The sequence below is a fragment of the Pinus tabuliformis genome, chromosome 1_2, assembly GCF_031772625.1.
Source record: "Pinus tabuliformis cultivar Carrire ecotype Pingquan chromosome 1_2, CPIR1, whole genome shotgun sequence".
In the NCBI taxonomy this organism is placed as follows: Eukaryota; Viridiplantae; Streptophyta; class Pinopsida; order Pinales; family Pinaceae; genus Pinus; species Pinus tabuliformis.
Window position 1 is genome coordinate 907,497,637 of NC_142298.1, and position 72,089 is coordinate 907,569,725.

At 36.9% G+C, this 72,089-nt stretch overlaps 1 protein-coding gene across 1 annotated transcript; it reads left to right on the plus strand.

The window, feature by feature from the left end:
- The first annotated feature begins 12,995 nt into the window (after positions 1-12,995).
- LOC149208890 (7-deoxyloganetin glucosyltransferase-like) lies at positions 12,996-15,247 on the plus strand. The gene is made up of 2 exons (XM_089396196.1): positions 12,996-14,005; positions 14,121-15,247. The coding sequence occupies exons 1-2, from the start codon at positions 13,510-13,512 to the stop codon at positions 15,044-15,046; spliced, it is 1,422 nt and encodes a 473-aa protein (XP_089252322.1). The 5' UTR covers positions 12,996-13,509; the 3' UTR covers positions 15,047-15,247.
- The last annotated feature ends 56,842 nt before the right edge of the window (positions 15,248-72,089 follow it).

Sequence of the window (72,089 nt, forward strand, 5' to 3'; positions counted from 1 at the left end):
TAGGTGCAGATGCTAGAGTGTGGATTTGGTTTCTCATGGAATGTTGGAGGGCGACATGAGAGAAGACAAAGTGTGGAAGAGGTTGGGAACTTATGGTCTGCTAGAGGACAATGTGGTAGTGTCCAAGTTAAAGCCAAAGTGTAGTACCTTGATGGATAAATGTGACTATTAGCATGGCCGTTGATGAGCTCAAGGGTTGACGAACTAGAGGATCAGTTGAGTAGCCCTAGGCTTGTATGTTGAGAAGGAATTCTATAGAAGATGATGGGCAGTCCTCCTAACCCATGTTCATTATGGGAGTGGACATCTTGTAGTAATAGGTGGTAGCCCTTCATGCCCTATGTTGGTCTTCATCAAAGTGCAACACATGAAGACCATAGTGGGCTGACGTCCCTGAGTAGCTGAAGAGTAGCAGTGGGTAGTTGAGAGTTGTTTACAAATGGAGCTGTGAACAACTCGACAGGAGTCTCGATGTGTTGTGCCCTTAATGGACGAAGGGACAACTAGAGAATAGATTGGTAGCCGAGGTTCAGTGGCCAGATCGACTTGGAGCATTGATAGAGGCAGAAGTTGTAGATAGGAAGTTGAAGGACCTAGAAGGTATAGGGTACAACCGAGAGGAGATGAGAGAGCGCATTATAGCGAAATGGTCAAAGTATCTTGTTAAGGACAGATTGGATGTTGATGGAATGACACCGAGTCCCAGTTTTGTATCTTGTACTAGTAGATGTATGAGGGCCATTATCCCTTGTACGGGAGCCCTAAACTGTTGTATTATATCAGTTGGATTAATATAACAAAGTTGGATTGAAAAATTAAAAATTTGTCTATATTTGTGCATATGTGATTTACTGCTTTATATTTCTGCTGAATTAGCTTATGGTTGAGATTCTTGGTTTGGTAGCATCAGTGATTGTAAGACTCTAACCTAGACCGAAGGTCGTGGAAATTCAACATGGTATCAGAGGGTATTTAAGATACTTTGAGGGGAAGTGAATCAGAGTGTGCACATGGAAGCAAATCAGAGGGAGTTGTCGATGTCTAGATCATGGAGCAGAGGGTTCATCTGAAGACATGAAGATGTGGTCTTGACTAGCTTGGAAACAAGATTGGCTGGAAGTTATGGTGGATTGGTGGTGAGCCTGGTGAACAACAGTTGTTGTAGGGAAGATTGATGATCACGGAATTCTGTTGATTTGTCATGAATGGTTGGGACAACTCAAAGGTTTCTTTGGATTGGACGAGATCAGGTTGATCGATATGGCTTCATGTGGTGGACTATAGGTTGGCAAGCTAGAGTTTATATCAAATCATGATGTTTCATATCCGAGATTGGTGGGATTTTCACAAATAGTATTTGATCCAAGAGGATAAGTTCTTGCAGGATTGAGCTAGTGGAGATCATGTTGGCTCAGAGGGAGTCTAGCCTCAGAGGGAGGTTTAGGATCTTCAGGTTCATATGTGATGAGGAAAAGGCACTACCGAGATTGTCAGATTCATTCTTCAGGATATGTTGTAGCGATGGATGCTAGATGGGCTGGTGTCATCGTCAGATGATGGTTACCTCTTAGCCTTGGAAGTACCTCCCTCACTAAGAGGGAGTGTTTATTTTTTGTAGCTTGGGAGGTACTCCAAGCCCTAGTGTTCGAGGGTTGGAGGTCAAAGTGCCATAAGTAGGCTTGTGGACTTAGAACCTAAGCCTAGGGTTTTTCACCCATAGATGTTTGGGCCAAAACCATGATGAGTCTTTGACATGTGATGAATGAGGATGATAGCTCTTGGAAAGATGATTCTAACGCGACAAGAATCATTTGATTTTGAGTTGACATTGAGGAGTTATGAATTTTTGAAGTTATACGATGGAGTTTTCACACATGTGCTAAGGTCAGCTTAGTGTTAAGTTAACTTAACTAGTTATGGAAGCCCCTACATTGAGACATTATGAAGCCCCTCTTATTATTATATATAGAGGGTGAGTGTGAGGAGTTATTATCATCCAAGAAGTGCAACATAAGGACAACAAAAGGGAAATGTAGAAGGGGAAGAGGCCTTTGATTAGCTGTAGGAGACTAGGGAAGAACAACGAGGAGAAGAAGGGCCATTTTTTAGCCTCTTATGATTGCATTGAGGATTATCCCATGCTATAGCTAGGCGGAGGGTGTTAAAGGATGAACGCACGACTGATATGGATGCAACGAGGTGAGTTAAACCCTATTTTGTGTGGGCTATAGGTGTTGGAGCTTAACTGTGGTAGACCGGATACCATACCACCATAGGAAGGCATCCACGCAAGGCTATTTTGGGTATAATATGCCCAGAACAACAACAGAATAGGTGGGCACACTCCCATGGTTAGGTCACATTGATTGGAGGTTGTTTGGGTGATTTATTTAGGGTTGTTGCAACATGCAGATTGCCCTAACCAGGGATAAAAAAGATATATCAGAACTAAAGTTGAGTTTGCCTTGTGTTGGGTCATTCCTTTGACCAATTCTTGGATCATTTTGATGGGAAGTTGTAGGAGGCCTTAGGAGTTGTTTGAAGGAGCACACGTGGATTGTTGGGAGGCCTACCAAGCAGCCAAGGTGACAGTAGACACATCAGATTGGAAAGCAAGAGGACAACAACAAGGAGTGTTGTAGATGCTCCCTTGGATGATGAGTTGATGGTGTCCTAGGTGAAGGACATATTGATGTGCCCAAATTTGTGCAATATCTCCTCTATTGAAGAGAAAAGCGGAGATTGGTGGATTTTGTGGGAAGCCATGTGTAAGGGTCTCCTATGTGTGGGGATTCCCTAACTAGGTGCAGATGCTACAATGTGGATTTGGTCTCCCATGCATCGTTAGAGGGCAGCGTGAGTGAAAACCAAGTGTGGATGAGATTGAGAGCTTATGGTCTACTAGAGGACAACGTGATATTGTCCAAGTTGGAGATGAAGTGCAACACGTTGATGGAAAAAAGTGACTACTAGCTTGCAGTTGATGAGCTCAAGGATTGACGAATTAGAGAAGTAGTTGAGCAACCCTAGACTTGTATGTGGACAAGGACTTCTACAACAAATGATGGGAAGTCCTTCTAACTTGTGTTCATTGTGGGAGATGGACATCTTATAGTGATAGGTGGCAACCCTCCATGCCCTATGTTGGTCTTCATAAGAGTGCAGCACAGGAAGACCATAGTGGGTTGAAGTCCCTAAGTAGCTGAGGAGTAGCAGTGGACAGTTGAGAGTTGTTCACAAGTGGAGTTGTGAACAACTCGACAGGAGTCTCGATGTGTTGTGCCCTTGATGGATGAAGGGAAAACTAGAGAGTAGATTGATAGCCAAGGTTCAGTGGCCAGATGAGCTTGGAGAATTGATAGAGGTAGGAGTAGCATATCGAGAGTTGAAGGACCAGGAAGGTACAGGGTATGACTGAGAGGAGTTGAGAGAGCACATTATAGCTAGATGATCAGAGTATCTTGTTGAGGACAGATTGGATGTCGATGGACTGACACCAAGTTCGAGTTTTGTATCTTGTACTAGTGGATGTATGAGGGCCATTATCCCTGGTACGGGAGCCCTAGACTATTTTATTATATCCATTGGATTAATATAATGAAGTTGGGTTGAGAAATTAAAAAGTTCTCTATATTTGTGCATATGTGATTTACTACTTTATATTTTTGTTGTGTAAAGTAGTTTATGGTTGATATTCTTGGTTTGGTAGCGTCAATGATTTTAAGACTCTAACCTAGACCCAAGGTCATGGAAATTCAATGTAGGTAACCAGGCACATCCCTTCAGTCATAAAAAATGAGCAGAATGATGCACATCTTCAAGAAATTACATAGGACGAGGTTGAATCAACCATTAAGGCGATGCCCCTTAATAAGGCCCCAGGTCCAATGGATTCACCATCAAGTTCTTCCAATCTTGTTGGTCAATATTTAAGGAGGATGTTTGGATAGTAGTACAAGAGTACCAAAGAGAGAAAACCATTCTCAAAACATTGGATGCCACATTATTATCATTGGTCCCAAAATAGGAGAAAGAAAATGATCCCGGTGAGTATTATCCAATTTCCTTGTGCAACATAGTGTATACAGTTATAACCAAGATTATAGCCAACCAGCTTAAACTTCTCCTTCCTAAACTTATCTCTCCAGAGTAGACAAGATTTGTAGAAGGAAGATAAATTCTTGATGGAATAATGATGGTCCATGAGGCCATCTACTCATTGAATATTACTAAAAACACAAGTATGGTGCTTAAGCTAGACTTTTATAAGGCAAATGAAAAACTTAATTGGGACTTCATGTGTTCCACTTTAAGAGCATGTGGATTTTCAAATTACTGGATTACATGGGTATAAAACCTGGTTTCCTTGGCATCCTTTTCAATCTTGATCAATGGCCCATTGTCCATACCCTTTTAGTTCTCCACGGGAATTTGGCAAGGGGATCCTCTTTCCATTTTGTATTCACTATGGAAGTGGAATATTTGGGGCATCTTTTCAAGATGATAATTACTAAGAATAGATTGAAAGGACTCTGATTGTATCAAGAATACTTGCCCCTAACCTATCAACAATTTTTTATGACATGATGGACCTAGGTTTACCATTGGTGTAGGAAGCGAGGACTTTCAATAAGAGCATAGTTTTTATTTTTCTAATATTATGAATGTGTAGAGACACATTGCCAAAATCTTGGAAATCTAGAGAAGAAAAATCCCTTCAAAATAAGTTGGCTCCCTTCTAGTAGATAGCTCTCTCCTCTATAGCATGTGGGAAGAGTTGCTAACAAAATTTCTACAACAAATTAACAAGCTAGACCTATAGATATCTAAGTCCTCCTCAAAGCTTTGTTAAAAGCTCTACATGTGTATCTATATTTTGCAATGATGGATCTCATGTTAATTCTTCAATAACTATGGAGAATTGAACAAGCCTTCCTATGAGGAGGATCTATATTGGAGGTGAAATGGCCTCTAGTAGCTTGGAATAAAATGCGTGGCAAAAAATGAAGGCATGTGTAGATCTACATTACCCCACAAACATGGCCATGACTCTTGGGGGAGAATTTTGGTGGATATGGCTTCAAGGAGGGATGGATCTCTTAAAATATATATGGACACATAAAGATGCCCCTACAATCCCCCCTCAAAAATTGATTATATTAAGTGTATTTGTCCTAGAATTGTTGATCTGGACACTAACAAAGAATCATATTCACAATAGCTACTTATGGTTAGTCAAGAATGGGATATCAATGTTATTTTGGGAGGCTTCATGGAAAATTTTGGTAATTATAGGAAATCAAGTGGAACTTGAACAAATTAGAATACAAATGAATTCCTAGGGAAAATTCAAAAGAGAGGATTATAAGGAGGAGGATACACATGATCACCATTGGCGTAAATGGATTGCCTCAAAAAATTGGAATCCCAAACAAACTAAAGAAATTTGGTGAAACTTATGGAAGGATATATAACAGTTGTTGGATCCCTATCTAATTTGAATATGATAAGATCGAATGTGGTTATTGTTCTAAGGGAACCTTCTCTGTTAAATAATATTATCAACTAGAAGTAGGTCATCATGGCAGTAGGTAGAGGAGTTATGGATAAAAATTTGGAAACAAAATTTTTGGCCGAAACTCTCAATATTTATTTGGTTGTTAATACATAAAATTCTCACATGGGACAATATTCAGAAGCAGAATCTCCAGGGACCGTCCCATTTCCCTCTCTATTTACTGAATAGTGAAACTTTAGAGCATTTTTTTAGCCTTTGTTCATTCTCTCAGGGACTTTAGAAGAATATGGGGATTGCCTCTCTAGATTAGATTGGATTTTGAAGAGTCATCAAAGCACTATAAGAAATTGAAGGATGCAAGATTTTAATAACCCTATCCTCAATTGTATTTGGAATGTCTCCCCTTGTTTCCTCCTTTGGGGCATCTCGAAGGAAAAAATAGGAGGATATTTAAAGGAGGTGCATCGTCTGAAGAAACCACATGGAAAACCTTTGTCAAAAATGTTAAGTAAATGGTTCTTTCACTAAAATGATTGACCCAGGATTGATAGGATTCAAGAGGTGGATGTAGGATTCCATGAGAATGGTTTCCCTCTATCCTTGAGGGTGTCTCCTTTGTAGCCCCCTTTCTTGTTGTCATTTCTAGCCCATTCAGTTGGTGCCCACCCCTTGCCACATCCATGAAACTCAATTATGATGGTGCAGCTAAGGGTAAACTCAACCCTACTAGTTATGGAGGTATAACTAGAGACCATACATGCATGCATATGCTCATATTTTTAGGGAAAATTGACATTAATACTAATAATGCAGTGGATTTATCAAGCCTAAGAATAATATTGGAATATGCCAAGAATTAAGGTTTTCAGAACATCTTTATAGAAGGGGACTCTTAGATTATCGTTGATGTGGCCTGTTGATCAACATCACAAATTCATAAGGTATCAGAAATCTTGAGATTGCAATCCATGTTATACATCTCAACTTGAATACCCTAGATCTTATCCCCACCCATATAAGGTGAATATGAAATATTGTTGTAGACTTCCTAGAAAATTATGGATGTCTTGATATGTCTATACCTTTGGTAGCATCTTGTTGTTTTTCACTATCTCCTATCAAAAGAGCCTGCTAGAAAAGTATTCAGAAAGATTTTCCTTCCCTATATGGGGTGACAAATACAGAGAGTGGGGGTGGGGGCTACAAGTCATTATCATCTCACCTGAACAACAATTCTGGAAATGTGACACCATGCCCCCAACAAGTGTAAGGAAACAATCAAATGTTACAATGTTTTGTGGCTATACTTGCATGCAAGGATGGCAAGGACCTACAAGAAGAACCATTATGCCTGTGAAAAAAAAGATGGCCATAATGAGGAGCATGGAGAGTTTAATGAGCGTACAAGGATAAAAAAAAACCCGTAAAATTAGGGAAATTATAGATTTAAGCTTTTGAGACCTGTTGATAGAGCCCTAACACGAAAATTTTAATGGTGGGGAGGAATATAACTAGGAAGGAAATTGGAGAGATTTGAGGTTTAGCACCCAACGAGGGGTAACGTTGTGGGAGATTCATCTGGTGGCTATGTAGGAGGTGGAAAATGTTGGACCTCTTGTCATTGGTGGATGTGTGCTCACAAGAATGCAGAGTAAGTTACAAAATCTACACTCAAAGAAGGATTCTATTTTTTGTTGGTAGTTTCACGCATTTGATGAGGAAACTTTTAGTTATTCATCCAGGTAACATCTATCACTCCACCTAATTTCCTTCTTTTGGGCATGTTTACTATCTATCTAAATTGAATGAATTTTTAAGCAATATATGGTTTGTTGTGTGGATTTTGTTGTTCCCTGCATATATGCGCTTTTGTACCTTTATTATTTCTCTACGATCGAGTTGAAAGTGGAGCTATGTGTGGAGTCTAAAGGGGAAACGGTTAAGAATTTTCTCGGTGGGGAACATGTGTATTGGGAATGGTGTTGGTTTTTTATTCTTTGTAGGTTCTAGGGTATAATTTATCCTTGAATTTTGGTGTGGTATGTCTAATGTGTATAACCTCACCACAAATGGGTGAAGTTGGGCTTGGTTAGTGCACTTGTTGACTGAGAGGTGACACGTGTTGGTGTGGAATTACTTTGGGAGTGATTGTGATCTTCAAGAACTTTTAGTGGTGTGGGTTGAGAGGAGAGGATGTACTTGTCCTCTTATTTTCATGTGGGAATGGTGGTGCTTTTATTGTCTTTCCCTAGTCTAGGGTCTAAACTTTGGAGACTGGAGCTAGTGGGGAAGAAAACGAACATTTATTTGGTATTATGAAGTTGATATAGATATAAGATAGAAATAAGTGTCAATTAGCATTTACCCCACTAGCCAAAGAAACTCGTATTGCACATAGATGCTCATATATTTTAGTCTAGGTCTCGAGTATTGTTTCCATAATATTGAGGGAGAGAGGCCATGTGAGGAGAGGAGTTTCCTACTATGAGGAGTAAGACCATAGAGGAAACTCATGATTATAGAACATAGTAGTAGGATTTGCAATGAGGTATAGGGAGCAGATTCCTATACATGTGTACAAAGAATTGACTTGGTAGGAAGGGGAAGCCTCCTCTCAAAGAACATCCCTTTTAGATTCTGAAATGATGGTGGAGTGGAGAACATGGATCTTGGACAAGAGGGATACATGATGTCGAGAAAATTGGTATATGTAAACAGTGGAATTGTATGAGCAGATGAAGTTCCTCTTAAGATGCATTCTATTGGACAACCAAGGGTTGACCTACTACAAACCTTTGATAATATGCATGGACATCTAAAACACTACGGTTGCAAGTTAGAGATGATGGATTGCAATTTGGAGAGGATTGAACAACATCTCGACATTCCTATAGCAATGATTAGACCCTCAGTAGACCCAATAACCCCTTATCCTTGTGGCAAGATCAGATTCTGAACCAACTCCTTGATTATGTGATGGACCATGTTTATGGATTTCTTTTTGTAGAAGATTATGATTATGGCGAGGTAGGACAATATCCTAGCATATACGTGTTTGGATGAAGTTATGTTAGTTAAATTTTGTCTCTTATGTCTCTTCGAAGGGTACAATTTTGGGTATGTTATGGTCTCCCATGTGAGAGATCAGTATGACATATGGCCACTTCTAATGTGTTCTCCTCTTGTTGAGGCAATAGAATTCACTCTACAAAAAAAACAAAGAATTTAATTGGTTAATATAATTTATATTTAACATTATCTATTGGGTTTAACTTGGATTGTTGGGAGGAATCATTAAAATCCTCCCCACCTAGCTTCAATTCTAGCAACTAAGATGATCAACATTAATGTAATGGCTTGCAACCTTAGTAGTGATAATGAATAGTTCCTCAAGGGTGAAATAGAAAAATTAATGAAAGACAATAATAACAATAGTAATTCATCTCATCTCACACTAAGAGGTTGCCCCTCACTCTCAAAATCAATTACTCTTCTAATAGAAACATGTTCATTCCTCATATGAAATATACAAATATTTTCATATATATATATATATATATATATATATATACAAAAGTGATATTTTACAAACATAATATATAAAATTTGTGTACTTAAATTTAAAATTCCTACATGTGAAGTTATATATAGATATATATATATATATATATATATATATATATACACACACACACATATATATAAGGATCTCGATCTTCACTTATGATTGAATGGGTTCTTTATTACCTCTTGTTTAGAGTCACACTTTCCACCTCATGTGTGCTTCATTATTCTATGTCTAGGTTTCACTAGTTAACTTGCACATACTCACTAGTTTCTAACACACATTAGCATTCTCTATTGCTATCTACTACACACACACACTCTTCTTTCACTATTAATACTCTCACACAATGTCATCCACTTTTTCACTACACACACTATGTCAATATGGGTCCCTTCATTGGGTTGTGGTCATTCTGAATTCTTCAAAATGGGTATGTATTCCATACATTTGGAATATCTTGATACCACTTCTATTCCTTCTCATAATTGTTGGCAATTACGTAGTTCAACCACCAAATAAAAAATTTAAACATTAAATTAAGGTAAGATAGGAAACTTATCAAATCTCCTTACAACTTCCCCAAACATTAAAATTTGTCTTCACTACATTTTCCCTTAACTTTAACAATATATTAAATATAAATATTTATACTAAATACCATTCAACAAAATATCCATGTTATCCATTCAACATTATCCATGTTAATTACAAATTATAAAATTTTGAAAATTCAAAATAGTGTTACATAACCTCCCAATGAATAAATTTTCACCTTAATGCCATATAGAAAAATAATGCTTAATCATCATTTTACATCGCACAAATTATCGATAAAATAACTAAGATCTAAGAAAGCAAAAGGGATATGCCATCACCACAAAGTTGCCAAATGGATCAAATTTAAAAGGGCAAATCAAATGCAAGTCCAATATCTACTTACATCAACACCCTTATTTGCTCTTACATTTTCTTTCCCAATCTTTTTATAACAATATCTAAACTTAAAATTATTATTTTTTATAAGAATAATAAAAACAGATATGTTATTAACTAAAGACTTTCACATGCTACCAAGTTTTATGCATATTTAATTTTTTGATAACTAGATGAGATACACATTTACTTAATTTAGTGATAGCTAGATTATAAAAACAAATATCTTATTAACTAAAGACTTTCACATACTACAAAATTTTATTATGCATATTTAATTTTTTGATAGCTAGATGACATACACATTTAATTAATTTAGTGATAACTAGATGGAACATGTGAGACATAGTTTTTATAAAACAAAATATAAATGGAACATGTGAGACATAGTTTTTATAAAACAAAATATAAATGCATCTTATTGCTGTACAGTTTAATTGGGTTATTATTCTAATTTAAATTAAAGTTGTTTTTAGTGTGATTTTTTAAAAGTTTTTGGTGGGTTTTTTTGGTTTAATTTTTTTAAAATTTGGTAAGAATTTATTAAAATTATAAGTTTGATAAGTAACTCTTACACAATTTAAATGTTATAAATTTTTTTTATTAAAAAATCAGTTTAAATAACACAAATCAAAATTTCACCTCAAAATTTTCCACAAAATTCTAACAACAAAAATCTAAAAAATTAAATCCAATTTAATACATAAAACTTTTGCAAATTCTATCAAAAAAATTTGATACATAACAAATTCTATCCCAACAAAAATCTAAAAAATCAAATCCAATAAAATTTAATACATAAAACTTTTGCAAATTCTATCCAAAAAATTTGATACATACGTTTACAAATTCTATCCCAAAAAAACTGTAATCCTTAACTCATTCTACATCCCTGAATCCACTAAAATGGATGGAATATTGATTTAAAAATTACAATTAATTGTTGAAATGACAATTTGAAAATTGCAAATAATTGCAGAAATGGCAACTTGAAAATTGCAAATAGATATTATAAAGATTCGCATAGATATAGATGTGACAGTAACAAATAAGCAGTCTGCCACCAAACCATAAATGCACAAAGATATATATATATTATTGTATGGGACTATTTATTATTTTGAAAACGAAAGTGGATGGATGCGAAATTACAGCGCACAATGGTTTTCTAACTTTGATATGTGAGGGTTTTTTATTATTAAGATAGTTTTTTATTATGAAAATTGTTTCATATTACTATGTTTTACGTTTTCTTTGTATTGATTTTAAATATAATATTGTGTTATGATAATAAAGAATTTAATTTGTTATATATATATATATATATATTTTATTCAAGTTTTTTTAGGATTTTTTTATTTTCGTGTGTAGGAAGAGAAAGTAGTACAAGATTTGAATTCAAAATTTTCAAGTCGATGACATTTTATTTCTACAACCATCAACACATAAATATAATATTTGTGTATAAATTTCTTTTACAAATGATTAAAAAGTTAAAATATTTTATTATTTTAAAAAATGAAAGTGTATGGATGCGAAATTACAGCACACAATGATTTTTCTAACCTTGATATGTAAAGGTTTTTTATTATTAAATTCTGATTTGATAGTTTTTAATTATGAAATTTGTTTTTTATATTATACTTTGACGCCTTTGTTTTATTGATTTTAAATCTAATACTTTTGACTTAATAAAAAAAAAATTCTCAATATAATTTAGATTTAACATTATTTAAAAAAATTATTAAAAATAAATTTTAGCTTCTCAAAACGAATAACATTATTTATATTTTTTTTCCATAATTTAAATTTTATATTATATAAATTTTTACACACTTCAACTATTATTTTTGTAAACATAACTCTTCAAATATTATCTCGTGCGAACACAATATTTGTACACTATCCTAACACGCTTATATCTAAAATTTCAAATTTCTATCCTTTTTTTTAATTAATTTTTATAAATAAATTTACCTATAAATAAGTCTTATTTTTTAAAATTATTAACATATATAAAATAAAATAAAAAAGTATACATATAATCTTAATTTAAAAATATAACATGATTAAAAATATAATAGTTTAATATAAACTAATATTTAAGTGTTATTTGTTTGAAAAAAATTGGTTTATATTTTGCTTTAATTTGTTTAGAATTGAATAGAAATTTAATGAAATCACAAGTTTGATACATAACTTTTCCTAATAAAAATGTTTAAAAAAAATTGAGGAGACTAAATTTATATATAATAAAAAAACCAGTTTAAACAATACAAATCAAAATTTAATCATAATTAAATTTATATAATAAAAAAACCAATTTAAATAATATAAATCAACTTTTAACAATAATTTTTTGGAAAAATTTGCACAAAACTCCCCACTATCACACTTTAAAAATATAAAAGATCTTAAAAATATAAAAGATCGGATCTCAATGATAAATGAATTGGATAAATTTATTTATTTATAAAATCAACGGATAAGCGTGGGCGGCGGAACCATTACAAGTTTGATACCTAACTTTTCCTAATAAAAATGTTTAAAAAAAATTGAGGAGACTAAATTTATATATAATAAAAAAACCAGTTTAAACAATACAAATCAAAATTTAATCATAATTACATTTATATAATAAAAAAACTAATTTAAATAATATAAATCAACTTTTAACAATAATTTTTTGGAAAAATCTGCAAAACTCCCCACTAGCACACTTTAAAAATATAAAAGATCTTAAAAATATAAAAGATCGGATCTCAATGATAAATGAATTGGATAAATTTATTTATTTATAAAATCAACGGATAAGCGTGGGCGGCGGAACCATAGCAAGGTCATATGGCAAAGGCTTTGACCTGGTGTACATTGTAAATTTGGGATTCGATATATCTATGTCTACCTCGGCTGTCATGGTCATATGGCAAAGGCTTTGACATGGTGTACATTGTAAATTTGGGATTCCATATATCTGTGTCTACCTCGGCTCTCAGATTCCTGATCAGCCATCCCGTTTTGCTTACCACCCACTCTCATATTCCTGATCACCCATACCGTTTTGATTACCACCGGCCTGTTCCTTTAGACAGGGCACTCTGTTTGAATCTAATGAAAACTGGTATTCGAATCGTATCCACGGATGGTATTTGAGTCTTGTTTCCACTCATGGTATTTGACTATTTGATTATGATATGCATACCATATAATCCATGCTATCAATCCAATCCAATCCATCCATAGATTATTCCTCAATTTAATAAAGAGTTTTCTTCTTTCTTTAGTTGTGTTGCGAGGCCCTTCTTTCTTTTCCTATGTTGTGAGGCATTCACTGTGTTGTGTATTCTCTGTTGAATGTTTAATTACACCCTTCACTGTGTTGAGTATTCTCTGTTGAATGTTTAGTTACATCTGTATGTTTTTTCTACTCATGCTCCTAAATCTTAACCCCTGAGATCTGGATCACTGTTTCTCTACGCTACATAGCGCCATGAATACACGACCTCATGCTGTTATGCTCCCTTTCCCTGCTCAGGGTCACATTCAGGCCATGATGCAGCTCTCTAAGATTTTATATGCTCGAGGCTTCTATATCACCTTCGTCATTACCGAATACATACAAGAGCGCTTCGTCGCATCCGGATCTGTGGACTCTGTTAAATCTTGGCCTGGATTCAGATTCGAAGCTATTCCAGACGGCCTACCTCCGGAGCATGGCCGGACCTCCAACATACCGGAGCTATGCCGGTCCTTCACCGATAACGGCCCTCTGCATTTGGACAACCTGATTGACAAGTTGAAACATTCACAACCAGACGTTCCTCCAGTTACATGTATTATCTCAGACGGTGTTGTCTCCTTTCCACAGAAAACCGCGAGGAAGCTCGGAGTTCCGAGAGCATGCTTCTGGACTGCCAGTGCTTGCGGTTTCTGCCCTTTCTTCTTCGCCCCTCTTCTGGTTGAAAAGGGTTATATTCGTGGCAGAGGTATATTAGCTTCCTCTCCCAACTGTTTTAGCACTGCACTCATTTCTGGTACCGACTCCCTATAAATTCCTCATGTCAAACACAGCTCGCTTGCTTATGCTATTGTGTGCTGCAGATGATGACAAATGTTTAACAGATGGATGCATGGAACAACTAATCACCTGCATCCCTGGAATGCCCCCATTGCAAGTCAAAGATCTGCCCTTCTCCTTGCGACACAAAGACATGTCGGAGATCCTTATACGTGAAGTGCAGGCCGCACCGGAAGCCGATTTTGTATTACTAAATACCTTTGATGAGCTTGATCGTCCTATACTCGACGCACTCCGAGAAAGACTTCCAGCTTTGTATGCTATAGGCCCTCTTGTTTTACAGGCAGAATCTGGAAATGATAAAATATCTGAGAGCTCTGCAAGTTTGTGGACCGAAGAAACTGAATGTGTGAAATGGTTGGACTGCCAGAAGCCCAGTTCAGTTATTTATATTTGCTTTGGAAGCTTAGCTGTTATGACTGACCAGGAGCTCTTAGAGTTAGCGTGGGGTTTAGAGGCTAGTGGGCAGCCTTTTCTGTGGGTTATTCGTCCTGATCTCATTCATGGCCACTCTGCTGTGCTGCCATCTGAGTTTTTAGAGAAAGTGAAGGACAGAAGTTTCTTGGTGTCATGGGCGGCTCAGATGAAAGTGCTATCACATCCTTCAGTGGGAGGGTTTCTGACCCATAGTGGATGGAATTCTACCCTGGAGAGTATCTGTGCTGGTGTACCCATGATATCATGGCCCTTCCTTGGCGAGCAGCCGACTAACAGGAGATTCGTTAGCGGAGTGTGGAATATTGGAATGGCAATGAATGAAGTTGCGAGGAGAGAAGATGTGGAAGACATGGTAAGGAGATTGATGAGTGGGGAGGAAGGGAAGCAAATGGGGAAGAGAATTGGCGAGTTGAGAGATGAGGCGATGAGAGCAGTGGGAAAAGGAGGATCTTCCTACGCCAACATGGAGAAGTTTCTTAAGGAAATAAAGATGGGATTGATAGACTCTTGATGCCTGTCATTTGCTATACGATTTTTGGATAAAAATCAGATCATGTGTGTAAAGATCTGAGATTCAGAAATATTCTCCCCACACATATATGAGGAAGATATATCAGATCTTGAAGATAGATAAGATGCTTGTGATGTTTCGGGTATAAAAATAAGCACTTGTAACTCTTTTATTTATAATCAAATATTCATATCAAATGAAGGGACAAAAGCATACAACAAATGGAGAGTAAAATCTTATTTATCATCTTACAGAAATCCATTGAGCGCGTAGATAAATAAAAGAACCAATTGCATGTATCTCATTACATCCTATACAGAACCCCTTATTACATTTCAAGAAGTGGTGGTGGTGTTGTTGTTTACGGATTCTAGAGATCAGTAACATAGTAGTAGTTGTTGTCTACGGATTCTAGAGATCAGTAACATAAGAACATTTATAAATATAAATACTGGTTGTATGCATCTCTTTTTATATATAAACCTTGACATTAACTGTCCAACTTTTGTGATCAAAGCTCTTAACATTTATATCTAAACTCCTGACCATGACTGTTAAATTATGTTAATTTATGTGGATGAAGTTTGCAGGTGGTTCTTCAATACTCACTTCAAACAAAGCTTTCTAAAACATTTTACTGTTTGATTACTCTGAATATATAAATAAGAATGTGTAAACGATATCATATAGTTTAACTTCTTTATAATAATAAAGATAGATTTTATAGATGACTCTCCTTCCTTCTGCTTTTCAATTTTTTCAAACAAAAAGCTGTGTTTCTAGTGTTGAAATACAACCAAGAAGGTCTTAATGTTAAGAATGTCACTCTCAAATAGACTAAAAATATAAGATGAACATCGCCACTCTCAGCAACAAAATAGAATCCCCTGTAACCATAATCAAGATTCTCGGAAAAACTTAATATACACCAAATTAAATTTGTCCTCAAATAGATTGCTTGTTCACTGTTAACCTTTGCCATAGCATTAATACCAATCTGTATAAAGAAAACTAATCTTCTTCAGCGCTTCCGCTGTCCAACCAGATTAACAATAGTTCATGCACACTAATACCATAAAGAAAAATACTCTGTTCTTGCACAGTGCTGCTTGTCATTCAACCACATTAACAATAATTCTTCTCTCAACGCACTACACACAGAAAATATTGCATGGACAAATACGTCTCTCACACCTGTACTTCACAACACTGCTTAAACGCCACCGCTGCATTTCTTTATCTCTGCAACTCTAGCTCAAAGGCCACAGTGTATCCCAATCTATGGTTGGGCGGAGAGTTGCAATCCCCGACTCAGTTGCCCAGTCTTAGTTTGAGATAAGTATCTCTCATGCTTGATTTGTCTAATGAATTTCAGATTATGCTTGTTGAACTAATCTGATGCCATTGAATGTACGAGGCATGATCTTTTATATGATTGTTTATTTGGATATGGATATTGTCTTTGATATTGCATGAATGTTAATGACGTGTGATGGAACTCATGTTTGATGAGTTGATTGAACATAAGATACTCAACACTTATGTAAATGAATCAACATGATGACCGATTGGTCTTAACAAGAAATGTTGGGCTGGGAAGTTGTTCAGGAATGAATTGACTGCATTTACATATATCGATCCCCGTGCAATGAAAGAAAATAGTTATAGGCATGCGAGCTTAAACCCTGAAACATACATATGCGTAGCTATGTGAGCAATTTATGTGAACAACCTAGGTTCCTCTCAACATCACGGCTGTGACCATAGCCCACAAATTTAAAGACAACTCTGTTGAACCAGTCATAGGAAGATGTATGTCTCTTTATATATATATATCGCATGGGATTGATGGGATATTGTTCCTTGATTGCCTTAGTTTCTACTGTACTAAATGATCTGGGAGTATTAAGACTCCTCTAGTAACTATCTAAACCATGGGAACGATCCGTAGGTAGACCTGTGTGAAATTCTGGAAGATTAACCCCTGTTTCCTGTAGATTACGCGTAAGAAGTCAGGCCTAATTACCAGGTAGATTGCCATGTGTTATAGAGGTCATTGCAGGCTTACGTATGCATATTACAGTGCACAGGAACATGTGGTTACTGAGCCTTCGTATACATATAGTAGAAGACTGAGAAGCATGGGTATATGTACATTATTGGAACCAATAATAAACCACTGTGAGTAATAACTGGGCACTTTTTTTGTTGAAATAGGCAACCTACAGCCATGTAGGCATCTTAGAACTAGGGGCTATTCGATGTGGTTCTCTTCTTTCAAGTGTGTCAAATAGAGGTTGTTGTTACGTAGTTGAATGTTTGAAGAGGAGAAAAGGTCTTGTTGATTGCTCAATGACAGGGTATGGAGGTTGCTTATGTCCAATTAAGGAGGCAAGCAACTGTTAGTGAGGATGACGGATAATATGCATATAGATATACATTGTTGGCTCTGTTGGAGAGTCTTAATTTCCATAGAGGTAATTCTGGTCATAAAATTGCAATTTAGGTCTAGAGTGACCTACAAGCCTGAATGCTATCGACAGGCTTAGTGCATACAACTATGTAACGAGTATCATATATGAGCAAGAAACCCTAATGGATACCATCAGTCACTAAGGTATTGTAGCTCGTGAGGTCACATCTCTATGAAAACACAAGGAGGTAAGAGCAGATAACTATATTAGTATCATCCATAGATAACTAAGAAGTAGGTCAAAAATGAACAGAGAATACAATCAATGGCCACTCAACAGTGGGAGTATCTCAAACACTCCTAGAGCTAAAATGTTCTAAAAGTAGAAAGGGCATCCATGTCCTCGACAATGAATGTGAAGCCATTGTTGCAAAACATGTTGATAATCGTTGAAGAGTAGGCTTCAATGTATTGCTGCATGATTACAAACTAGTGTAAGTGAGGATGCCTATTTTGTCCTCATTGAAGTTATGGGCAAGCAGGAAGATTGAATTGAGCCAAGATCTTCCTTAGAGATGAGAATGTCTCAAATACCACCTAACAATGCCATATATTCGACTTAATAAGTGCCTCTATGTCAGTAGATCTGTTAGATCGTGCCCTCAGCCAGCTGGTGTTTTTGTCACCACTATAGCCATTGTTTTAGTTGGGGCACATAAGCATTCTGATTTGGAAATATTTGTACCTTAATAAGTGCCTCTGTGTCAGTAGATCTGTTAGATCGTGCCCTCAACCTGATGGTGTTTTTGTCAGCACTATAGCCATTGTCTTAGTTGGGGCACATAAGCATTCTGATTTGGAAATATTTGTAAACGTCTTGGTCAACTGGGGTGTTAAATTCCTAAGGATAAGGGCATCTTTCTAATGGATTTATGCCCAGTTACAGGTGTTTCGAACAAGACTGTTCAATTGATAGAGTAAGATGGTAAAAAACTTCTGCCATGATTACGTCATGTTCTACTCGTGAGGGAATATAAGAGGTTATTGGCAGCAGGATGCAAAGTCTCTTGGTCTGGTTTGTTTTTGTTTAAAGCAGATATTGGTATTGCACTAGTTCAACAATTTCTCCTCTGTTTTGGATGCTTATTGAAAAGAAAATAGACTCCTATTTCATGCACACAACGTAACCCCTTAAAATCCCTAAAATATATCATTGATCTCAGTAACGAGTAGACCGAAATGCTCCCTTGTCAGCTATGAATAAAAAATAGATAGGTTGTTCTAACCAAGATCTCCCTTGTACATTATTGTGCTTCTCATTCATTACTCTTAACTATTTGAGGGTTAGGATACCACAACAGTGAAGTGGCATTAGAGCAGCATGCCACGTGGGACTGGTACGTCAAGGTGACAATGGTAGAGCTAAATAATGAAACAGCATGGGCATGTTGGCATGTCAAGGTGACGAGATGAACACAATACAATGTTAGGATACCACAACAGTGAAGTGGCATTAGAGCAGCATGCCACGTGGGACTGGTACGTCAAGGTGACAATGGTAGAGCTAAATAATGAAACAGCATGGGCATGTTGGCATGTCAAGGTGACGAGATGAACACAATACAATAATGTTGTTTAATTCTAGTTTAAAAGTAAAAAAAAATCGGAACTTATAGATCCTATTCTCATGACTACACTATTCTCACGACTATACAATGGGAATTGACTCTTCATATCACCTCTTTTTATTGGGGTGAATAACGGGGCGTTATAGTTAATATGAATATTGACCGGTTTAATTTTTATAGATACAGTGTAAATTTAAATTGACATAATTTTCATATTTGAAAATTTAAAAATATATGATATGGAAAAAATTATCATAATAATTTTTAAAAATTTACTCACCAAAATATAAAATAGTTAAAAATTTTGATTTTTCACCTAATGATACCAAATAACATATTTAGCTAGACTCTTTGCCCCTTTAAATAGGTTATATTTCACATCAATATCATGGCTAAATACCATGGATTCTCATAAACCTGGAGCTCAAAACCAGCTAGTAAATTGACCTAGTCAAGTTTACTTGAACTATCCAACAAAAATGACCTAGTCTAACTTATAAACGAAATAGACCTTTTCATCGGAATCTCACAAAACATTTTCAAGATAGAATGTGATTTTTCATTGTTTAAAATGCATTTTTGAATGCATAAATGGATTCAACACCTTGAAAAACCCCTCCAACATTTCATTTCTTTTATGTGGTTCACTGACTCCAGAGCTCAGTGTGTCTAAGGTAGAGCCCCGAAGGAATCAGTGTTGTCGGCTCATTTCGAAGCCCCGAAGGAATCAGTCCTATTCGTTCATTTTGGAGCCTCTCATTTCCTAGCCTAACCCTAAGTGTAAGGTCCTTGAGCGTGAGCGTGTTCGGGCACTGGGCGAGTCAACGACAGGCGCGTGGGTGAACGACGGGCACGCGGGCGCATGAAGTGGGTGCGGGCTACACGACGGGCGGACGAGGTCTGCACGACGGGTGGGCGCGACGACACGGGAATGCGACGAAAGACTAAACAGCAGTGCGACGATACTTGGAGCGTTGCGACACTTAACAAAAAAGCGTGGAAGCGATGGGAGTTTATACCTTGGCATGAGGAGCCTTGCACGAAGGCAAGGCCGACTTACATGATGCACATTGGGGGCGTGTGTGGAAGCATGTTTGGGGGTCGGCTGGAGTGCCACCTCCCATGCTAACACATGTATATATTACCCTTGCGCAGATTCAATTGGAGCAAGCAACTCGCACTTGGAGCTCGCATTACAAGAGAGGTAAAGGGGTAAAGTGCGCAGTCCATAAGTGGAATGCGCATAGCTCATGCGCAGTTCTAAAAGGACGCAGGTTGATCTTCACTTAGAGCCGATTGTGGGTTGGGCGAGGTGCGCCCAAGATTATTCTAAGTGTTGTTTTGTGCCGGGTTTGGTTAGAGTGTCTTGGTGACTCGGGTGAGCACCCACTCTTGTGCAAAACGTGCACATGTTCATTGTAAAAGGCTGATTTGCCTGTGTTGTAAAATATTCTAAGTATTGGCTTGGAGCTTGCCAAGCATTACTTGTATGATTGTATTATGAAGAAAGATTGCTTATAATATATATTTTCGGGCAAACTTGTTCGGGAGTTGCCCCTCCCCTTTATACTGTGCAATTGTTATTGTCTTTTATAATTGCTATGGATAATGAATGAGTATGGGCTTCATTGGTATAAAGGATAAATGCATGTTTACTTGGTTGCGAAACACAAACTAAGTAAGGACAAGTGAATTAGGCGTAGTCCATGAATGTTAGTATTGGTGAAAAGAAAGCGTTCGGTGGTGCCGAACCTCGCTATAAGCGGTTGGAAGACTACTGCAGGTGTAGGGATGTGACATGTGGTATTAGAGCAGGCTGATGACCGGGTTGACGATGAAGTGCTGATCCCACTGCACTATCGTGACATGTGGTATCAAAGCTTGGTTTGAGCTGGTGTTGGAGAAAGGTTTGCTCATAAAGGTTTGAAGCCGTAGAGCAAGGTTGCTCGTGACAGTGGAAAGGGTGCTTGCAAGTGAAGGAAAACGTTTCACACAAGTGGAACAAGGGTTGGTTCTAATTGCAGGTGACTTGGTGAAGCTGTTGGATGGTCGAAACTAGATTGCAAAGGAGAAAGAAGCTGTTAGAGATGGCAGCTGAATCTCAGGCTGGGTCTAGTCATGTTGTGAAAGATACTACTATTGGGTTCATTGAGAAGGTGTTGGAAAAGATGGAGGATATGGAGACTTCTTGGGATAAGAAGATGGAATTGTTCGCTGAAGAACAAGAGGCCAATTCGAAGATGAAGGAAGAGCTCGATGAACTCCGAACACAACACGATGAACTCCGGACACAATATGAGTACACTGATCTTATGTGTACACAACTTGAAGTAAGGGTCAAGGAGGTTGAAGAAGCAAGGGATCAGGGTCTTGCAGAGATCGTGAACTTGAAGAAAACTCTTGACGAAGCCAAGGATGAGATCACGGTGTTGAAGAGGGCCGTGAGGCATAACTCAGGTGGAGGAGTGCCTCATGTAAAGGTTAAGGAACCGGAATCTTATGATGGTACAAGGAATGCAAATACTCTTGGTAACTTTCTATGGGACATGGAGCAATACTTGGAACGGTTGGGTCTATCTGATGATGAGACAAAGGTCAAGGTAGCTGCTCAGTTCTTAACAAAGGATGCTAAGATGTGGTGGCGAAGGAGGTTGGATCAGATTGCCAACGATAGTGCTGATGACATTACTTCGTGGGATGACATGAAGAAGGCTTTGCAGACTCATTTCAGTCCTCAGGATGAAACATGGGAAGCAAGGACAAAGATTAAGTACATAAAGCAGACCGGGAGCCTACAAGCATATCAGCGAGAGTTTGCAAGTGTAGCTCTGGAACTTCCTGACATGGCGGAGAGGGACAAGGTGTTCAACTTCATTATTGGGTTGAAGCTTTGGGCACACAATGAAGTGAAGAGGCAGAAGATTAGGACACTTGAAGAAGCTTTTGCTACTGTTGACAGGTTGGTGGAGCATTATGATGAGACTTTTGATGATAGGAAGAAGAAGTCCGATAAACCGAAAGACAAGAAAAAGGATGATGCTTCGAAATCAGATGATAATTCGAAGACGAAGAAAGCCTTGAAGTGTTGGATATGTGCTGGACCACACACGGTGAAGAATTGTTCTTCTAAACCAAAGGTGGCTGCTATTGCACAATCCAATGTGAGGAATGAAGGTGCTTCTGTGGGGATGATGCAGATACTTGGTGCTTCTGCTACTACGGAGGTGGTCTCTAGGAGAGATCCTGAGAGGAACATATTGGAGTATGTTCGAATGAGGGTTGGAGGTGTTGATGTACTCACTATGGTGGATAGTGGGGCTTCTCACAACTTCATGGGTGAAGATACTGCGAGAAGGATTGGGCTGAAATTTGTACCGACAAAGGCACAAATGAAGACAGTGAATTCTCCTCCTATTGAGATTCTTGGTATAGCTGAGGGGGTGGACACTACACTTGGTGAATGGACTGGGAAGGTTGACTTCACTATAGTGCGGATTGATGACTATGAAGCTGTATTGGGGATGGAATTCATGAAACAATTTGATGCTATGATTGTTCCACATTTGAAGAAGCTCTACATTTATGATGAAAGGGAAGATGTGCCCATTGGTGTGCCAACCATTGGTGTGACAAGGCCTGATTGTAAATTAGGAGTGATGCAAATGGAGGATGAGAAAAGAATGGGAGACATGAGTAAGCGATTGTCTACTATTGAGGCAAAGCTTGCCGAGCAGTCATTGGTCATTAGATCACTTTCAGATAGCATCTTGGATTTGTCAAGAAGGCTAGAGTTGGTTGAGGATGATGATGATGAGGAGGAGGTGTATGTGAGGCCGGATGTCTAGGAGGAAGACCGGGTTGCTTATCTACAAAGGATGGAGATTGAGGATCCTGACAGATGGATTGAGTTGATTAGTGAGGGAGAGCCTTCAAGCTCTACTCCCTCTACATCTTCTTAGATTGATGAAGAAGATGGGGCTCATTGTTAGCTGCTCATGGCAGTGAGTCCCTTAGACATATGGAGCAGGTATGATTGATGGTGCAGGGATGGCTTGGCATCAAGCATCATGACATGTTGCAGATGGATGGAGTTTCCATGGACCTGAGCATGGATTATGGAGATAGATTCTTGATGAGTCAAGGATGTGGCAGATGTTTGAGGAACAACTGATGATGACATGAGGATGTTCACTCTCATGGATTGAGCGTGATGGTTGGATTAGCTACCCAACTAGTTCATACATGGGGTCGTGAAGTGTACAGAGATGTGTTGACATTGTGCTGGAGTATCATGACAGAGGTTCACATGGGGACACATGATGAGGACGACACAAGTTGTTGCAATAGAGATTGTGACAATGGGGTCGGTGATCATGGATCGAGATGACATCTGATGGAGATACATGCTTTGGTATGGTGAGCTTGGTGGCAGTTGGTCACTAAGTCGAAGCATGATGGAGATGAAGCTCTACATATGTTGCAGGGATGTTTGCCTTATGTGGAGGAGTTTACATCATGGATAATGATGATCTTGGTGGATGACTACCGGGATGGTATGTTGTCGAGGAAGACAACAATTTCAGGTGGAGGAGGATGTAAGGTCCTTGAGCATGAGCGCGTTCGGGCACCGGGCGAGTCACTATGCATGATGGGCGCGCGGGTGAACGACGGGCGCGCGGGCGCACGAAGTGGGTGCGGGCTACACGACGGGCGGGCGAGGTCTGCACGACGGGCGGGCGCGGCGACACGGGCATGCGACAAAAGACTAAACAGCAATGCGATGATACTTGGAGCGTTGTGACACTTAACAAAAATGCGTAGAAGCGATGGGAGTTTATACCTTAGCGTGAGGAGCCTTGCACGAAGGCAAGGCCGACTTACATGATGCACATTGGGGGCGTGTGTGGAAGCATGTTTGGGGGTCGGCTGGAGTGCCACCTTCCATGCTAACACATGTATATATTACCCTTGCGCAGATTCAATTGGAGCAGGCAACTCGCACTTGGAGCTCGCATTACAAGAGAGGTAAAGGGGTAAGTGCGCAGTCCATAAGTGGAATGCGCATAGCTCATGCGTAGTTCTAAAAGGACGCAGGTTGATCTTCACTTAGAGTCGGTTGTGGGTTGGGCGAGGTGCGCCCAAGATTATTCTAAGTGTTGTTTTGTGCCGGGTTTGGTTAGAGTGTCTTGGTGACTCGGGTGAGCACCCACTCTTGTGCAAAACGTGCACATGTTCATTGTAAAAGGCTGATTTGCCGGTGTTGTAAAATATTCTAAGTATTGGCTTGGAGCTTGCCAAGCATTACTTGTATGATTGTATTATGAAGAAAGATTGCTTATAATATATATTGTCGGGCAGACTTGTTCAGGAGTTGCCCCTCCCCTTTATACTGTGCAATTGTTATTGTCTTTTATAATTGCTATGGATAATGAATGAGAATGGGCTTCATTGGTATAAAGGATAAATGCATGTTTACTTGGTTGTGAAACACAAACTAAGTAAGGACAAGTGAATTAGGTGTAGTCCATGAATGTTAGTATTGGTGAAAAGAAAGCATTCGGTGGTGCCGCACCTCGCTATAAGTGGTTGGAAGACCACTGCAGTTGTAGGAGCGTGACACTAAGGGTGTCGAGGAGAATTGACCCTGTGGCATTTTGGTTAAAATTAAGGAGGAAAAAATATCATGAAAAAGGTCATTTCATCTGTAAGTTAGACTACTCAACAAAAATTGATAAAAAAAATAATATAAATACAAAAGTGATATAAAATTCAAAATAAGAAAATAGAGCTAATATAAATTTAGCTATTAAAATAGAATTTAAATCCAATTTTATTGAAATTAATAATTAATAATTTTAATTATAAAATTTATAATATGTAACATTATATCATATTGGCCCTGGAGTATGCTCTAAAAGTGTTTATGCTTGGCTAAGAGTTCGACTTCCTTGGCCTTAAGGAAACAAGTTAACGGCCCAAGACCCAAAACCATTTTGCAGGAGTGAAAGTTTGCCCCTATACAGTCCACTAGCGAGTTATTCCAAGTGGGATGGTTTTCCTTGAAGAATGATAATGAATCAGCGCGCATCCATAGATAACAACTAAAAATGATTGTGTTCACTGTTCATTTAACCATGGTTATAATAAATTTCCCCACCTATTTAAAAAAAAACATACATTACATCATACATATATATATATATAACGTGTAACAAGATAATACATAACAAAATCTATAATCAACCTCAGTAAAATTAATTGGAAAATAATGAAAAAACACACAACTTAAATCATTTAAACTTTCTTGAATTATGTATGAATTTTACGTAGATTTCTAGCATCTGCGCCCGAGGTGTTCCTTGCATATTTGAGAAACCCTTCCTTTCGCCTTTGCAACATTCCCACGAATCTGGTTCGTCTTTTTACGTTGAGTGAGGTTTGGCTTGTACATGAGGATGAACACTACATGTCCATTCTACATTCATCTGCAAATGATAGAGCCTACTTAAATTTATGTGTACGCTCCATACAATGGAAGTATTTAATAAATATATTTGTTTATTACCTAATAAAATATATTAAAATCAATTCAATAATATGAGATAGTGATTTTTACTTATTTATTTATTTTCTTTTTATATAATTAATAAAATATTATTCATTTAATTTACATCGGGTTGTTTGGTTCATATGAAATGTTGTTCCATTTTTGTTTATACAAGTTTTTAGTCTTTATTATTGTTTTCTTGAAAGTTCTTATCTCATCTATTTGTAATTTTCATTAGGTAATTGTTTGCACAAATTTCTACCTATTAACAAAGTGTTAATGTTTCACATTTTTTTTTTATATACGCTAAACAATAAGGTAAATTATTCACAAGCTTTCTTGTAGACTTATTACAAAATTTGCCTCACATACATGGAAAGAAAGGAAGGTTAACATATATGCCTTCAACCCTTTTCTAGTTGATATGAACTTTGACTAGATCAATTACTGAAGATCTCATTCCAACTCTTAGGGATCCTGCTTCCACTACTTCTATCTATAACTTGCACACGTCAATACTAAAGAGACGAAATCTCTTTCTACAAGTGAAGATCCATTAAGGCAAATAATAAATGCCAACTAGAAAATTCAAGAACATTCAGATGCAACAAAAATCATGAAATATAACACAAGTGTTGGGGAGAAAACTTAATGAAATTTACATTCAAAAAAATTGAACCATTTACAACATTATAGCTTAGGTGTAAGGATGGATCCATCCCAGTTGCCTTGATCCCTTCTCCTCCTTGCTCACTCACTATGATTGAGCTCACCTTAGCAATAAAAAGAGGTACTCCTAAGAGATTTAACCAGCATAAGGGTACTATGTTATTTCTATAATGTATTTCTCTCCCCTAAAAGTGTCTCATTGTATATGCTTCTCATATATCTGTGAGGATGAATCTGGACACCTTGGGATAAGAGAAGGTAGCCTATACATCAATAATTAAATCATTGTTAAGTCATTTTATCCTTCATCAAATTGATATTCTTGGAAATGGTCATGAATTCTAGATGTTTGACCCATCAAAACACCTTTGTTTAAGACAAAAAATGATGATGATTGCTTCACCATTCCTTTCTCAATATGATGTAGCAATGCATCACTCCCTTGCTGGGGCAATGGAGTGATGGAGCATGAAAACATGTCTATCTAGGGATATGAATGTTGTATCTCAACCCTCCGCTCATGTAGGTTAACATGGGGTCTCTCTTCCATCCTAATGTTGACAAATAAGCTAATAACATATGCCCCCTAATGTGTGAGGTTAGAAGAAAAATTGATGACAAAAATACATTACAATATGGTCTTAGGAAATGGCGTAGGGAAGGACTTAAGAATTGAGAAACTAGTTAGAATTTTCCAAACACCCAATGCTCACTCATGGTTGGCATAAGAGATAATTGAACATGGACACCAACATTATACATTGGAGATCCATTACATGAAATACTAATACATTAGCACAAAGGAAGGCACAATGGATCCATGTCATTAAGAAAGAAATCATAACCACTAGTAAGCACAACTTTGATCTCTGTCACAATACATATTGGTAGTACATTCAACAAGTAGAAGAGCACCCCTTATTGGTCCTCAAAATACATAATTTGGTACAATACTACATCGTAGCTTGGGAGAAGCCACATATAGGAGTGTGATGCCTCTAAACCCAAGGTATTCATTCCAAACTCAATGGTTTGAATCTTCATCAAGTGAGTAGATGAGTTGATGATGAGCATGAGAGAAATTGCCTGATCACTGGTCATTCATATATATCATTAACAGATGCAAGCAGACCCACAAATAATGAAAATGGACCCCAAAGTACATAGCACAATCCACTTATCATGAATACATGAGATAATGTTGAACACTCATGGATTCAATGGATTAGGAATCAATGAGGAAAACCCACTTCCAATTATAAAGAAACCTCCCAGTGAGGACTACAAGTTCCAAGGTACTAGTGGTTTCTATATCTGTCTTCTAGATAAGGAATTGTTGTCAATAAGAGGAAATACATCATAGAAGGGCCTAGATGTATCCCTCATTAATTGACATGAAACAAACTAGAGGTGATGTGAATAAATGAAGTCATCACATACAACTAACACAAAGATAATAAACATAAAAGGTCAACACATACTAAAGATGGGTGTTTGAGGCTTAAAAATCCCTTAAACATATAGTGCCATGACATAGAAATGACTTGGAAACATTAACTAATGAGCCATGAGATATAATGTAACAATGGAGGAGGAATTTAAGTATGCTCCATAGTGACTAGAAAGGAAACCAATCAAAGGAAAAAATAACTCATGTATGGTACAACTTTATGAAAGCTATAACCCAACTATAGGATATTGACAAAAACAAGTGCCATGTTCAGGGATAATGTGATTAATGTTGGAACTTATTTAAATGGATTCTAATAACCCTCCCCCCCACCCCGCCGCCTCTTTTTTTTTTTTTTCTAGCATCTCCTTCATAGATTAGCAAGCATGTAAGAGAAGACAACATGCTCGATTGTTTCTTTCTCATCCAATTTTAATAAGCCTGAGAGAGAGTGATGAGGCTCAATATCATTGTCATGGTGGGTGTATAGGATGAGTTACAGGCCTACAAAGAGTCACAATGTGGACACCAAAACAATACGTGGGTGTTATTCTTGGTCATTCATGAAGGGTAGGCATTACCACTCAAGTTATAGTGTGCAAATAGAGAGTGGCTAATGTCACAACATGATAGGATGAGAGCTAAGGTGCAATGAAGATGGCATAGACGGTTGATAATGCAAGGAGATGTAAGAAAATACATATTACTATATTGTTCTAGGTCTTAATCAAGCAATTGAAAAATATAATAAAATACATTTTTTTTACTTTGATAGTATTCACATTTGTGCATTTAAAGAATAGGTCTTTCAATTGCATTGCACTCTTTTCACTTCACACACTAGAATGTGATTCATAAGGCATTCATAGATTGAATTAACAGATAGATTTCACATGCTTTTCGTAGGTTAGATTATCAAATTATGTTTTCGTGAGATAGCTTTTATATTGTTTTTCATAAAGACAATTCACATTCCTAGATCACATTCTGATATCTACTTTAGTAGAACAATTTCGAATGTTTTTCAAAGCATATAATTTCTTTCTTCCATAGACAAATTTCAATGCTTTCGTTAAATAGGATTTCCATGCTTTCTTAGAATAAGTTCTTTTCTTTCATAATATAGATTTCCTTCCTTTCATAAAATAGGCATTCCTACTTTCACTAGATAAGGTTTCAATCCTTTTCTAGAATAAGTTTCCTACTTTCATAGCTCATATTTATATGTTTTCCTAGATAATTTCATGCTTTCATAGATTAAAATTTCATTTTATATCATTCAAATAATATAACTTTTTTCCTTACCATTTATTTCCATTAAAATTGAAAGCTAAACTTCTAACAAATACTATCTTGTGTACTTCAGAAGTTTACTTACTCAAATTGATGATTTAATGTAATGTAATTTAAAGCACATTTACCTAACATTTTTGGCATCGTTGTTGGGGACGTATACATACAATTTAGCTTTTATTTAGATTATTCTTTAATTGATGCAACTTTGGAAAGGAGAAATGGTAAGACAAGATGTAAGAACCTATGCATCACATCGTGAGGTTTATCCTAACTTTAGTTGTTGAATTGCATTTCATTCCTAGTTTCATCCATTTGTAGTTACATACATTAAATTTCATTCATTTTAGAATGCATGTATAGGGAAAGAGACTCTAGAGGTAGATTTGTTAGAGGACGAACTTCAATTCCACAATCACCTACCACTCACAATAGACTACGTGGTGCAGTAAGAGCCACATAACCATACACATTATGAATTCCTACTTTTGTAAGTAGAAGGAGGCTTCTTGAGGTACAAAGATCTGAAATTGGGACCAAAAAAGAGCCAACCTCTTCCACAAAAGTAGTTGTATACAAAACAACATCTTTAGTTGAAGTAATTATTTTTCTTCCTTCAGCAGGAGAGAAACTTGTTGGACAAGAACTTGAAATAACCACTAAAGGAGAAGAAGAAGAAGGAAATTTCATTGGAAGACTAGTAATAGAGGGAAAAAAAAAAGATCCAATTGAAGAACCTTATTACCTAAGTTTAGAGGAATCAATGACAGAAGGTGAAGGAGAAGTTTTCCCTCCTCCGAATGGACATGAAACATTAATAGGCGAAGGAGGAGGTGAAAGACCACTGCTTGGAGGTGTAAGAAGAGGAAGAAGACCTCTTGGAGATGGAAGAGGCAGTGGAGGAGGAAGGGGTGAAGATGGAGATGGCGGCAATGAAGGAGATCCTTATGGATTTCCCATTCAAGATATTGATATGAATGTTAATATGTAGAACATGCCTCCATGCATACTTCTGAACTTGCATGGTTTGAGATCAAAAGTTCTAGAAACTTTTCTTTTTGAATTTGAATTACTTTGTATATAGTATGATTACTTACTTGATGCTCAAGAATTGAAATTGTTTTTGGATACATTGAAAGATGGAGCTCTTAAATGGTTTATGGGACTAGGTACTAACTCTATACAATCATGAGATTATATGAGAAGAATATTTTTAGAAAAATGTAGAGACTATTGTATACAACATGATCTTAGAGAGGAAATCTTTAAATTAAGCCAAAAATAATATTAGAGTCTTGAGGATCTTGTAGAAAGATTTGTGTATAATGTTAAGAGGGGAAAATTATATAATTTAGCATTTGATACACTAAAACCCCCTTACTTATAGCAATCAAATATGAGTGGATTATATACTTAAGATAATGGGTAAAGGCGATTTATCCCAATCTCCATTTGAATAAATTTTTGAATTGTGTAAACATATATCAAGGGAAAGGACAAAGTATGGCAAGATCCCTAGGGATCCATCCATGGCAAGAGTAAGTAAACCAACATAAGTATCGGTAAGTCAAGTTGAACTTGTCTACCACTTCAAGGATAACCCACCCTTACCCCTCTAAACCAAAGATAATCCTCTTAGGTTTTCCTAGATCTAATCCCTCCAATGTCATGGTCATCCTACATCTTTCTAATGGTGGGGCCCTCTTTTCATTTAGGAATATTTTCTTGTCTTCAATACCAATAGACAATTCGGTCAACCAAAATGAATATATATGTTTAATTATGAAAACAAATTCCTCTACAACCAATTAGACTCAAGTCAAAGAGAGAACCCCTAATAAAAGTTAGAGATAACAATAAGAAAACCAAAAGGATATAGGGGCCTTTTGTAGTTTATCATGGGATGATCATGAACTAGGCCCAACCAACAAAGGTAAAAAAATTATTTATAGCAACCTTCCTATACTAGTCATTATTATTGTAAGTGACCTTTTTAGTGTCATGAAGCATCACCCCCTGGGAGCACCGATATGGTGATGTAATGTTACTTTGAGGTTGGACAGGAGCTTCCCACTTATGTACACACATGTGATTCCCTAGGGAATGGAAACTAAGGTACCACTTCACAATCAAATGATCATGGAGACAATTGTGGGTTGGGACTGTTGTACCTCTGAGATAGTAGTAGGTCAGGCTACCAATCCCAGAGCATCTAAAATAATTGTTTTGGGGTTTTTCATTTTAGTTTTTTTGGAAGACCAATGAAAGAAGACAGGTTCGGAGTTGAAATATTTAATCCTTTGGATAATATTAATATTTCAGCAAAGGGCTGCTATAAAGCTTTACACAGTGATATAGATGAAAAATAGTGGTGATATGAAAACATAAAATAATATGATTATCAAAGTTTCCAGACTGTAAAACAGAACAATCATAAGTGTGAAAAACTTCTGAAATACGTTCTAAAGATTCAAGACAGTATACTTAAGCTTACAAAAGATGTTGACGATTTATTGATTAGAGGGGATTAGCTACACAGACAGTTGCATTAATCCATTCTCTTAATAGATGATCACTTCAGGAGCTTATAGGAATCAATTGAAACAAAAATTGTTCCTACCTAGATATCTCTGTAAGTCATAAGCATATGAAGAAATAACATAATGATTGAAAACTAGAAAAAATTACAGGATAACACAAACTACTTGAAACCAGATTCAGAATCCTCTGCTTTATATTAAGGTTCCAGAAAGACTGAGTACATCAAGTGTCCATAAAAAGCTTCCTTCAAAGGTGCAACCAACTTCAAAATGGAATGAACAGTCACGACTTAACAAGTAGTGAGCAATAAACCATGAAATTCGAACACTTAATAACTCGAGAAGAGAGTTATTTATACAATAATGAAACTAGGAAAATATCCCTAGAACTGATTAAGATTTTTAGGAAAAGAAAGATCTTCATGGCAAGAAGATAGGGGCAGTTGTTTGAACTGCTTCTTGTTGTCCCCTTTATTTAGGCTATGTTGGCTTTTTGTATGATATTTTTCCCTTTTGGTTGATCGCTTGTTTGTATTCTACACATTGGCAAATTGCTTCATTTAACCTTTTAAACTGATATTGCTTTAAACTCTGTTTAATATGATTTGACCTGGTTGAGTGACCTTTACTATGCTCCTTTCTACCTTTGCTGTGCATTTGAGGTTTTCACTGTGTTTTTCATAGTAAATCGCTCATATTTGTCTTCAAACTGTTATGCAGGCTTTTTGTTTGTAAAGCTAGAACAACAGTCTTCACTTGCAAAACACAGAAATCATTAAGAAAAATAAGGTGACAGAGGAGGTCTTCAATGGCTTTATTTGAGCTTGAAAGGATATCGAAAGGAGTCCGGGGCATATCGAAAGGTAAACAATGGCTTTAATAGCCGTGGAGGCATTATGGAGGCTTGACTGTGTAAAAGGGTGAAATGGAGTCAAAATGGTGTTTACTGCGTTAAAACGACAAAATAGTTTATTTTTGAAATATGGCGCAAAAATGAACAGTGGTTGTTTTGTCGCTATGCGGGATTATGAGTTAAAACTGAGATTTAGCGAGGTTTATCATTTAAATCATGGTTTGGGTTAATTCTTCGTTTAAACCGTAAAAAGGATTTAACAAAGAAATCCTTTGCAAATCAATATATAGCGGACTTGAAAAAATATGTATGCGGGTGGATAATGATATCGGGTCCAGGCTAATATCGCATATCGCAATCTGAGTTAGGCGGGGGTATATACATTGGACGAGATTTTCGATGAGGGTGGATGTGATATGGCAGTAGACTATGATATATATTGTGTCGGGTCCATATCCCATCACAATCAGAGATCACAATGGTGGAGGGTTATGCTATTAGCAGGACTTGCGATGGAGGCGGATGCGATATGGTAGTGAATTGTGATATATAATGATGTCGGGTCTGGGCTTCCCATCACATATTGCAATCGGAGTTCGCAATGCGGGGAGTAATGCATGTTTGAAGGGTTTTGCAACCTGCCGATGCGATATTTTGTTTAAATACATAGTTTTATAACAAAAACTAAGGGTTTTCGGGATATCTAAATAAACAGAGTTAATATATACGGGAAGGAAACTTTTTAAGGGTTTATTGCATTAAATTAATGTTAATATGAAATATGATTGGAAAGGGAAATAACACTAAGTATAATGCTTTTTATGAGTTTGTGCTTTTCATATATGCATTAATACTTAGGGAAAACATCATTTTGTGGGTTTTTCGGGTAAAAAGGGATTTTGCATAGTATTTTCACTTTTCCTAGGTAAAAAAGGTTTTGACCTTATAAAAAGGGGTTTTTATGGAAAATGATTAAATATGAACTATATGAAGGCAGGACGAGGAAATAGTAAATATAAGGATGAATGGAGATGAATTTTTGATGAGGGGGAATCTGGTACTTGTTATCCTTAAGTCATTAAGGCGAGGGTCCAGTCCCTCCAAAAGTCAGAGAAATGCTCCGAGCCTATTTGACTTAAAGGATTTAAGTACTGAGAAATTAGTAAAGTAAATGGGTGAAATGAAATGGGAAGTTAATTAATTGACTTTGTAAACCTTCATTTGCTTTGTGTAATTGCCTCATGGACATAAAAACATATGGTAAAACATAATAAATGTATACTCTGTCTAATTAATGGGTGCATTTAAGCTAGCAAACCCTTATCCATTTTCTTTTAAAGCAAGAAACTATCTAATTCTAACCTTATATCAATCCAAGGGCTCAAATTAAACTGATAAGCACCTTATTATTCTCTACCTAACTATTGATCTGCCAAGATTAAATAGTTTGGCCATATCTTTATTCTTTATCTATAACATCAAATTTAAAGCATGAAACAGTCAAGATTAAATAGTTTGATTGTCATGGGTTGTTGCATTTATGACAAATTGCACACAACCATTATTTTGTAGAAAAAGTAGTGGCATTTAGACTTGTTCACTTTTAGAATTTATTTGTTTTCTTTTCTTTATAACCTAACATTTTCTTTTTGCCTTGATTTTTTAGAGCAGATACCCTAACATTTTCTTTGATATGGACATTATCATCAAGATATTTTCTTTTACTAACATTTTATTCACTATTATTATGTCCATATCCTAACTTAACATTTTTTTCAAATATTCTATCTTATCAAAACCAAAAAATGCTACAACAGGGACCATATGAGTGGAAAAGGAAATTAGGCATGGAACCTCTGTGACAGATTGTTCATAGTGAACCAAATGCCTCCATGAGATTCCTAAATGTATATCATCTAATGAGCACTAGAGAAAAAATGAGATGGGATATCTCTCCACATGATACCAATGTAGGCTCATGCTTGAATCCGATGTTATAGGAGCTTCCTCACAAGCAATCTATATGATAGTAGGTTTTTTTCACTCTATTGTGATCTCTAGTTTTAGTTTTGTGGACGTAACGAGTTGACTCTCTAATGTTATTACAAGGTCCTACAACTTAGTCTATATTGGTTTTATATAATTGAAATTGTATAAATATGTTTTATTATTACTTATTTTAAGGCTATTGTTATAGAAGCGACACATAGTGAAACTTTAATGATGTTTAAAAGGACTTTAACACAGTTCAACCAATGCAAGCTATATGGTGGATGAAACTACTTTAGTTTAATGAATCATATGTAAGGTAGGGAAAGAGATCATTTTACCTTTTAAAAATATAAAAGTAACCTCACACACTCTCATTTGTCATCAAAACATCGAATTATTGTAAACAAATCCAATCTAGAACACTCATACAATCCAAGATCACCAATGAAAATGAAAACATGAGAACACTCAAAAGCACATAACTAGTATTTTGATAAAAACATGTTTTATTTAACCTATCTAAGAAGCCAAACAAAAGCACACTAATAGCTAGCAAACAAACTTTGGATTTACAAAACAATCTGGGTAGCCAAGAAGGCAATCCCTTAATGTTACAAGAATCAAACACACCAAAACTAATGAAGACAATATATCATAAAAAAAAATTGAGATTCATGGATATTTCTCAATAAAATTGAGAAACAAGTACTAATCAATAGAGTAGATCAAGTTTTGGACACGTGAGACCCTATTTGGCTCACGTATCACCAAACAAACTACTCAAGCATCTGAACAAACAAGTTAATTCAAGAAAGATAAAAGAGACTTTAATCCACTCAAATTGATTAGATATAATGATGAATCATAGGGTTTTGATCCTAATCCCAGAGGGATCTAGCCTTTTGACACCTAAAATATAGACACAAGTTCAAATAGAGAATTAAATTCCCAAATATCCTATATATCTCACTGCTCTATCCAAGTGAGAAACAAGTGATGACAACTCTAATATTGCTCTTCTATAATGTGCAGACAACGATGACTATAGAAAATTTACTCTACCAAAAAAGGGATAGGGTGATGATATTCTTAAGCAATATTTTTTCAAAAATTTAATCCATGTATGAACAATCAAGCATGGATCTGACCCATAAAAGACATAAAAAGGATAACATTAATCTCAAACAATAGAAAGAACCAAGAAATTATAAGGGAATAACGATAAATCAATGATATCTCCCTAGTGAAATTTCTAGTTTTGTTTGCACAAATTTGTTCCTATTGGCAAAGAGTTGTTGCTCCAAAATTTTCCCCTTAGATTTATTGAAAAATAAGGTAAAACATTCATAATATTTGTCTTGTATTTATCACACAACTTGCTTCACATACATGGAAAGAAAGGAAGGATAATATGCATAACTTCAATCTTTGGTCAATTGATATGAAATTTGAGTGAATCAATTGTAGAAGATCCTTCTCTAGCTCCTACGAATCTTTATTCAACTACTTATACTTGTAACTTGTACACATCACAAAAAAGAGACCAAATATTTCTCTCCTAGTGAATATCCATTAGTGAAAACAATAGATATAACAATGATACCCGAGATCATTCAAATCCAACATAAATCATGAATATAACATTGATGTTGGGGAGACAACTTGATGAAATTTAGATTCAAAGAAATAGAACCATTTATAACATTATACCTTAGCTGAAAATATGGTTGCTTCAAAATTACCCTAATCCTTGCTCCTCCTTGGCTCACTCTTTATGATTAGGCTCACCACAACAATTTGAATAGGTATTCTTGAGAGATTTCACTAGCATAATGGTACTATATTCCTTCCATCTATCTCTCCCCTAGAAGGCTCTCATTATATAGGCTTCTCATATATCCGTGAGGATGAATATGGACACATAGAGCCAAGAAACATTAGCCTTAGACATCAATAATAAGAACATGTCTAATTCATATTATCCCTATCAAACTGATTGTTTTGGAAACCGTGAATTCTAGATTTTTGACCCATCATTATTCCTTTGCTGAAGAAAAAAGTGGAGATGATTGCTTCGTCACTCCTTGCTCACTACGATAGTGTGACGCATTACTCCCTTGGACCATTGGTAAGGATGTGGAGAAGTGGAGCATGAAAATATGTTTGTCCAAATATATGATAGGTGTATCTTATCCCTCCACTCATGTAGGTTAAGGTAGGCTCCCTCCTCCATCCTAAGGGTGACAAATAAGATGATTAAAAAAATCCACTTAAGAATCTATGAATATTTACTTTGTCGTCATCCTTTATGAAGGCAACATATATCAACAATCCAGAAACTTCCTCCCATGCTCATCAATTTTTGTATTTCCTGACTTGAATTAAAAGAAATCTTGCATTTTATTATCTAATAATACCCGTACAAATACTTATTCTAAAATTACTTGAAATTTTTTCCAAATGATATTGTTCTTATTCAGGTGTTTGAATTTGATTTCTTGATCCCACCACATAGAATCCTTTCCTTTCAAGTGGTAAATGGAAATTCTAGCTTCCAAGTTGGAGGAATAGTTATGTAGCTAAAATTACATCACAATCCCAAGCAACCAAGTTTCAACTTCTTATACTTTATTATTCTCTCCATTAAACATGGCTAAATTTAGATTTTGAACTCTCCTTGCAAATATTCCTATTGATATCTTCTCCTTCGATGTCTGATAGTGGATACTTTTGGGATACTTTTGGGATACTTTGTAGTTATTTAAGGAAATATGATCTTCTATCCAAATAATAGGTGATTATGGTGGCCTATGAATCTTGGAAATAGTACTAGAATGTTTTGTTATTGTATGTGATGGAACCTTGACTAAACTGAGTGGGGTGGGGGGTGAATCAGTTTAGTACATTCATGGAAATTACTTTATTTTCTTTAAAACTCATTATCTGAATTTTTAAAAGAGAAGCTTAACACATGATGACCAACAGATTGAATATGTGAACAACAACTAATAAGTAATCCAAAACATCGCATAAGCAAATAACATCAATACATATGGACACCAAATATAATGGAAACCCATAAAGGGAGAAACCATGATTTGCTATTATTGTGATGCAAAGGCAAGCTCCTACTCCCTTATTACATCTGATTTCCTATAGGCTTCAACCTACAGGAGGCTACTACCTCAATTTTTCTACAGATGCAAGGAAGCTCCAAATCCCATAAGTTTTATGCAGGCTACAACCCACAATAGGCTCCTACCTCAACATGCTCCAACCTATTATTTACCAAGCTACAACTTGAAATTAAGGAGACTACAATTCCCTGCTACAAACAAGAAACAACAATGTGTTGGTTATATGGTCTATAACTCTACATACCTCTACCTCTATTCCTACTTCTTTTCCTCAAATATGCTTCACATCAACTCTATATATGTGCGAGGTAATAAATGAAGAACACCTTAATCAACTCTCACATTTTCTAATTCTCTAACACTTTAGCCTTGCAACCTAACATATTTTATAAGCAAGTTTTGCTGGTTGTTAGTATTCCAAACATGAATATTAAGTGAAAGGACTTGTCTTTTTGCATTCCATTCATTCATTTCACACCTTTTGATATTTTGAATATTTAAATAAATAAACGTTTCACTAAATATTTTTTTTTCACCCACCTGTAATAATTAGATTAGCAATATAGTAGCCATATATTTTGAAACATATATTAGCAATACATAATAAACCATAATGAATCACAACATCACAAGCATAAACACATTCTTCATGCATTTTCCTTTGTATTTGCATGATACCTTTTCCTTTATCTTGCATCATTTCTTTGCCTTGCATCACAACAATCTTTGCAACATCTTTGCCTCTGCCTTTTCCTTTTCCTTTCCTCACAACATCGCATCTCAACCATCATATGCATATAGGAACATAACCAAGCCAACATTTGACGTCATCTCATTGACATCTCCCAGACATATCATATGTCTAAGCATCCCAAATTCATCATTGTACAAGTATACCTTTCTGACCACATAATGCTTTGCCTTGTACATCTTCAATTAAACATACCTTGCATCAAACATCACAAATGTCAAACATACCTTGTTGTTGCTCCTTTGTTGTTCCTTTGCCATCACCTTCATACCTCAAACATTACAAAAGTCAAACATACCTTCTTGTTACTCCTTTGTTTTTCATCTATGATCAACATATCAAGCATACCTTCAATATAGCTTCTACAACATACCTTGTTTCTACTTCTCTTTTGTTCATCTTTGATCAACATATTAGGCATACCTTCAATATAGATTCTACAACATACCTTGTTTCTGCTCCTTTGCCATCAATGACAACAATGCCAACAATCTCCCCCTTTCGCATCGATGACCACACATTCGTCCTCCCCCTTTTGTCTCGAGTAATATTTCTCCTTGTTTCTCCTAACTTCTGCTCACCTCCCCCTTTGACATCAGTGGCAAGGGGGTTAGAAAAAAATTCCCGCAATGGTGCTCAAACAGGTGCCCATAGTTGTGCTCAACCTCAAATATTTTCATGGTCCAACAATCATAACATAATTATGAGGTGATCTCTAATGAAATCTTTGGATAGATGAAGTAAATAAATATCATGCATGGAGTTACACAACTGAGAGGTGCTCATCAAATGATAGTATTCTTCAAGGCCCCATAATCCAAGAAATATTGTGTAACATGCATTTAGTAGTTGAATCATATGATAAAGAAATCCTTCTAGCACCAACTCACAAAATATGATTCCTTCCTTGACTTGAAAACATGGTAAACATCCATACTACCACCTTGAAATTAACATCAATAATTTCGCTTATGACCTTCTAACACTTCCTTGCATTTTTTTTCTTTTATGATACACTAAAGAAAACAACCTGAAAGTCATTGTTCTAAAGTACTAGATTTGATCTAGAAGTACAACTTCTTGTGTCACTTTAATTTTCAATATTTACTCCACAAAGTAGTTGGAAAGTACTAAGAATTCCTCAACATGCTCAACTCATATCATTTTTAGATCAAATACAAAACCCAATATACCGATGACAAATCACTTTTCTCATTCACATCATGGAATATGTGGGGAGGTTCCATATAGCTAATTCTCTAGAAAATATGTATCAGGAGTTGAAATTGTAAGGAAACCATTCAATGCTTTTATGAGGTTTGGTTTATGAACATTTTCCTATAGCATTTATTTTTTCTTTAGGTAGAGTCTTCCATGCCACATTCATGAGCTTGGATAAAATCAGAGATGATTGATGAGAAAAGTCTTCCAAAATTCTTGGAAGCAGAATTTTTGTTTCCTTCCTAACACTGATGCTTGCTTAAAGGTACTCTTCTTTTGTAACTTCAAACTCTTGGTAGAAATTCGTTTCTGTGCAAATGCATACCACTGGATCAGAGGAACTCCCAGAGTAAAGTGAAAAACACACAATAGGTTTTGGTTGCTCTAGGGCATATGCTTGTAGCTCTTCCCCTCCTATGGATTTCATCCCAGATAGAAGCAATTACTGTAACCACTGCACAAATAATGTATCAACGCTACTCCAAGAGGGATGGATTAACAATGCATATATATTGCGCATATATTTGAATCAACGTTGAACCATTAATAGCATCGTTGACTTATAACATTGGCTATATGAATCAATGTTGCATATTATGAATTAATGTTTCATATTAATCATTAGTGATGCATATTAACCATAATATGAATTAATGTTTCACATTATGAATTAACCATTAGAATGTTGTTTATTTGTTGGTTGAACCATTAAGAGCAGTGACCATGTACTGAATATTATTGGAGAGCATATTACCAAAGTATTGAACACATAGCATATATAAATGCATAACATATTGAACCTTGATAATCGATGTTGGAAGAATGTATTAGAGAAAAAAACCTTATTTTTATCAATGCACTCCTTGTTGTATTAATGAAATCACACTCCTTGTATATTAGCATTAACACCCTTAGCTAATTACACTTGCATTAACGCACATTCCTTGTTGTATGCATTGAAAAGGACATATTATATCTTGAACACAACATTAACTCTCTCCATAATAAACAACATATATGATATCCATAAGCATATACCAAAGCATACCATACCAAAACAATACACATAGCCATATACCAAGGCATACATATCAATGTTGGCACATATATATATATATATATATATATATATATATATATATATATATATATATATATATATATATATATATAACACTTCCATATATAGCAAATATGTGAAAACACTATAAACCAAGAAATTGTCATATATGTGCCATCGTTGACATATCAAATATGTGAAAAAATTGCCAACCTAGAAACTTCCATATATGTGCCAACGCTACCATACAAATATGTGTCAACGCTCATACATTGAAAACATTTGAAAACCATATCAACACATAGGCAAAAAATATTAAACCAATGAGTTGGGAATTGCGATATATTAACACTTGCCATGATATATTAACTCTTGGAATATATGTAACATTGATCGCATCAATGAATCCATATTTCGATAGATCTCCACGTGTCCATGCAAAATATCAATCATTGTCATACTTCCCTCTTTAGCCTCGCCCTTTTGAAGATATTTGATTCGGTTGTTCAATTCCAATTAATATTTGCATTTAGTGCAACGACCACCGAGAATTTCATATACCAATTCTTGTTCTAAAGTAGTGTTATGCAATGTTATCATTGAATTGGATTAAGCCACAAAACCATAATGTCAGTGAAACACACCATTTATAATGAATTCCAACAACTTGGTAAGTTGTAAACGTTGTTCAAATATCAACGCATTAACACTGTCAATGTTGTATAAACATATTAATGTTGTAAAAGTTGCCATATTGATTGTTGCCACCATAATTAAACATTGCCAATAACTTTGATACCATAACACATGTATCATGTTGTAAGAATAAAACACCAATGCACTAATTCTTTGTCACATATGTTTGTTATATTCGTTTCGCCTCTGTCGACTATCCCTTTGTGTCCTATCATATTTTGTCTAACTAAATCGTTTCACTTCCATAGATTTTCTAACATCAATATCTTTTGCTCTGCATAATGTTTGAGGATAAGAATACCTATCAGAAAATATTTTTATCTTGATTTAATATGTGTCCATACTTCTGTGCAACATTATTTCTTTAGCCCATACATAAATATTTAAAGTTCACACACCTAGCTCACACATATTGTTTCTGCATACTGATACTGCATTTTATACTGTCAAATTTTCTTCAGATACTAGACCTCATTCCCATTCATTCAGTTTATGATTCATTCTTTGCAAATGGTTTTTATTTGAAACTTGAAATATCCTTAAACTATTGTGTTCCCAAGATGGTTGGCTTGCACTAGTACAAAATGGCAAAATAGTTACTAAAAAAAAAGTAAATTTTGCATATAAATGACTATTTTTCAGCCAATGACCAATAGTAGTTAATTTACAGTATCTTATAACGCAACCAACTTTTAGTCATTTTTAGCTTAGTCATTAATTTATTGTCTCAATTTCATTATCTAGTAGTATATTTAACAATAAATTTTGTCATTAATTTATTCATTGATAATTATTAATTGCCATAATTAAAGACCAAATATACAACAAAACATATTACTATATGATTGCCCTATAAAACCAATTAATGACCAAAGAAATATGACAAAAATGTTGGTCGTGTTATAAGATACTATAAATTAGCTACCAATAGTCATATATATGTAAATTTTAGTCATCTTTTGAAGCCAAGTAATGACCAAAGAAATACGACTAAATTTTGGTCGTGTTATAAGATACTGTAAATTAGCTACTGATAGTCATATATATGCAAAATTTAGTCATCATTTGTAATCACAAATTTATCATTTGTAGTAGCCATTTATCTTTTTTTGGTAGTTTCATATTCATTATATAAATGACTAATTTAGTAGTTTATATTCATTTCATTTACTTTCATTAATAATCATTATAAACAACTAATTTAGTCGTATTCATTTTATTTTTATTCATCATTAGTCAATATAAACTACTAATTTAGTAGTTTTAGATTGATTTTATGTGTTTATTGTTAATCAACATAAATTAATTACTATGGTTTTTCGACTAAATTAAAAAAAATTATACAATGTGCATGTTTGTCTAATATAAATGCGCAAAGTTACATATGTTAATTACAATACTAAACAATATCAAGTGAAACTATAAATAATTTCAACCACATAAATTATATTATATGAAATGTCAAGTATTACAATATGAGTTTCCAACTTAATATTGGTTGGACTAAAATTTACACATAAAATGTTGTTTCATTACTTCAAAACAGTATCATTGTTTTTCCAAGGCATTGCAGGTGAATTCACCAACTCTGAAGACTTGACCATCAGTCTCTATGTGTGTGTCTTATGCAGGATATTGGCTCTAAGGGTATCACTAGACTGATTCTCTTCTCTCACTCTCCTTTTGCGTTCATCGCTCCAAGTTTAATGTTCTCATCTTTCTTCAATTCTTTCTTACCATCAATATTGAGTTCCTTTTCTTTAAACAAAAGAAGATACAAAGCATAGTGTAAGCCATTAAAGATGATGAACACTAAAATATAAATAAAATAGACTATAAAGGATTTATACGACATATACCTCAACATCAGCAATGTGAAAGCCATTTTTCCCCATAAATTAGCAAGAAACTTGAACAAGTTTTATTTAGTTGGACGATAGTGGCCACTATGTGGCTAGATGACCTGTATAAACAAATAAAATAAATGATCACTATAGAAAATAACACCTTAGTAACTTAGAATTCAACCTTCAAGGAAAGCTTAGGTGCAATCATGCCAACCAAGTTACATGCTAGAAAGCTCAAGTTGTAGATAACTTGTGAAAACAAATAATTTGAGAGATAAAGTATAATCCTTGTCATTTTATTTGCAACAACATTTAATTCTCTAACACATGAAATTGGTCAAGTATATAAACAACATGTGCTCAAATAACAACATGAAAGTAAACTTTTCTAATAACCATGAAACTATTTTAACACAAAACAACTAAAAGGATTTCAATCAATATCTTGTAATACTAATTTCATCTTCAAGCTTTGGTTGTTGTTTAAATGGACATGATACTAAGTATTTTCAATTTTATAGTTATAAGACAAAAATGTCTAAATAAATGTTCAAAATACAATCAAACAATAAAGAGAAGATATCATGGAATGGATATTGCAATTATAAAAAAGTTGTTTACCCGTCCACCGATGTCTTGCGTGGCATTCCTAAAACATTTGGTTGCCCAAAATAACCAATGAGGTGAAAGAATGAGAACATTAAAAACCATAAGAATCCCTACTAAAAATATTTCCAAAGTCGATGGATAAGGGGCCTGAAGGATCTCCAATAAAAAATGAATCATATCCAATTCTTGCTCTGCATTGTCTCCCCATCCCTTTTCCAATCACACTTCCTGTAACCTGCCTACACCAGAGTCAAGTAACAATCAAACGAAGGCATTGACATTTATTTTTATCTTTTATATTTATAAACTTTGAATCTAAAAACCTTAACATAAAATAACTATAATACTAATATTATCTTCAAGTTTTGGATGGTGTTTAAATGGATATGATAACAAGTATATTCAATTTTATAGTTAAAAGACAAAAAAAAAATCAAAGTAAAATTTCAAAATACAATCAAACAATAAAGAGAAGATATCATGGAATGGGTGTTGAAATTATAAGAAGTTTTTTTTACCTATCCACAAGTGTCAATAATTCCTAAAATTTATTGCCAAAAATAACCATGAGGTGAAATAATCACAAAATTAAAAAACATAGGAATCCTTTCTAGAAACTTATCCAAAGTTAGTGCATCAAGTGCCTGAAGGATATCCAACAAAAAAAGAACTGTTGAAAAGTGTAACTAAGCTCGGTCTTCATAATGGCATGTAATTATGATATTTTTAAATGATGAAATGAAGAGAATAAAATTATTTTTGTAATGCCTTGCTTCATGGATTTCATGAGCAAGAGATTTTATTTAGATGGCTCCCATTGAGAGCCTTAGGATTTTTCATTAGAGTCAAAGAGTAAATTTCATGTATGAAGAAACCTTCTTGGAGATATAACAATATATATGAGTCTATAAAATGTCTATAAAGCCCTCCAACGACAAGCGCTAATCCTCCTCTTGATGCCAGTCTCAAGATGCATAAGAATCTCATGCCAAATCAACTTACATGGAGACACATCTATTTGAGATGTCATGTCAGCTTAATGTATGGGACAAACCACTATAAATAGGTGGGTAGTGTCTCCGCATTATGTACACACAAAGTTCGGATTCTCTAAAGTTTCGGTGATGAACTACAATCAAAAGTTCGGTGACAACTCTGATATTTTTGGATGGATATAATAGTGATAAGTTCAGGCCTCTATTACAGTCAACAAGCAAGTTCAAATCTATGTTTTGGGTGGATAGACACAACAAGGAAATTCATATCTCTATTTTGGGTGAATAAATACAACAAGAAAGTTTGAATTTCATTACAGTAAAGGTAATTTAGATCCCTCGGAATTTGGGTAACCAAAGCACAGTGACCAAAAGACTACAATGATGCGAAGTACAATTTGATGTCTTGATTATGGAGGAGTTACAACATATTACAGTGAAACCTCAGTTTAAGGTCTCGGTGCTAAGGAAAGATATAATTATTATCTCAAGGGAAAGAGATCAATTCCATGACATCAAGGGGGTCTCACAAAAATGGAATCTCAATATGAAGACAATGAGAAGAACTCAAAAAAATATCTTGAAGCCAAGAAGGTCATAGAGGAAGAAGAGTAAAGAAGAAGAAAAGATAGTCAAGAGATCTAGTGTCTTGGTCTTAGAGTGGCTAATAGGTCAAGGGTCTTGGTCTTGGTATTCATCAACTGGAATCTCTATAAGAATAATTTGTGAAGGTTTTCCTCTCAAAGAGTGAGAGGTTTTGGCCCTAGATCATAGCCTACATGTTGTGTCTCTTATTTATTTATGTTCATGCATTAGTTATATTTTTGATGAAGAAGAACACTAATAATATAACAAGAAGAAGATCCTAGTCTAAAGAAGTAAAAATAATTCACAAGCAGTCACTAATAGAAGATAAATCACCTAATGATAATGCCCTGGATTTCTCAAGATGAATCATATCCAAGAGATTCTTTGCATTGTCTCCCCATCCTTTTTCCAATCCCATATCTTATAATCTGGCCACACCAAATTCTGGTAACATTCAAATGAAAGATTTTATATTTTTGTAGAAAAAACGTAGATTTGTCAAGCATGTTAATTGCATGGTACAAATATTCATAAATATTTGCAGAAAATAATATTCAAAGATTTTATATTTTTGTAAAAAAAATTGGAGATTTGTTAAGTAGGCTAATTGCATGGTACAAAAATTGTTTCCACAAATTGATCCATAAATACAATGGGTCTTAGTAATAAACATTTGTAGAAGATTTGTCAAGAAAGAAACATGCACAACTTTGGAGTCCTAGTTGTGTGAATGTTTGACATATTTGATGCAGATTTAGTTTTGTTCTTCTTTATTTGAGTTTTCAAGGCCCTTCATCTGGTGATCATATAATAAGAGTACCTCGACCACCATACCCCTTACACGAAGTTAGTGTTTGAATGCTTCCAATCCTGCAAGTTGATACGGATGGAAAACAACAGAGGTCATACCCACAGAGCATAAATTTACAAACTTTGACTTTTAAACCAACCATTTTGAATGTGAAAGGGACTTTTACTACTTGGAGCATTTGGAGGGCCTAGAAGTTTCCTAGAAGATTGAACTAGAAATTCCAAGACTTTGAAGTTGGTTTATTTTGAATGATACTCTTTATGGTGTCCTTATCCTACTTTATGAAATAAAAGTCAATATGACATGGCTTTTGGTCCTTTAATTTTTCAAAAGAGGCATTAACAATATCAAAGACATTTTTTATGCTTAGACATGGGAATGTGTCTCTTTCCCTAGGCAGAAAAAAAAAGTTCAAGGTAACCAATATTCATAGACATGTCATCAAGCAAGTCAAGGTGATCATTCCCAACTTACTCTTCATGAAATTAGGCCTACAATCCTATACAACCTACTAGATGGAGGTGAATTGGAACTAGGTCGAGGCCTTTACAAAATACATGCCAGTGAATAATGCTCACTAGGTTATTCGAGAAAATAAAATGGGATAAAGTTTTTCTCCTAGAGGTTATCCACTTGGGTGTGTAATACTCACTACAAAAACAAGATGAATGTAAGTCGAATATATTTTTCTTCGATATGGACGCATTTTTGGTGATGTCTAAATAGACTCTGATAAAGATCCAGGTTCTTGTTGTCCCTAGGTTTCAACACCAGAATGGGGCTTAGGCATTGGATTTAAAAGCCTCAACCATGAATTTTTTATTTGGAGACACATATTTAATGTCCATATTAGTAGTGTAATTTAGTTGTGGCTTATATTTAACAATTATAGGTTTGCTGCAATTCCAAACTTCTTATCCCTTGCAGGTAGATGAGGTCAATATTTTTTTGGGTGATGGTTTCTACACTTCCACACAATTGATAAATGATTGAAGCGTACCATTCCAATCAATGGAATATTTCTCATGGGGCCCATACTTATCATCTTTTTCTTATACAACCATCTTATACTTGGTAACTAATGAGCAGACAAATGTTCTAGGAATTACTCAACTGAAACACAGGTGAGAATTTGAAAAACTGTGGGCTGAGAATGATCTGGTAAAGGATTATGCATTTACACTCTAGTTGTAGAGTTATATTTGAGCCCTAAGTCTCACTTGGTCAAAGGAAAAATCATAATCATAATTTAAAAGTGATGGGGAGAAAAGAGGAATTGTTACCTACTATTAAAATAGGTGCAAAAGACGAGAGAGTTCCTTCTTTTTGTGGGACTGAAAATAAGCAATTATCTAAATCATATAAATTTCAAACTAAAATAACTAATTTCATAACAAGTATTAATAGAATTTTAATATTATTTTAAGAACCATATTTATAATTAATCTTAATAAATAATTGAAACAAAACAATAAAAATGAAATATAATTAAAATAATTATGATCCTAATAAATTATAATTTAAAAAATAATAAAATATAATTAGAATAATTATGACCCTAATAAATTATAATTTAACAATAATTTAATAAATTAATAATCCTTAATATTACTGTCAACAATGCATCTCAAACATCTATTTATTGAACTGAATAATAGACCAGTCTTCCATAAATCTTTCACATCCTGAAGATGAACCATCATTGTTGGTTTGAAACGTGGATCATAACAAAAACCTAATGCGAGATGAATTCGGAAGATGATCTACACAAGTATGAAGACCGCAAAAACCTGAAATATAAAAAATAAATTATCTACTGGTTCATATCAAGGTCAGGATGATGAAAATTTGGAGGTCTGTAGAGTATGCCACTGTACAGAAACTAACAAAAAAGGGGAATCTTCTCTTGACTTTTTAGGAATCTCCACCCCGTCAAGGGATAGGTCACAGAGATTCATTGTGAAGCCCTCGATTTCTAAAAATGATGCAAAGGGTGTACATAATGATGTATGCAGCACTGAAGAAAAGAGAGAAAAAATTGACTATGTTGATTATAAAAGTCTTGATGGGGAGGTGTTTGTTTGTGGCAGTGATTTAGAAGCACGTTCAGGCTTCTGACATCAGAATACTCTCACTAAGTTAGGTTTTTTTATGCAAGAATTATCTTTCGTTAGGCCATTACGCCTATGCTTTATAGTGGTTCACTAGCCATGGATCAGTTATATGTGAAATATCTAGGAGTGTAGCAGAAATTATTAGGCTTGCAAATGTGAACAGAGTTATGGTAGCTTTAAATGAGTGTGAAACATTGAGGGCAAGGACAAATGTTGGAGAGATGACTCCAACATCTACCCAGTGGCATGTTGTTGTGGATCAAGATGAAGTAGCTGCATTAAGGAGACAACGACTTACTGAAATTGCATCATGGTTTAATCCACGCATTCATGCGACAGTTTCACAAGTGGCCAGTGATAAGGCATTTATTGCTCCTAGTGATGAGATGCGTCCTAAAATACATCCAACTACAAAATAGGTAGTAGAGGGCACTAGAATACTAGTTTCTACTGGGTTGTTGACTATTACTCTTTCTTGGTTGATTTCCCTTAGGGTTGGAAAGGTATTTTCATTCTCTCCTTCTATTTATTTTAATTGTTGCATTAAATCAATCGTGAGATTTTTGTCATTGGGGACCAGGAGCTGGAGTTTGATAATCCTTCGATCAGGTAGCCACATTAATGGGCGTGCTCATCATGAACACTTGAGATCCAGAGGAAGAAGATCGAGGTTGGTCTACCATTTGAGTCTGCTGAGACAGAAAAGGCTCTTTTAGGACAACAGGAGTCCCCTTGAGAAATCGACTAGCTTCGGATCGTCATGGACAATCCTTAGTATAGTGATCCTCCTCGCAAATGAGGCAAGGATACTTAGGTTTCCATTGCGATGATTTGCGGGCAAACAATTTGGGAGGACCCTGTTTCAGGGCATCGACTTTAGCTTTGCCTTTTCCTTTCTTTTTTACTTTCGAGGATTTGTACACTGCGGTAGACTGGATAGCGTGGACCTTTGAGGTTTTACTAGGGCCTGGACGGTTTTGAGATGAACTGTTGGGAGTAGTACTTGAGACTGACTTCTGTTTGGAAGAAGTTTTGATAGGAGCTTGAGATACTGAACCAATAACTCCATCAACGGGAGGAACAACGAATGAATTTGATGTCACGAGATCGGATGATGGTCGCGGAACATTTGGTAATAATTCGTATAAGGTGCCAGACTGAGAGTAGACCAGGTCCAAGTACTGGGCATGAGCGATGGCTTGCTCTTCAGTGACACATCCACCTATGGCTATATCACGAGCAATTGGGGCTACGAACAATTTGGTAAACCATTCGGTGAGCAACTAATCAACTATCTCGAACTTGATCAGTCAACGTCTACGTCTCCATTCATGGATATGATCAGAGATGTGCGTCACAGTGTCTTTTTTAAGTGATGTGAGCAGATAGGTGCCAGTTTCATAACGAACCAACAGCTGAAAATGCGTGAGAAAGGCCATGGCTAACGAATTGAAGTCATGAAAGGTACTTCAAGGTAGTTCAATGTACCATTTTGCTGTGACACCTATAAGGGTTTGTTGGAAAAGATGAAGACGAATGGAATCATCCATGTATGAGTTCGACGACCACGAGAGGTGATATGTCATCACATGGGCATGAGGATATTCTTTATCTTTCCCATCGAACATTGGGCAATCACTTGGTATCATGGACAACACCGAAGGCCAGTACAACGAATGAAGAATCAGATCATTCATGAGATGTTATACATATGGAAACTCAAGTGTAGCCAAGAAAGGTAATTGAGTGTTAAAAAGCATGGGAGGTCGATAGGTGGGCCTATAAGGAGGAGCCCATCCCTACTGGTAAGGATTTTGACCTCATAGTGAGGGATTTTGGCCATATGGCATCTAAGGCTGCCCCCATTGCGGATTAGCTTGACCAAAGGGAGGATTCAGACCTTGAATACCTTAAAACTGTCCATGCACAGGTTGCTGATAGGAAATGTATGGGTTAAAAGGTTGTTGATCCTATTGACCTTGGAAATATGGGTATTGGACCTGTTGTCCTGGACCATAGGGTTGTTGGGCCTGTTGTCCTTGAAAAAGAGGATTCTGGACCTGCAGTCCTTGGGCATAAGGTTGATACGCTTGTTGGCCTTGGACGTAGGGATTATGTACCTGGTGCCCTTGGACGTAGGGGTTTTGTACCTGGTGCCCTTGCCCGACAGGATTCTAAACTTGTTGACCTTGGACAAGAGGATTCTACACCTACTGCTGCAGGGCTTGACCTTAAACCTGTCCCTGCAAGGGTTGCCCTTGTTGATAGGTATACAAGGGTTTCTGTTGCCTATTGGGCATGGAGTCTCCCCACAACATGTTTTGGGGCTCAAAGCCCAAGTTTTGTCAAATAATTTTGTATGATTTCTTGAATTGCGGGTGCAGAGCGCAAAATGTATATTGAGTCATAGGATTGTTCGCCCTAAGTTTTGTAATGTAATGTAATGTCATGTCGGCCTACCCATGGTCCGAGGACCATGGGATTGTATAAATAGAGTGAGGCTCTAAGTTGTAAAAATAAGTTTTTGGAGATGGATTAATGAGAATGATCTAGTAGCAGATAGAGAAGAAGTCTAAGTGTCTTGGGTCATAGTAGTAGGAAGAGGCTCTGTAGTTGAGTGCGCAGAGGCCTAGTAGAGTCCGCAGCTGAGTGCGCGGACCCCTGCAGCTAAGTGCGCAAGGCAAAGTTGAGTCTATAACCCAAGAAGAGGAATAATAAAGAGAAGCTTGATTCCAAATCCTATGTATCTATTGTTTTATTACTTTCTATGCATTTATATTGTTTTGTTTATCGCGTGCACTTATAATACTAAACATTGTTAAGTATAATTGGGATCAAACATATAAGTTAAGTAATTGGGTAATATTGAATTAACTGTAAAGACTTGGGTAATAACATGGATCACACCTTGAACAGGACTGCACGAAGACAACATTGCAGGCTGCAAGGTACTGATGGGTGTGCGTAGTGACGTGCGCACAAGATCAATCTGCGAACCACTAAAAATCATCAGACATCTCTAGGGTGAAGAAACCTAGTTCTAGCACCCTCCCATACTACTTCGGGTGAGACCTCAGTCTGCACTCCATGGACTCTTGCTGAAATGGCCAGTAGTACGGGGATTTGTTTGGCTAAATCACCTCTAAACCTGGGTCAGGCCCACACAAGCCAACAAATGGTTCCATTGTCAGGACTAGGATCTGCATAAGGGATGTTTGATGTCATGTCACTAGAATCCAATGAAGAAAGAAATTGAAGAGTGTTTGGACAAGAAGATTCACGAGTTCGTGGCACAAGAAAACAGGAATCCGCAAGTATCGAAGGAACAATGGTTGGAGCGCTACTTATATACGGAAATCCATGAAATTTTCTTTGCATCCTTTCCTTCTGAGCTGTATGAGTGGATCACGAAGCTAGCATATAGTCAAGGAAGGTGTAGGCTTGACAAACCAATCGTGTGGACTCTGGAATTAGTGCGCATAATAGAAGCATCAGGAGATAAAATTGCGCGATATGTGGACCATTGGCTTGACCGAATTATAGGAGGATTTATCACTGAGTTCACGGTAGATACGACCATCAGCTACAGTGAGGTGGAGCTATGCTTCCTCAAAGGACCGCGAGGTAAGTATATTAAATCTTTGAACACTTTGATTAAGATGTTATTGTGTGAAAAGCGGGTTATGCGAATAAATTAACGTTTGGGACTATGCGAAGTGAGAATATCTACAAAAGCGGAAGTAGTGAAGAATTAGAAACCAGTCCCTTAATTTCCCCCTCACGGGAAAGTGAGGAAGAGCTCGCGAAAGTTTCTTCGAGAAGTGTGGTCAGTCTGATAAGATAGAAAATTGCACGCTTACCAGCTCCACCTACATCGCCATCTGTCCCATCCCCCTCACCTCCATCTCCACCCACCCCACCTTTGCCACCACCACAGTTCAGTATGGTGAGTGTGATCAAACTACTAGTATTCAGAGGAGTAGGGAATGAAGATCCGGACCAATTCTGGTTCGTGGTAAGATCAGTATGGGAAGCACAAGGAATCGTGGATGAAAATATCAAAAATACTACACTGGTAAGCGCGTTGTAGGATCGAGCATTAACATGGTACATCAAGCATTCTAATGACCATCCAAACGTAGGAATCATAGAAATCCAGACCGCGCTGAACAAGGAATTTAGCAGGCCAAAGTCAAAAACACAATCAATCATCGGGTTTAAGGAGATCGCGATGCTCCTGGGCGAGACCCCCTGGGATCTGAACCAAAGACTGAAGGGTATGATTCGTGAAGCCAACATGACGTTGACAAATGGGTAACACCGTGCATGTTTTGTAGCATCACTAACACCACGTATAAGGATGGCGCTGTCACAGTAAAAACTTTCCTCCCAGGCCGAAGCTTTGGAGATGGCAATAATATTACATGAGACCCCTATACAAGACCCTGGTCTCGGAGTCCAACAAATCCATGCACAACTGCAAAATCTGTCTTTAGAGCTGAAAATTTTGAAACAGGACAGGACACCTCGGCCAGAGATGTGCGAGGAGGTATGGTGCATAAAATGCAAAGGCCAAGTGCATGACCAGGACCATTGTCCAGTGTTCGCGAATTACTTGGCGGGAGGAGGGCCGATGTCGTTAAGACCTAAGGCACAAGTAGGACCCAGCATGGTGCCTGCACTATGGTGTGTGATCTGCCAGATAGGAGGAAAACACACTACGAATAATTGTCATATATTGCATAAGTATACGAAGACGTCCCAGCAATTGTTTTGCAATTTCTGTAGATCGGTAGGACATGATGAACGCACCTACAGAAGCCATGAACTAATGATGGATTAGACTCCTACCTATAGGGTGCAGACCAAAATGAGAGCCCTTGACCCAAATGTAGGAATGGCACGCGCTAGATTTCAGGGGGGCGGTCGAGGTTGAGGTGGAATGGGACTAGGAAGGGGTCGCAGACAACTAATCTGTTACAATTGTGGAGTGCCAACGCACTATGCCCGCGATTGTACAAACTCGACAAGGACATCATGTTTATATTTTACTTAGCTTGATCATGAGGCAGAAGACTGCCCTTTGTTGATAGCGAGGATGCGCGAAAAAGGGGTACTCCAGCCCCCTCCGACTCAGAATTTGCAGATGATGAGTTCTGAATCGTGCGAAGAAGACCCACACATAAACATGATGCTCAAGCGTAGTATGACCACTGGCGATGATAAAGGTAAGTAGTACGAAGAAAGTGTGTGGGTTCACAAGGCTCCTACAAAAGAACCTGAATTCTATTTGGAACATGCAAAGGAGACATTCATGGAAGCTAAGAAGAGCTTCACAAAGGCCTCCACTTTAGGTAGTAAGGATCAACTAGAAACGGGGATGGATCCTTCAATACTCACTACCTTTATGGAGACATGCATGAAACTGCTACGCGATAGCAAGGTAGTAAAAGGACTACAGGAACTTATCACTAGGTGCGCAGGGTTAAGAGAATCGCGCATTGTCCAGAAACTTGGAAAGCATGCATTGCTCATAGGAAGGGAAATGAGGTTGACTGCACCAATCGGTGAGTATGAAATGGATAAGGTAATCCTGGATCTCAGATCGGATGCGAATGTACTGCCAGAAAAAACATGGTAACACATGGGCAAACCCGCGCTACAATGGTCTCCTATTCAGTTGCGAATGGCGAACCAACAGAAGATCTTGCCCATGGGAAGATTGCAAGGGGTCATGGTGGATATTGAAGGTGTGAGTGCGCAGGTGGATTTTGAAGTAATAGAGATTGTCAACGACAAGAATCGCTATCCTACGCTACTAGGAATAGACTAGGCCACTGATATGAACAGAGTCATAAACCTGAAGAAGTGCAAAATGATGGTGATGATGATCTCGATTGCATCTACTAGATAATTGCGCAAGAATAGGATTGGGTGAATCTGACTGTAGATGGAAGAATTTTGTGGGAGCATGAAAGCTCCTGCACTTCAGATTCAGACAAAGAAATAGAGAGATGGTAGAATTGGCTACACGAAGTAACAACGCTTAATTACAACATGATGGTTAGATCACTGCGCTAATAGAGGCAAGGGATATGCCTACATATGACGGTTGACAGTGGTGGATGACTTCCTAAACAAATTTGAAGCGTAGTACCAGAACAACAATGATTTGATGCTCTGAAATGGGCACTGTGCACAACGCGCATAAGATGGTGGGGTACACATCAGGGAAGTTTTGAGGACTAGTACAGATGCAGAAGAATGATGCACCTATGATTTGAGAAACTATAGATACGGCTAGTAGACAAATATGACGGACGAGATGATCCACACACACACCTCGCGAAATGGACCAAGGTCTACGTGGGAAGAGCCATAGCTTGAATGGGTACATTTATTCTATCAAACCTTGGATGTCATACCCATGAATTGGTCTAATGAGATAGAGCTCCGCCATGGTACGAGTGAATGGGATGTCTTGCGCCAGGGATTTCTATTAACCTTCAGATTTGAAGATCGCTGGTCAAATACTGTTGACAATGCGCCACAGGTAGTAAAAGAAATTATCTTCAAAATACCCTAGGAGCCAATGGAAGTACTTCAGCCAGAATGGGTGACACAGTTGAGTTGTGCACTAGAGTGTTACAACGTAAATGTTGAGGAGGATGATGAGGACCCACGAAACATTAACATTTCAGAAATGGACGGCTGTTGCGAGATTTGAGGACCATCACTTGAAGACCCCGACATCACTGTGTCACTAAAGAAAAAGTAGGTAAACATTGGAACAGAGGTGGATCCGAAGTACGCAATGCTTGGGGACTATTGGGATGATGCCATGGTGGATAAGGTCGTTGAGTTACTTCACGAATACTAAGACTTGTTACCGACCAAAATTACGGACTTAAAAGGGATCGTTGGCGACTTAGGGATGATGAAGATCACCCTAAAACCCAACATGAATCCAGTTAAGTAGCGGCCTTACTGCTTGAATCCGAAGTATAAAGAAAAGGTCTGCAATGAATTAGACAAAATGCCCGCAACCAGAATTATTGAACCAGTGGAAGAATCTGACTAGGTGAGTCCTATGGTAGTACAGAAGAAAAAAACAGAAGGGCGAAATAAGAATATGCATGGACCTCAGGAAGCTGAATGACGCCTGAGTACATGATCCATTCCCAACAACATTCACAGATGAAGTACTAGAGAATGTTGACGGTCAGGAAGCATACTCATTCACGGATGGGTTCTTAGGGTACCCATCAGATCAAGATCATGCTAGAAGATAGGAGAAAAATGACCTTCAAAATAGAATGGGGCTGCTTTCAATACACCGTTATGTCGTTTGGACTGGAGAATGCACTAACTATATTTTCACTCATCATTGTGGCTGCGTTCAAAGAATACATACACAAGTTCTTGGAGGTCTATCTAGATGATTGGACTTTCTTTGGAATATTTAAGCACCATGTAACAAGCTTACACTTGATGCTGGATATTTGTTGCCAACACTAGATTGCGTTGAACCTTAAGAAGTACACATTCCTTGTTTCCTTTGGAAACCTGCTAGGACATGTGGTTTGCAAACAAGGACTGATGGTGGAACCTGTGAAGATTGTTGTTATTCTAAATTTGGAAGCACCGCGAAGTGTTAAACAGTTGCGCGCTACTTTCGGACACACTGGATACTATAGGAAGTTCATCAAAAGTTATGCCCAAATAATAATGCCAATGGACAAGATATTGAAAAAGGATGTTACATATTGATGGAATGATGATTGCATGAAGATTTTGGATGTCCTGAAGGGGAAATTGGCCTCCACTCCAATCTTAGTCTTCCCAAAATGGGATGTGGAATTTCATGTACATGTTGATGCGTTGTGTATTGCACTGGGAGCCGTACTCACAAAGGAGGGTGCGGAGGGCATGGATCACCCGATCGTGTTTGCAAGTCGGATATTCTCCAAAGCAGAAAAGAACTATTCTACCACCGAGCTCGAGGGGTTGGAAATGGTGTACGTGCTCCAAAAATACCGACACTATTTACTCGGAGGAAATTTCAAGATGTATACCAACCATTCCACATTGAAATACCTGGTGAATAAGCTTGAGTTGGGGGGGCACATATGAAGATGGCTCTTACTGTTTCAAGAATATGATTTTGAGGTCATAGTCAAGCTGGGACGCCTAAACGTAGGACCAGATCACTTGTCATGAATCGAGATGGGCGAGGAACCAACGAATTAGTAGGAAGGAATACCTGATGCACAACTCTTTGCAGTGTGCGTCGCGGACAGACACTTCGAAGATATAATCCATTTTCTAACAACAAGGACTGCGTTGAAGGAATACTCTGTCCAACAGAAGAAGGAATTGGTGGTGCACGCAACGAAATGTTTTGTCATCGTGGGGCACCTCTACAAAATGGCAATGATGAGATTGTCTAGTCAATTTAATGTCTTAAATTGCTCTACATAAATTATCAATCCGGGGATCGTAAACTGATGAAGTGTGGTGCACTATATGTGCTTAGTTAACCTTTCTCTTACTTCGTTGTTTTATAGTTTATTTTGTTTTTGGGGTTTTGTTCTTGTTGGTTTTCTAAGGTCTTAAGAATACTTTTAAAGGACAAGTATGGATAAAGATTTCAAGACAAGGCCTATGTCCTTAATGGTAACTTCCAAAACTTAGCACTTCAAAAGAACTTAAAACATGTTATTGATGGAGTTAGTATTTAAACAAAAGTGTAAATATACAACTAGTTCAATCAAAATAAAATGCAATAATCAAATAATGAGAGAATGACTATGAGACCCAGTATCCTTGCTGCTTCAGCAAAAGGACAAGATGATTTTATCACGTCATTAGTTCATTAACAGGCTATGTGCATCACTAATCTACAATCAACTTGAAAGCAATTTATGTACAATAATATACATGTTAAAAAGAAAATAAAATGCAGTAATTCAAATTGTACATTAATATACATGAAAATCAGAAAAAGAAATACAAGAAATTAAAGTGACAACTATACAAGGCAGGGGCCCCCTACCACCTATGAAATCAAATGCTTAAAGGAAAATAAAGACATCAAATAAAGAACTAATGACATCGGCCCAATATCTATGCTGCTGATTTAAAATGAAAATGAAATGTGAAATCTAAGTGACACTACATAAAGGAGACAAATCACACTACTTTAACCTTTTCTTAACCTTTTTGCCTTTCAACTAGATTTATCATGTGATAACAGTTATGAACAAGTCAGCAATGTGAGTCTTAAAGCAAACTAAACCAAGCTGTACTAAGTGATATTTTGGCTCCAATAAAGTTATTTGATTATGGAAAAAGAACCATCAATAGATGAACAACTTGATATCTAAGAGCAGAAAGTAAAGTGCAAGTTAAAGAAATGATACTAATGAAAATCAAACTAGAAAAATAAAGGTCAGCAACATAGACAAGATGATCACATATGCCATTAGTCATGAAATCAAAGCAAAATTAAACACACTTGCATGAATTAAAATTGCATGAATGAAAAATCTAATCTACCTTACATTCTACAAAGCAATATTTACAAAATGAAATCTACTCTACTTACATCCTAATATGCTCCATGACATCTACTTCACATCTCCTTCCATGTTGAGAACATCAAAGCTTTATTCAATTTCTTCAAAAGTACAAAGTACAAAAGCTTTCAAAAGCCATGGGACTAACAAGCTAAAAGGACTAAGAAAAGACTAAAGGAAAGACTAACAAATGAAGGAGAGAGATCTCCTATTTATACAAAAAGATGAGAGCCATCTCATTAATGAGAATCCATGAATCTCTCCCTCTTCCTCTAGAGTCCTAATCAAAATAGGAACTGATAAGACACATGTCTTTTTAGAGTTACAATACAATTAGGAGATGTGACACATATCCTCATGATCCCATGATTCTTTCCAACCAAATTCGAATTTGGCCTTAGAGTGCCACATAAGGGTCTTCTAGAAGCCTCCTTTCAACCTACACATGTCAACAATCTCAACCCATTTGTTAGGTATAAGCATATGCACATTATTTTCTAATGTTTAACCACAAATTCACTTAAAAGGCTTAGAAATAATAAAGATTGGAAAAACATAAAGGTGGCCCAATGATAATGAAAGTGGGATGAATGTGGTGACATAGTAGTGAAATGGAGGTGATATAATGGACATAATAGTGAAAGTATAATGGAAATGAATGACATTTTCAAGGCTCAACATACCCCCCAACTGAAGCTATTGCATGTCCTCATACAATATATATTACATTAACTCTTTTGATCCTTGAGCTTTGGCTTAACTTTGCATGATATCATTTGATAACTTCATATTTCTGCAAAGTGTTTCACTTGAATTACAACATGGTTGGTTCTTGTGTTACAACCATTTTTTTTTTGTTGCCTTCTATTTTGATCTTTGAACTTTGCATAATGATATTTTGATTATTGTTGCAAAGTATATCTTTATTGGATTGCATGATGGTTGGTTCTTGTGTGACAACCATGATTTTGTTTGTATCCAATTTATCCTTTAAGCACTTTTTCAAAAGCCATTATATGTTCATAATAGCAATGTAATAATTAATATATGTTGGAAGTATGTGAGCTTCTAAATATGATATGGACATGGCAAGATATGAATATGAATGTATTCCCCCCCCAACTGATGGTATTGGCAATTTTATGAAATGAGGAAGAGAAATGTTTTTCCAACAATTATCATTCTAGCTTTTTATGGAATTCTATGGTCAAAAGTTAGAAAATGACGTACCTTCACTTACCCTTTTGGAATGGATGAGTTGTATGTGTGGTGGCTGAAAATTTCTGATCATATTCTTCTTCAAGTGGCTGAACAAGAGGAGTCATGGATAGAGAGATAATATGACTTTTTATTGCTTCTACTAAAACTTGCTGAATCTGCTCCAAAATGCTGAAAATAATAGTCTTCATGTCTTCAAAACTCATTGGCACAATTCCTACTATGTGAAAATATGTTCTGATGTCGAACATAGTAGGAAATTGTTGGCTTAGTGGCCATTAATGGATGCCACTAGTCAACACAATAACTCTCACCATTGATGACAATGAGAGTCAAGATGCCCAAACACATCTTGCTAGGTACGAATGAATTTGCTGATGTCGAGTCACCTAGAAGATCTAACGAACAAGGGACATTAAGGTATTCCCATTGTTTGTCAGCATGAGGACTTGCCATTAAGGCATGCAAGCCTCAAGGTGTTTTTACAAAGAACTTAGACTCAAAGGACTATGGACTCAATAATTTGCATTGAAGCAGGGCTTATTTGCAGAATGAAAATGACAAGGAATGGAAGACGAAAATGGAAAATGGAAATGGAGAATAGAAATGGCAATGGCAATAAGCATGTGAATGAGCCTCTTGCTTTTATTTGTGGGTTATGAATGGACAAAAAGAGATGGAAAGTGTATGTGAATGTAAGTGAAATGGAGTGGAATGAGGTGAATGGTTTATTATGAAGTATGGATGTGATGGATGGATGTGATGGAGACAATAGTATCTGAAAGTTTTTCAAGTGTTTGGATCTGATTTTACATCAGCATCTTTCCTCTTTGTTGCTGATCATCCTCTTATGAAACAAATTGGTCTCTTAGAGAGACACCATTCTCTTGTAGTCATTTGTCCTTCCTCCTGAAACCTGCAAAAAAAACTAATACTTCTTCTGCAATGGAATGTAAGATTATCAAAGGAGAGAGGTGATCAATCTCTCTAGTTATGATATTTACACACAAAACTAAGAATTTGTATTAATGAAACAAATTCTCAAAGGAAAAATCAAAAGAATTTATACCTGCTTTGGAATTAGTGCCTCAAGTTGATGTTGCTTCTTTTCAGCAATTTATTTCATTATTTGCCATTTCAAACTCTAATGATATATTTCTCATTGTATAGATCTTGTTGAGATCTTTCCAATGGTACTTAAATCATCAAAATCTGATTTTGTATGAGAAAGATAGGCTGATTTGAAGAATGAGGTTTTTCTGGCTGCGGAATTGGGGAACAGCTCTGTAGCTAAAAATCTTGAATAAAAAGTTAGCCATTCATCTTTCATTATCAGTCCAAAATTAATCAATACCTTCAGAAAAGTGAGAAAATAACTTGTTTATTTCATTGATTCAAAATTATTATTTTTTTCTTGACATGCAGCGACTTAGTGTGGCGACTCAGTGTGGCGACTTTGTGATAACACACAATTTGACTTCCCTTTGACCGGGGTCTTTTTCATCAAATTTGATCGAATGAATAGGACACCATCCATGTACCAACATTCCCCCAGCTACCCATGTGACTTGTTTTGCTTGATGACACCTGCAACCTAGAGTTTAACAAAACAGCTGCGGAAACGTTGTATTGGCTGCGGAAAGCCTGTGTGAGCTGCGGAAACGCTGTATTGGCTGCGGAAAGTACAAAGTGTAGAAAGTACTGTGAAATGGAGTGGCTGTGTGCGTGGAAGAGAAAAAAAATGTGCCCCTTCAAGACAACTAACTTAACTAGTGCAATTCACGGTTCAGCTCTGCCAAGCTTTCCCATTCTCGGCTTTCAACTCCGGCTGAAAATTTTACTGTGTGTGGACGTTCAAGGGAAGAACAAACTAAGCAGTTTCCCCATCTCAACTTCGGCTGAAGCTTTGACTGTGTATGGATGCTCAAGGAGGATGCTCACGGGAAAGATGGATGGACTACGGCTGTAAGTGGAATAGCCGCAGTGTTATGCAAGGTAATACGAGTTTGAAACGGAACTGTGGAGCTTGAAACAGAGCTGCGGGGTTTGAAACAAAGCCGTGGAGTTTAAAACAGAACTGTGGATTTTTCAGCGAGAATAAGAGTGGAAATGGTGTGAGTGAGTGAGGGAGTGGAAGATAAGCAATGGAAATAAGAGTTATACAGTGGAGAAGAGCCGTACTTGGTTCACGCCACGTTTATCAATCGGCTGTGAAGAGCCGTATCCAACCAAATCACGTAATGGAGTGAAAACAGAGCCGTCTTCACTTGGATCACTACTGGTTTTAATGAATTTCAACGGGTGGCATATGGGTAGAGGACGTGGTAGAGGTGGCAGCATAGAACCAAATTTGAATTCCCCTTCTTCAGGCACGCCGAACACATCAAACTATCAGTTAACTCACGTTTTTCTTCACGCGGCGGCAAAAAATAGGCTCTAGAGAACCGAAGATTTCTCCCAAACCGCCACGAATTTGCTCAAACGGTTTCTGGGTTATATAATTAACCCACCTGGAAAAAAAACCCATGTTTTAGTTTTGTAAAATTCGTCACCATTTAGTCAAATAGAACGTTTGAAGTTTGACGTTTTTTCTGCTGTTACGTTTTTTCGTGAGTTTTACTATTCTCACTGTTCTGCCTTTTTTGCATTCGTTTTTCTTGTTTGATCTACTGTTTTGCAGGTGTGTTAGACAGGTTCAACCCTACTAATACAATACAATCCACTTGCAACCTATACTGGTGGTCAGGATCGAAGAGGTGAAGAACATATTGCAACAAGCACACTAAGGATTGATGCTGCTTGACCACTTCGACCAACATTAATTCCCTCAATCACAAGCAAGTCAGTCTTACAGTAGATAGCAAAATCTTCACAGTTGTTATTAAGGACATTGTACAACCCAAATCCTTTCTGAAAGAAGTATGTCACTCTATGCACCACAGTTTCAGATGGGTCTTCATCAGCGAGTGTGCAAGTTCCACCTCGAACTTTTGCAAGAAAGAAGGCAGGATTGACAGAATATTCAAAACAGTACAGCGCTCCTCCATCAAGGAAACAATCAAGGCAGAATGGATTACTCCATTTTTGTTTTATTGATAGCCGCATATCTAATTACAAGAATCATATATGATATGTATGAAGAGAATACATGAAACTGATAGGAAGGAAATAAGTATTAACACTCCAAAGTCCTTAGGGTCTGAGACAATCATTCCCATGACATAACCCAGCAAGCCCATGCATGATTGAAGAGAGTTTTGAACCCCAATTGAAACCACACATGGCAGCAAAATCCACCACTGAATCCAAATGGACCAAAGCTTGATCAGGGAGGCAAATTTTTTATTGAAGCCATAGCGAAAACTAGGAATGGAGATAGCCATAGATTGTTTTTCTTCTCTGAAATTGTGAATTTTTATATTGCTTAGTCATTCCTGCATTTTCATTTTATTGCACTAACATCTTGACTGTAAGTTTGAACAACAGAGTGGTATCAGCTACGGAAACCTGGTATCAGCTGTGGAAACCAGTATCACAGCAACCACTTAGCTAAATAGAGATAGTTAGGCAATCTTAATGGAAATGATCATGGGGAAATAACTTTTATTGATGAAATGGATGGCATGGAGTGAAAATGGAAATGAAATGAAGTTTATTTTTTTTCTTCTCCCTTTTTTTCTTCTTCTTTTTTTTCTTGAATCAATTGAAGTGATGAGGTTTATTTTGTCTCCTATTTTTTTCTTAACAATTCTTTTTCTGATCCTCCAGATCACACAAAGTGCAGGAAGAGATCATACTCAAGAATTATTATTTTTCTTTTTTTACTTAACAATCCTTTTTCTGATCCTCTAGATCACAAAAAGTGCAAGAGGAGAGCATACTCAAGAATTATTACCTTTTTTTTTCAAATGTAAGAAATAAGGTCTCCTAATTACACTTCCCCGGCAACGGCGCCAAAATGTCTAGTCAATTTAATGTCTTAAATTTCTCTACATAAATTATCAATCCGGGGATCGTAAATTGATGAAGTGTGGTGCACTATATGTGCTTAGTTAACCTTTCTCTTACTTCGTTGTTTTATAGTTTATTTTGTTTTTGGGGTTTTGTTCTTGTTGGTTTTCTAAGGTCTTAAGAATACTTTTAAAGGACAAGTATGGATAAAGATTTCAAGACAAGGCCTATGTCCTTAATGGTAACTTCCAAAACTTAGCACTTCAAAAGAACTTAAAACATGTTATTGATGGAGTTAGTATTTAAACAAAAGTGTAAATATACAACTAGTTCAATCAAAATAAAATGCAATAATCAAATAATGAGAGAATGACTATGAGACCCAGTATCCTTGCTGCTTCAGCAAAAGGACAAGATGATTCTATCACGTCATTAGTTCATTAAAAGACTATGTGCATCACTAATCTACAATCAACTTGAAAGCAATTTATGTACAATAATATACATGTTAAAAAGAAAATAAAATGCAGTAATTCAAACTGTACATTAATATACATGAAAATCAGAAAAAGAAATACAAGAAATTAAAGTGACAACTATACAAGGCAGGGGCCCCCTACCACCTATGAAATCAAATGCTTAAAGGAAAATAAAGACATCAAATAAAGAACTAATGACATCGGCCCAGTATCTATGCTGCTGATTTAAAATGAAAATGAAATGTGAAATCTAAGTGACACTACATAAAGGAGACAAATCACACTACTTTAACCTTTTCTTAACCTTTTTGCCTTTCAGCTAGATTTATCATGTGATAACAATTATGAACAAGTCAGCAATGTGAGTCTTAAAGCAAACTAAACCAAGCTGTACTAAGTGATATTTTGGCTCCAATAAAGTTATTTGATTATGGAAAAAGAACCATCAATAGATGAACAACTTGATATCTAAGAGCAGAAAGTAAAGTGCAAGTTAAAGAAATGATACTAATGAAAATCAAACTAGAAAAATAAAGGTCAGCAACATAGACAAGATGATCACATATGCCATTAGTCATGAAATCAAAGCAAAATTAAACACACTTGCATGAATTAAAATTGCATGAATGAAAAATCTAATCTACCTTACATTCTACAAAGCAATATTTACAAAATGAAATCTACTCTACTTACATCCTAATATGCTCCATGACATCTACTTCACATCTCCTTCCATGTTGAGAACATCAAAGCTTTATTCAATTTCTTCAAAAGTACAAAGTACAAAAGCTTTCAAAAGCCATGGGACTAACAAGCTAAAAGGACTAAGAAAAGACTAAAGGAAAGACTAACAAATGAAGGAGAGAGATCTCCTATTTATACAAAAAGATGAGAACCATCTCATTAATGAGAATCCATGAATCTCTCCCTCTTCCTCTAGAGTCCTAATCAAAATAGGAACTAATAAGACACATGTCTTTTTAGAGTTACAATACAATTAGGAGATGTGACACATATCCTCATGATCCCATGATTCTTTCCAACCAAATTCGAATTTGACCTTAGAGTGCCACATAAGGGTCTTCTAGAAGCCTCCTTTCAACCTACACATGTCAACAATCTCAACCCATTTGTTAGGTATAAGCATATGCACATTATTTTCTAATGTTTAACCACAAATTCACTTAAAAGGCTTAAAAATAATAAAGATTGGAAAAACATAAAGGTGGCCCAATGATAATGAAAGTGGGATGACTGTGGTGACATAGTAGTGAAATGGAGGTGATATAATGGACATAATAGTGAAAGTATAATGGAAATGAATGACATTTTCAAGGCTCAACAGAGATATTCCGAAGATACATACATGAATTTGAATGAGGTCATATCCTCGCAGAAGCACATGGGGGCGCTGCAGGATGACACTATGCAGGACGCGCGACTGCATAGAAGATTCTTCGTGCAGGGTTATGGTGGCCAACCCTATACCAGGATTCGAAAGCACACTATAAGGCCTGCGATATATGTCAAAGGACTGGAAAACCATCATGAAGGGACGAGATGCCATTAAATTCACAAATGACACTGCAGCCATTTGAAAAATGGGCAATCGACTTTGTGGGACCGATCAAACCTTAGGGAAATATGGGCACGCACTACATCATCACCACAACGGAGTACTGACACGATGGGCGGAAGCACAGCTGGTCAAAGACTGCGCGGTCATTACGGTTGCGAAGTTTCTATTTGAAAACGTGTTGACACGATTTGGCTGTCCGAAAACCTTATTGAGCAATCGTGGAACACATTTCCTGAATGAAACCATTAGCGTGCTCACATAAGAGTTCCACGTGTATCATAAAAAAAGTACACCATACCACCAAAAAGCTAATGGAATAGTAGAGGCATTCAACAAAATACTGGAGACTGCACTGACCAAAGTCTGTAACGCACAATGAAATGACTGGGACCTGCACGTACCTGCCGTATTATGGGCTTACAAGACAACATGCAAGAAATTAACGGGACAAACAAATTTCCAGTTAGTCTATGCCACAGAAGTTGTCATGTCAATGGAATACATTGTACCTAGTCTGCGAATAACAACGCTCATAGGCATGATGGACTGCGAAGCTCTGGAAGAAAGGCTTGCGCAATTAGAAGAACTCGAGGAAGAATGGTTTCTGGCTAGAATTCATCAGTAGGTATAGAAGCAGCATGAAAAGGCCTGGCAGGACTGCCATATCAAGTCGTGCACCTTCAAGGTAAATGACTTAGTGTTGCTGTATGATAGTGAGTTTGAAAAAATTCTAGGAAAATTTAGAATGCACTGGCTGGGACCATACGTGGTTAAGGAGGTCACAGACAGAGGCACGCTCTAGCTAGTCAAACTAAATGGAGAACCCTTCCCAGGCAAAGTAAATGACAGTTGCTTGAAACCCTACACGGGTGGGCCCGCTATCTGACTAACTGGCCGAAGCATAGTCTGCGCGATCCGAGGAGCTGGACAAGGGTGCGAGACTATAAACACACGCAATAGATGCTAGTACCAAGGTAAGGACACAATTCAAACATAGATGATTCAAAAGAAAGGATGCATGTACAGATGTAGCGTAGCACACCGGAAATAGAGCGCTAAGAAGATAGATGCAGCTGGTGCAGCAGGCAACAGCCCAATGCGCTACCGACATTTAGGTCGTTCGGGACTAGTTGGAGGGACTCCGCACCAAGATCGTCGCACCAACAGAGTGACTCGAGGGCAAGTCACCATGTTTGTGTTGGAGGGCTGTTGGGCATGGAATCCCCCCACAGCATCTTTTGGGGCTCAAAGCCGAAGTTTTGGTCAAATAATGTTGTAAGATTTCGCGAATTATGAGCGCGGAGTGCAAAATGTATATTGAGTCATAGGGTTGTTTGCCCTAAGTTTTGTAATGTAATGTAATGTCATGTCGGCCTACCCATGGTTTGCGAACCATGCGATTGTATAAATAGAGCGAGGCTCTAAGTTGTAAAAATAAGTTTTTGGAGATGGATTAATGAGGATGATTTAGTAGCGGATAGAGAAGAAATCTAAGTGTCTTGGGTCATACTAGTAGGAAGAGGCTCTACAGCTGAGTGCGTAGAGGCCTAGTAGAGTCTGCAGCTGAGTGCGCAGGGAAAAGTTGAGTTTGTAACCGAAGAAGAGGAATAATAAAGAAAAGTTTGATTCCAAATCCTATGTATCTGTTGTTGTATTACTTTCTATGAATTTATACTATTTTGTTTATCACGCGCTCTTATAATACTGAACACTGTTAAGTATAATTTGGTTCACATAGATAAGTTAAGTAATCAGGTAATATTGGATTAAATGTAAGGACTTGGGTAATAACACAAATTGTGCCTCGAACAGGACTACACGAAGACAACATTGTAGGTTGTGAGGTATTGATAGGTGCACATAGCGACGTGCACACAAGATCAATTTGCGGACCACTAAAAATCGTCAGACATCTCTAGGTGTGAAAACCTGGTTCTAGCACCCTCCCATACTACTTCAAGTGAGACCTCATTCTGCGCTCCATGAACTGTTGCCAAAAGGGCCAATAGTACTAGGATTTGTTTGGCTAAATAACCTCTGAACCTGGGTCAGGCCCACATAAGCCAACACTGCCCAAGTTAGTTCTTCTGACCTTGCAATTGAAAAATTTATCCCTAGGTTGGGAGACGTTGGCCCTGGGAGGGTATGGGTTGAGAGGTATGAGAGCATATTTCATCTATTGCTGCACGACCTACTGCAACTGTTGGAAGGACTGACCTTGCGGTTGTTGTAGGTGACCTTGCTGTGGGATAATCTACCCTTGTTGATGCGCAAAAAGCCCTTGCTGCAACAAAGGTTTCCCTTGTGGTAACAAAGGCTGCCCTGGTTGTTGCAAAAGTTGCCCTTGCTATTGCAAGGGTACTTGAACAGTGCCCAGGAAATTACCAAACTGAATCTGGCCATAACCAGGCTGGATGTACTGCCCAGAAGGGATGGTGTAAGGTTGATTAACCAATCCTTGAGAACTGTATGTAATGTAAGGATTTTGGTATTGGACTTGAGCCCCATAAGGCTACTGATACTGAACATTGTTTGATCCAGATGGACCACTAGGATTTTGAGCCTATTGGTACTGGACATTGCTTGATCCAGTAGGGTTAGGAGGGTTGTAAATAATACCAGAAGAGGGTTGGTTTATACCAAGCATGTGAGATTGTGAGCTACTCACATTAGTGGCACCTGACACCATAGAGACATTCATATTCTCCCCCCCAGGCAGTGGCACAATCTGGCCACTAACTAACGGGACAAAGGAACTGGTAGAGACAATCTTTGAAACCGTTGGTTCTGACTAATGCATAACTAGGATTGATGGTACAAGAGTGTTTGGGACGATGGGTTGCAACGGGACTAAAGTAACAACTGGTTGGGAGGTCATCTTCATGATGAATGGACCTGATGTAGGTCTAATGCCTGATGCCCAAACATAGTTATGGTAGAGTGATGAGGCACTCGATGTGCCCGATACTAAGTGCCCTAAAGACACATAGCCGGGTGGCAAGATGGCGAGAATACCTTCTGAATAAGGGAAAACCTTGGGAGGGAATTGCAACTACAATTCTTCCCCCACAACAATGTGTGGAGTTGAGACTTCGGACTCATCCGAAGAAGTGACTAGAGCATCACCCTCGGGTTCCATGTATAGAAACAAATGATGACGGACAACCGAACGTGTACTAACGGATAGTTCCAAAGGAAAACCTGGTTGATCGTACGGACTGTAAGGGCACTGTGGTGATATCTCAACAGCGTCAAATAGAGGTTTCAGATGATAGATAACTAGTCCAAGCTGACCATCAGTGGTCGACGAGTTCTCTGGAGTTTGAACTGTATTATCTGGAGATTCCAGGTCAAGACCAGTAGATGACCTTGAATCGAAAGTAGGTGGAGGACGAGATGATAATGGTTGAACACTCAAAACAATTGCGAGTTCAACATTTTGGTCCTCAAATGGCTCTGATAACTTAGGAAGTGGCTCCTCAGACAATCTTTCAGACAGAGGAGAGGAAGAGGAAATGGGTGAACCAAATGGTTCAGCCACAATGACCTTGTATTAGCCGGTAGAACAAATAACTTCAAGGCTTTAAAATGTCCTTTTAATGGAACTCACAATTTGGTCAAAAAATATAACAGGATGTTTTGGATAGTGGGCAATCAATTATTTAAGACGCATAAAATATTGATGTTCTTTCATTTTTAAAGAGTCGGGAAAGAAACAAAGATGACTCTATCGCTTTCGATTGGAAACGAGCTTGAAAGGACAAGTGCTTGGATGATCTTTTAAGTTTAATGAGTCAAAAAGATCAGATGACTACTCTGGATGATCTAGGTAAAAAAGATTACCAGGAAACTGTGAACTGCAGAATACCTCCTGGCGAACTAAGAAATACGAGCAGGCAATCTCCCCGAATGTTGTGTTCGGTGTATCATGTTCACAAGGCGGCCGACTCAACTTCCTAAGGATAAAAGGATTGCAGCATAGTGGGATCTCCCGTTATATACACGACAGTACGGGGAGCACAAATCCTTGCTAGAGCTATCTAATTCCGAAGCTCACGACAACTTCTACGTTTATAGACACCGGAACATGTCTCTGCCCTAAACCTTGTAGATGTGATCGTTAATGTCAAATGCACCTTAGGTAAATTAAATTCATTTTAGAGTTGATCTTGAGTTAAGTTTCAGTTTTCAGGTCTTAGCAATGCTACTCGAAAAACCTAAAATGCAACTAAATGAGACAAGACCCTTTCAATTCGATGAAATTCCTACACTAGAGAGGGTAGAAACTGCTCAATCAAATGCAAACAATCAAGCAACTAAAAACGAAATGATTTTTCACTACTTCACTTTTTGAAAAATAAACTAATGGAAAATGCATTCCAATTCCTAATTTCCTGACAAGCACTTCTCTATTAGTCCTTTCGAAATGGAAAAACTTCTCTTCCCTTTCAAATGTTGATGCAATTCTATATTCTAAGAGATGTGAATCACAATGAAACAACAAGTTAGAATTTCATATTTTCTTATGAAACAACGAGACAAACTTTCACATACAATCTTTCAATGAGAAAATTTTCGAGACTATGAGCTCTTCAAGCAGATGAAAACATGAAAAGAGAAGTTCATTCAGATTGATGAAGCACCCACTTTGCCAAAACACAAGACCGACAATGTAATCTATGTCGGAAAAATATATTCAAACTAGTAAACAAAACCTTTTCAAACTTGTGCAAAAAGAGGTCAAAGTCACAAGAGGGACCAAAAACAAGTGCAAGGAGCAAACACCCCCACAATTGGACTCAATGAGTCCACAAGCTGCTAAATGGATGACTAACTAGATGTCCTAGTGTCGTTGGCCACTCATTGACTCGATCAATCAAACAACAAGATGACAAGCCTACAAGCAAGCAAAACCAAATGAAAAGCGGCTTTCTAATCAGGGAGAAAAATAGTCAAAAGTCTCACAGGGTAAAAAACACAAGAGCAGAACACACTAGCCAAGATTGGGATCTAGCCCTAATCTTCACTTACAGGAATCAACGCGATTTCCTAACTGACAATAAGCAGCATAGGCGGGTCGGCACGACTATTCCTCTGCAATTCACGCTAATCGGTGTGACTGTCAGCTGATTAAACACACTGTCTGAGGAAACTAAGAAAAAAAAATTCAAAACAAGGACCAGATCTGCTACTATGGATTTTAGACTCAAGCTAGTAAGTAGGAGAAAAGCAACAAAACAAAAAGGTAAACACGAAACTAGCAAAGTTCTCATGAAATCATGAAATCCAAAACAAACAAAATAATGGGATCTCCCCAGCGAAGTCGCCAATTTGTGGTGAAGTAAAATTATAAGTGCGGACACGAACGAATTCCTCTAGCCCGATAACCTGTCTAACCACAACATATACATTCTATGGAAGATTTCCTTAGGTTAAAATCAATCAAGAGGGTGTACCTCTTGGTCGCTTATCCTTCTTGGTGATGTCCTCGCTTGCTCGCTCCAGCAATCTCTCGCTTCCTGATTCAAGCTCATGAAACAAGTAAACAGCAACAGCACACAAACATAATAATAGACAAATTTCAATTCAACCTACTTAATGAGTCAAGAAGCATTAAGACACGAATATGTAATATTACAAAACATGTAGGAAATCAATCGATAGTTTCATATTTAATATTCAAAGAGAGATTACACCATTCGTCTTGACGTCATAGTCTTCCTCTGACAAGACCAAGTTCCCACACACTTCTGCTAGCACTTCATGATGGCTTCAAACAACAATAGTTTAAATACTCTTTCCTTTAGGCTTCACTCCAAACCAAACACACTTCTCCCTCACACAACTAGACGGCTACAACTAGTAATAGCTTGCTTGTCTAATTCTGATTTTCACACTAATCACTAGTTTGTGCTTGGGAAGAAGGGAGGTTTATATAGGAAATATGGATGGGAGATGGATCCTCTTCTCATGGGAGAAGAACTTATCCCTTGAGGTAGTTCCATCATTATAGGGGAAAGGAGCCCAAACTATCATCCTTGACCCCATCTGGCCAAACTAGTTACCAGACTTCCGTTACGGAGCTTCTAGAGATGAAAGCTTTAACTCTAATTTAAAAAACTTTCCATAATAGGACTGGCACGACTAGAACACAACTCAGTCGCACCAATCGGCGTGAGGAATAGCACTAATCTCTAAACATCGGCGCGAGGGAGACAAAGGCCATTAGCATCGATCTTGTAAATTGGGAAAAACAAAAGTTTCAGGGGAAATGGTGCAAAAGGGAAATGATCTACTCATGAAGAGGGACATAGTGGGAGTTTCTTCATGAGGGAAAAGCATGCGGGGTTCAGTGTGGAGGTCCTCCAGGATCAAGGAACGGGGAGCACAGGGACAGTGACAAAATGTTGTGTAACACGCCTCGTTAGTGATGACATGTGTCACTCAGATTTTTCCCATTAAGCCACTGAAAATTCCAAATTTGACTGCCACATGTCCACCTTACAGTTACATCATGATGACATCATCTACCTTGTCAGCTCCTGAGGGGCCAATCAATTGTTGCAGCATGTCTATTAGAGGAGAGAGAAAGGGTCGTCTTGCTCCTTGGTTTTTTACTGAATTTCTTTGTAATTCCTCTGTTATAGCTCTGATACCACTTGTTATAGATCTGATCCAAAAATATATGAGAATAGAAAATAACCCAAGAATAACAAGATAGAAATAGATAGAAATGCTTCTCTTTATTAATCAAAACCCTTAAGGTAGGGCAACACCATACATTCACTCCTTAAGGAAGGAGAACACTCCACAAGCCATATGCCTGTTCATACAATAATCCTTCAATCTATCTCCATGTGGAGTCTCTAGCCTCTATATAGGTCTCATACATACAATACCATGGGTCATTACCATGGTTCCCTCATACCATCAAACTAATACCATGGGCCCATTACATTATTACTAACTACTTGTGGTCCCTTACATGACATGGGTTAACCACCTTATTTATTACTATGGCCCA

What these genes read in the sequence shown, in the direction of transcription:
- LOC149208890 (XM_089396196.1), top strand. Translation starts at nt 13,510, where the DNA reads ATGAATACACGACCTCATGCTGTTATGCTCCCTTTCCCTGCTCAGGGT. An exon ending in GGGTTATATTCGTGGCAGAG is followed by an intron (nt 14,006 to 14,120) that starts GTATATTAGCTT and finishes TGTGTGCTGCAG; the next exon opens with ATGATGACAAATGTTTAACA.